The sequence below is a fragment of the Vigna umbellata genome, chromosome 1 (assembly GCF_029865625.1).
Source record: "Vigna umbellata cultivar VRB3 chromosome 1, Vumbellata_1.0, whole genome shotgun sequence".
NCBI classification, from domain to species: Eukaryota; Viridiplantae; Streptophyta; class Magnoliopsida; order Fabales; family Fabaceae; genus Vigna; species Vigna umbellata.
In genome coordinates, this window is record NC_142165.1 from 63,005,221 (window position 1) to 63,077,309 (window position 72,089).

At 34.6% G+C, this 72,089-nt stretch overlaps 3 protein-coding genes and 5 pseudogenes across 9 annotated transcripts in view; 3 read left to right on the plus strand and 5 right to left on the minus strand.

The window, feature by feature from the left end:
- Positions 1 to 394: 394 nt before the first annotated feature.
- On the minus strand, positions 395 to 1,371 carry LOC124833833 (pectinesterase inhibitor 9 pseudogene; annotated as a pseudogene).
- Positions 1,372 to 12,443: 11,072 nt separating this feature from the next.
- Positions 12,444 to 20,065, plus strand: LOC148206009 (uncharacterized; annotated as a pseudogene).
- Positions 20,066 to 20,408: 343 nt separating this feature from the next.
- Positions 20,409 to 21,416, plus strand: LOC124833830 (putative cysteine protease RD19B pseudogene; annotated as a pseudogene).
- A 311-nt stretch (positions 21,417 to 21,727) lies between these two features.
- Positions 21,728 to 42,311, minus strand: LOC124833832 (V-type proton ATPase subunit a3-like). Its single transcript, XM_047308390.2, has 18 exons — positions 42,065 to 42,311; positions 41,832 to 41,876; positions 40,886 to 41,008; positions 40,694 to 40,801; positions 40,315 to 40,425; positions 40,073 to 40,240; positions 39,697 to 39,834; positions 37,192 to 37,299; positions 36,925 to 37,032; positions 36,666 to 36,814; positions 24,940 to 25,093; positions 24,675 to 24,835; positions 24,365 to 24,571; positions 24,101 to 24,284; positions 23,935 to 24,018; positions 23,657 to 23,853; positions 22,191 to 22,250; positions 21,728 to 22,095 (listed from the first exon to the last, which is right to left on the minus strand). The coding sequence occupies exons 1-18, from the start codon at positions 42,206 to 42,208 to the stop codon at positions 21,888 to 21,890; spliced, it is 2,457 nt and encodes an 818-aa protein (XP_047164346.2). The 5' UTR covers positions 42,209 to 42,311; the 3' UTR covers positions 21,728 to 21,887.
- Positions 28,637 to 29,321, minus strand: LOC124833828 (uncharacterized; annotated as a pseudogene).
- A 6,506-nt stretch (positions 42,312 to 48,817) lies between the features above and the next one.
- LOC148206010 (uncharacterized) lies at positions 48,818 to 52,674 on the plus strand (annotated as a pseudogene). The gene is made up of 4 exons (XR_015783418.1): positions 48,818 to 49,921; positions 51,251 to 51,438; positions 52,016 to 52,193; positions 52,323 to 52,674. The product of XR_015783418.1 is annotated as an uncharacterized LOC148206010 (transcript).
- Positions 52,675 to 55,834: 3,160 nt separating this feature from the next.
- Positions 55,835 to 58,923, minus strand: LOC124833831 (uncharacterized). 3 transcript variants are annotated; one of them, XR_015783419.1, is made up of 3 exons: positions 58,397 to 58,470; positions 57,827 to 57,892; positions 55,835 to 56,065 (listed from the first exon to the last, which is right to left on the minus strand). XR_015783419.1 is itself a non-coding variant. In XM_047308388.2 (3 exons), the coding sequence occupies exons 1-3, from the start codon at positions 58,571 to 58,573 to the stop codon at positions 56,017 to 56,019; spliced, it is 759 nt and encodes a 252-aa protein (XP_047164344.1). In that variant the 5' UTR covers positions 58,574 to 58,923; the 3' UTR covers positions 55,835 to 56,016. The 3 variants fall into 3 exon arrangements, 2 of the variants coding, with proteins under 2 accessions (XP_047164344.1, XP_047164345.1); XM_047308388.2 differs by having other exon boundaries at positions 55,835 to 56,514; positions 57,827 to 57,910; positions 58,397 to 58,923; XM_047308389.2 differs by having other exon boundaries at positions 55,835 to 56,514; positions 58,397 to 58,915.
- A 2,505-nt stretch (positions 58,924 to 61,428) lies between these two features.
- Positions 61,429 to 72,089, minus strand: part of LOC124820808 (putative hydrolase C777.06c) — a 15,009-nt gene continuing 4,348 nt past the window's right edge. The window contains exons 5-9 of one of the 4 annotated variants that reach the window (XM_088104018.1): positions 71,906 to 72,011; positions 71,108 to 71,166; positions 62,978 to 63,013; positions 61,860 to 61,969; positions 61,429 to 61,674 (exon numbers count right to left, since the gene is read on the minus strand). In XM_088104018.1, the coding sequence (XP_087960144.1) occupies positions 61,617 to 61,674; positions 61,860 to 61,969; positions 62,978 to 63,013; positions 71,108 to 71,166; positions 71,906 to 72,011 (369 nt within the window). In that variant the 3' untranslated portion in view covers positions 61,429 to 61,616. Of the gene's footprint in view, positions 61,675 to 61,859; positions 61,970 to 62,456; positions 62,813 to 62,977; positions 63,014 to 71,107; positions 71,167 to 71,905; positions 72,012 to 72,089 lie in introns of those variants that run through there. The other 3 variants (XM_088104019.1, XM_088104021.1, XM_088104020.1) reach the window with 3 other exon arrangements.

Genomic DNA, 72,089 nt, shown 5'->3' on the forward strand with positions numbered 1-72,089 from the left:
TAGCTTTCGAATATAGTTGACCGAGTGGAAATATAATTAATCAGTTTTGTGTCAAAATATAGATTATTTTCTTTCTCGAAACAAACTTATGTCTTTAAGAGATTAAAAACATTTGAGATTTAATTTAATTACGAACCTTTTATTGACTTATTTAAAGCATTACAACTAATCTCTTAGCTATTCTATTCATATCCATGCACAGACAATCATTCAACAAAGCAAGCCAAATATTTAAATATCACGAAGGATTTCAAACTTTTTACAATTATTTACATCATCAAAACTATTCTTCAATATTAGGATCATTATCAACAATAAAAATAGTAAATCAAAACTTGTGTGAAGATTAATAATATATCAACAAAACTTTGAAATATTTTATATCACTATGATAAATAAAAAAACTAAAGACCTTTATTTATGCCTTGTAACAGTCGCAATTACATTGAATAATCAATAAAATTGTATAACAAACAAAACTTGTTTCAACCTTATTGTACTGATTTACACGTCCATATGCATATTATTTTTAGCTAAGGACAATTGATGTTAACCAACCTAAAGAAGAAACCATGTGACAAACAAGAGATTAAGTAGCATATGTTATGTGACTGATAAGAAAAAATAGTAGCATACGTTAATTAGGGTTTCATGGTGGCTCTAGCTGCTACATGGTAACTAGAAGCATATCTGTGGAATAAATTCAGTGCATTACTAGTGACCTCTGCAACATTTTGTGCCTTAAACTTTACAGTAGCAGTCCTCTTACTCATCTTTGTTCCCGGGAACGATTGAACACAATAGCTAGCATCTGTTAAGGCAGTGCTTACCCATGTCTCAACATTACTTATGTGCCACAAGAAGTTGTCATCTATGGTGGTGCTTTTGTTTATCCTGCGGAGCTCTTTGATGGCTTGGCGAAGTTGGTCAACACTATCATTCAGTTGAATTACACAATCTTGCACAGTAAGGTACACTCTATTATTCTTGAACTCTTCAAGTTCCTTGGCCACTTTTAACAAGTATGCCCTAGTTTTTAGTGCCCTTAAAAGGCTCACCGAAAGGGCAAGATGGGCCAAGTGCTGAGGGCCATCAATGGTGGAATTTGAAAATCTGGCTAGGCAACGTATGCACAGATCAGGGAACCTTGTTCCTTGGCAAGAGGACTCTATGTAAGTCATTGTTTGGTTTTGGTTTGAGGGTTTATGCAGAGCCAAAGATGGATCAACTGCAGCAAGACATAAAAGGATAGAAAGGAAAGTGACTGTGAATGGCTGGTTCAGGTGTGCCATATGAATTACTGACAGGGTAATCTTGATTTGGCTTTGATTTTGACTGCGATAATGAAGAGTAAGAGTTCTTCAATCTCAAACGCGGATTTTTGGTTGAGTGAAATGACAAAGGAAATGTTGTTTATATAGAGAAGTGCTTCTGACATCATGGGATGCACATGATCTTTTTCTTCTCTTCACGTGCATTTGTCACCATCAATGAAGAACAGAAACGAGACTATAATATAATTTTATAACGTGATTTGTATCATAGACCAGATTAGCGTTAACTTTAATTAAGCTGAACTATTATATTAGATACAGATCACTATGGATTTGTTTTATCACTTTTTTTTTTATTAACCTAAAGAAAGTACGCAGGTCATGGATACTCGGGCTCACTACACATTGTAGAGATGTTATGGCAAACAGTTTTCCATGTTTCTTTATCAAATGTTTGTGATTGTATAAAAAAAGAATTCAGTATGTTTAATAATTGGGTATTGAAATCTCAAAATGAATAATGAATTAAAATAAACAATATAAAAGAAAAAACACCTGTCAAAATAAAATCAATTTTTTATATAAGTTAAACTTATATTTTATTAGTTTTGCTTATTCTTATGAATCTCCTCATAAAACCATCACTAATATTAAAATTTGTCTTAACAACCCAGAACAACTAAAATAATTAAATGTGTTATTAATGTTATGTTTTTCAATAAATCTCTTAAAAGAACCATCAGTAATTAACCAATATCAATATTCCAGCCAGAGTTCATCATACATACATTCATATAGACATTCTAACAAATTATATGTGCAGTGGCACGTGCAATAATCAATGCTGGTCAACTTTTTCTTGCCAAAGGTTTACAGTTATGAGTATTGACTTGGATTATATAATCTCCGACCATAGGGTTGTGCTACACAGGAAGGGAAACGTATAAAATTAGGATAAAAGGGAATGGTTTTATGCTTAAAATAAGAGATTAATCATGATACGGTGTGCTTAATCATGGTGCAACGTGGAGTTTTACCAGGCGATGACAACGGGTCTTTGTCTACTACAAAGAGGAAAGGTAATATAAAGCACATGCATGTAGTTGAACAATAGATTAACAAAACAAGATAACCCAAAATTAAGTTTGAAATTTTCTGAGACAATTTCGCTAGATGACTACACAAGTAGAGTAAATTACACTTATACCAAAACACTTGCAATCTCTAACATTTTGTTTTCATCATTAAAATCATTTTCTTTAAAGGGATATGTAATGTAACAAAACAAAAATGATGTGTGATGTTAGAAGGAGAGATACTACAATATTTAAAAAAAAATGGGAGTTTCTAAATGATTCTGGAAATGTAAAACTTTCCAAAACAGTTTGTCTTTACGGTTTGTTTCGAAGGAAATGAACCAATCTTGCTATACCTTATATGGAGGGATAAGATGTCCTTGTACGATATATTTGTGAGAAAAATTCTTAAATCCTCATATATGAGAACTCATTTAGGGTATGCGTTGATTATGGAGAACAAGAGTTAAATGAGAACAACTAGGTTATGCATTTAGTACCTATGATAACACGAATTGTATTGATCAATTTGGGTGAATAATACAAATGGTGTATGATGTATACATACAAGCAACTGATATAATAAGTCATTATCTTTGAATTAAATCAAATAAGTCATTATCAAATTATTTTCTTTTCAAAAATTTCATAACAAGATCTTTTAAAATCTATGTGACCAAACAAGTTATTTACTCAGTAATTTGGACAAATACATTTTAAACCAACTAAAACATAAAATCAATCCGTTAAACTTTTTCATGAATAATACACTAGAATTAATCTTCAATTTATTGAAACAAAGAGTGATTATTTCATAATGAAACCATATACGAAAATTTTCAAAAAACATATTAGAACAGTTGTATAACAGCATCCTAAAAGCTCAACAAGAAACAAATAATATGTTAAAGACAATAAGATCCACAAATTTTATACTAGATTACTCTGGCTAGATACATCTTGTTACATATGCAACTTCAACATAGCTTTCCCCTAGAGAAATCTTAAATGTATTATGATATACAACCTTGCAAAATCAAGACACCCTTCTTGAAATCTACAACCTTGTTTGCAAATTGGACTCAACCCAAAATGAATCAACACAAAATAAAAAACATAGTGAAGATGAGAAACAAGAACACATTATTTTCTAACATCATGAAAAATGTGAAGATGAATCACTATCTTTCCCAACACCGACACACCTATTCAAGAACTGTAATCTCTCCAATAAAAGTGTAGAAGTAATTTTTCAAAAGGGTTTTGTCCAAGAACTGTCACTTTCATGGATTACAAGTCTTGATTTAAAAAGCATGTATATACTAACATATTTAGTTGATTAAGACTAACTATCAATCAACTTATTTCACTTTAACTAGTAAAATTAATCGAATGTAAGTAAATTTCAGTCGATTAACGTGTCAATACATATCTTTTTACAGAAAGTTAATTAACCTATTAAAAACATATTTTTACAGATAAACAAACTTAGACACACCAGCATAATCCTAAACAACTAGTTTACATACACTACAGAAAAATTGTCAATTACCGAAGGATTAATACCGACGGCCTTTAGGCCTTCGGTAAAGCTGAATTATCAAAGGATTTTCCGACGGTCATGTTAGGTGTAGATTACCGAGGGTTTTTGGCCGTCTATATTGGCATAGTGAGTTTAGCGAAGGAATGTGATCGTTGGTATATTGGTCAGACTTAATGAAATAAAAATTTGGGATTTCCCTCTCCCATTCTGCCAAATTTTTTTTGCGCGAAAGCTTCCCCTCAAGTGAGAAGTTCTTCCCCTACTCTTCCTCTGTCATTCAGAACCCCCAAACCTAACCATTGTTGTTCGTTCCGCCCTTCCCCATTTTTTTGAAATTGGTCTTCAATCGTTGTGTTAGGTTTCTGTCGTGGAAGGAGAGTGTCGGTGAGTAGGGTGGTGGTTGAGGTGAGGGATTAGATTGTTGCGAGGAGGCTATTCGAAGGGGTTTTCTTGACGAGGTTTCTATCGCGGTGTGACGAGGGTGGTGTGGCAACGTGACCAGGTCTTCTAATATCGCGACGAGCCCAATCTACGGGCTCTGTGACGAAGGGGCCTTCGCTGCGTGAGGAGGACTTTGACTATCGTGAGGGAGGCTATTGGAGGGGCTGATACACCTAGGGGTTGCCGCTGCCATAAAGGTGAGTTCTCTATTTTGTGAATGATGAAGACTTTGTTGATGAAGGGTTGATGAAGAATTTGATATGTCGATGTTAAATGTATGCAGTGTTATATATTTTTCTTTGAATTGGTTTGGTTTGTTCCGTGAATGAACAATGATGTTGAAATTATGTGCAGTAGGTTTGGTTTGAAACCTTGGCCCGTATCATATCCCTTTTATTTTACTTGTTGAAGTCACAATCTTTAATTTGGGAATGAATTTGGCTGTTGAATTTGAGGCTTATTATATGTATTTGTTGCTGTAATTGGCCTTATTATATGTAATGGATTGTAAACTAATGTTAGTAAAGGTTGATAAAAGACTTTGCAATTAATGATTGACTAAACATACACAGTTTCATCACTACATTAATCCTGCATTGCACTCAATGAATGTCATAACCTATTAGCGGTTCAATCCCATTCCTCCTTGTCTTACCATGGCATTACAATTTGTTGGTGGTGTTGTTCTTCCAGCTATCCTTCGGGTGGCATTTGAGAAGGTAAGGGAGTCCCCAAATTCTGTATTTGTTTTGTGCAAAGAAGGTTGATCAGAAGCTGCTGACCAAGTTGGAAACCAAGCTGCACTCAAGTTGTTAATTATGCTTTGTAGTTCTTAAGAGTATGGGAATGAGGAAAATTGAATATGAATTGATTAAGTTTAATTATAATATGCTATGTTCTCATAAAAGTGAATTAACCCAAAGATTAAGCAACTTGAATTGACGATAGTATAGATTCTTTTGTTCTAAGGGTGTAGTGAGTTATGTAATGACTTATTCATATGATAATCTATTGTGGAGGGGTATTTGCTTATGTAGTAGGGAAATTGAATTTAGTTTAATGATATGTTGTGTAGTTTTTAACGTTATTAGAGTTGTTTGAGTTATTAGTTATGTTTGAAGTTGTATTTTGTGGAATTGAAATGAATGCTATGTTATTAGGTTTTGGAATGGAACGTCTGAACCTAAGGGAGTCTTTTTAAGCTGGCTGTTATGATATATTTGGGTGGGATTAATCAGAATTGGTAATAACTTTATGTGTACATGTTTCTCTACAAATGAATTTGGTTTGATATGGTTGTATATATCTGGGAATGTCCTAAGCTTTGTTTAATTATGTTTAGTGTAATTAAAGGTTTGGATTCAGTTTTTTGTTTAGCTTAAACCCGTTTGGGTATATCTGGAGCTAGTTGGAATGAAAATAGAAAATGTTTAGACACATTTTTCCTTTGAATATAATACCATTGCAAGCAAGTTATTGTTGAGTGGTAATGTAATTTGTTCATTACTGTACAAGGTTTTGGTGTTTAGATCTGTGGTTGAGGCACAATTGGTGAAGGGCTGCAGTTGAAGTGAAGTGTCCAAGATTTTATCGTTTCCAGGTAGGTAATGTTCACTGTCTTTTGTTTGCATTGCTTCATTTTGGGTATTAATTGCATTATGAATGTGGACTGAATTACAATTGAATTTTTTTAATAAATTTTGCAGTTTGAGCAATTTGAGCATGTATGAATTGTTTGTTTTGCATATTATAGCCTCTCACCTCTACTAAGAAAGAGGTTAAGATCTTCATATAGACCATTAAATTATCCTAACAAGTATGGATTGAAACTGTCCTAACAAGTTTAGAACGGTTATACGTACCTAATAAAAAAACTCACACTGCAAAAAGTAACTAAAAGTCAAAATATGATAAACTAGAACCTAAAACTAGTAAGTTGAATAGGCTAAAAGTGGTAAGAATGAAATTTGTATTGGGAATTTACCTAAAGTAACCTAAGAATGTGTATTGTACACTTCTTCTCATCTTTTCCTTCTACCCAGGCCAGAATATTATACCCACTAATAGCAACATCCATGCTAGCCTCCTCTGTAGCTTGCTCCTGAAGTTGCACATCCCTCATGAAGTTGATAAGAGATTCCATTGATGAAAACAAGGTTTTCTACATCAAAGTTAAATAATGTTAAGATGCCACAAGTATTAAAGTTATCCCCAAACTATAACCATATCATTCTATATTAACAAGGCTAATACATTGCTATGATATCTAATCTATTGCTTAATCATTTAGTACAACAAAATTATTTCAAAGTCATCTTCATAATCTCTACCACATGATATATTGTTATAAAGCTAGTATTCCTAACATCCAAATAGGAAATCAAGTACCACTAACTAATACCTTGTTACTTTTGCCATCATCGATGATTTCCTCAAGCAGATCAATTATGCAAACTTGACTATATTAGCTAAATTCTTTCTTTTCCACCAATATCATCTTCAACATCACTAGTTTTGTCAACATCACTAGAAAAACCAACATGATGAGTCCTTTTCATCAAGTGTCACTTGATGCTTTGAAACTTGCTGCAACCTAGGATTAGTGATGTTTGTCTTCTAAACTAGAATTTGGCAATTGACTAGCTTTACTTGGCCAGCTTTGATGGACAAAACCAGAATTTCAAAAATATGACAAATCAATGAATTAAGGCTATAAAGAATGTTGGAACATCAAAAGGAACTTAGGAGTGGATCTAGAACTGATTACTAAAGCTAGAAAAACCAAATCAAGTTGAATTAAGTTCAAATTTGAAACTGTTTGATAAAATTTCAAAACTGTTTGTGAAAATGCCTCAAAGGACTTCAATTTTTTATTTTGGTTTTGAAAGCCTTTAATCTGGATTGTACAAGTTCTAATTTCTTTTTAATCACTGATATAGCTTCTTATTCATTTTCTTTTCCATTTAAATCATAGAACCTAGCTTTTGCTACAATTCAAATCAATTAGAATGCACAATTTTGAAAAACAGATTTCAACTTTCAACTTTGCGCAAGAAAACTGACCTGAAATGAGTGGTTTGGTAATCAAAATTGTATGGAAGTAGCTTAAGTTTGAATCAGTAGTTTGGAACAACTTTGTGTTGTGATTTTAGATGTGTCTAAACTCTAAAATGAGTCAAAAACATCTTGTAGTACATATTCACTACTTCACTTCCAATTTTGACTAAAAATGTAATGGTTTAAGAAGCAATTCTGCATATAGGCTCATATATGACCAAATGAACAATGCTAGCAAGTTTTTAACATCATTTTGAACTTGTTCAACCTTTTAAACAACACAAAAACTACACAAACCGAAATCACAACTTGCTATGGCCAATTATGCAGTAAAACACTTCATGACACTACCAAAATCAGGTTTAAAAGAATCAAGGGTTGTTTCAACAATAAAACTGACTCAATGAAGTAAAAATGAGTGGTTTGGTAATCAAAATTGTATGGAAGTAGCTTAAGTTCGAAACTGTAGTTTGGAACAGCTTTGTGTTGTGATTTTAGATGTGTATAAACTCTAAAATGAGTCAAAAACATGTTGCAGTACGTATTGACTACTTCACTTCCAATTTTGACTAAAAATGTGATGTTTTAAGAAGCAATTCTGCATATAGGCTCATATATGACCCCAATGAACAGTGCTAGCAAGTTTTAAACATAATTTTGAACTTGTTCAACCTTTTAAAGGTGTAGGACCTTGGCTAAGCTGATAGGATATCAAATCTAAAACTAAATGTAAATTGTGAATGAGATTGTGTTCTGAATGAGGCTGTTGATTGCCTCTTTTCCCATCTGGAATTTTCCTGTCAATAATACATAGATATCATGTTAGACAAGTACCATTACAACACTTAATCTGCTTGAAAATTATTCTCCATTGTGTGGAACACCAGGGCAAATTGTAGTAAACATTGGTTCAGATATTGGTTCATTATAATTCTATTTGACTAGTCCATTCTGAGTTTGGTCATGCTAAGCCTTTTAATTATAGCTTAGTTCAGTGGAGTTACACTTTCTTGAGTCAATTTGATTGATGTTCTAGCCTTAATTTCTTTGAAACTTGATTTTGGTGGTATGGTGGTGTATTTTACTGCATAATTGGAAATAACAAGGGTTGATTTTCGGTTTATGCTTTTTCTGTGTTATTGGAAAGCTTGAGCAAGTTTAAACTGGTGTTTGAAAGTTGTTAGTATTGTTCATTTGGTCATAGTTTGGCTTATATGAAGATTTTCTTTCTAAACCACCACTTTTTGAGTTAAAATGGAAGTGGAGTAGTTATTTTGAGTTGTAGGCTATTTATAACTCACTTAGAGTTTAAACACAATTAAAGAAGCGTTTGCTGAGAGGCAACCCAGTGTTTTACAAATTTTTATTTTATTTTTTTGTTTTTGTTTTATTGTTTTGATTGATTGTATTTTGTTTTTGTTTTATTTTTTCTTTTATTTATTGTACTTTGCTTAAATGAACTTCACTGCTTTGATTTAATTATGATTGTTTTGTGATAAGTATTTCTTTGTGATATTTTAGTGTATTGATTGATGTTGAGATGATGCATGATGTGTTGATATACAGGTGATGGCTCAAAAAATATGAAACATGTGCTTGAGGTAAAATTTAATTGAGATACTAAGCAGGATGTTTTTCTGAATTCTAGGACTTGAGAGTTTACCTGTGTGAGTTTTGGGCTTCAGAGTTGTTGTGAATAATTGTTATTACTTTGGAAGCATGAATGATTTTGCCCAAATTTTTGTGATTGAACTACTTGTTTGCAGGTTTCATATGATCAAGGTCATCTTTTGTTATCCCTTAAATTTTTAGCCCGTTCATCAAGCTTTCCAAATAAAAAGAGAACAGTTTGTTCCATCCTTTGAACCTTTAACCTTAAGCATGTTTTAAAAACCCTGTTTTAAATTCTTTACCTAGAGTTCAGTTGAGAATATTTGTGAGGTATTGATAAAGGTTCAAGTTTGGGGTTGCTAGAAAAATAAGCGGTGAGCAAAAAGAAAAAGAAAAATGAAAAGAAAAGAAAGAAAAGCTCACTGCAAGAGAAAAATGTTGGGAAAGATCTTCTTGAAAAGAGAACCTGTATGTAATAGTTAAATTCATAAATATCTCTCTTAACTCAAGGATTTAGCATTCCTAAAAAACCATGTTTCTTCTTAGCCCAACCAAGTTACAAGCAAGAAAAGCCCTTGTGATAAAAACCTGCTTATGAGTATGTTTGATTTTGGTTAAATGAAAGGCAAAAATTAATTTGTGTGACATTGTGATAGCAGAGTGAAAGAAACACCAACACCTCACTATACACTTTTGAGTGCTTTAGTGAAACACTTTCTTTGGTGAAGAGTTCTCTCAATTTCTGATTACATCTTTTTCTGGTTGATTGATCATTCTTAAGAATAGCATTTGTTGAAACATATGAGCATCACATTAATTTTAATTGAATTAAGACATCTGCACATCTTGACTGACATCTTTATGCTGAGTTGATAAAAGTGATCTCTTGTCCTGGAAGAAAAAGTTTTTGAAAAAGGTTGAGTCATTGTAGTGATTATTCTGAAAAGATAAGTTACAATTTGTTTTGCTTGAGGACAAGCAAAGTTCTAAGTTTGGGGTTGTGATAATGGTTTAAAATACCGTTATCTGTGATGTAATTTTGATTTTAAATGCACCCTTTTTGACTTAGAAACCTACTTTGACTCATGTTTTTGCTTTAGTTTTGTGAATAAGAGAGTTGAGGTTATACTTGATGATTTTATCACCAAATTCCCTTGATTTTGTAGGCTTGTGGAATGACTTGAAGGAAGAGTTAAAGTACCAAATGGTTGGAATGCAAAAAAGTCAACCAGAGTGCAGAAAAGTCAATCACGAAGCTTAGGCGCCCAGTGGAGGCTTGGGCGGCCAGAAAAGTCAACTAGAGTGCAAAAAAGTCAACTGGGGTGCAGAAAAGTCAACCACAGGGGTGCCCGAGCGTCGTGCATCGTGGATTAGGCCCATTTTTTGCTCTATTTTGGCTGTTTTGGATCGGGCCATGTTTCTACTCTTTTTCGACTCTATTTAAAGGTCCCGGCGCTCTAGGTTTGGTATCTCTGGCTGGAGCAACACAACAGCACACTCTTCTACTCTCTAAAGGCGGATCTGGAGGTGGAAGCTTCCTTTTCTACTCTTAAGGTTTTACTATCTCATGATTTTCCATTGTTCATATAGTTTCTCCATGTCTATGGGGAACTAAACTCTATTTGTTGTTGGGGAAAGATGTAACCTTGTGAACTCTCATGTATTTGAATTGATTCTTAATCATATATGCTTTATTCATTAATTGTTAGGGATTCATATGTTTTAATGCTTGCTCTATTTAACTCATTTAGTCGCATGATTTATGAATTGCATGAGTGCCGGGAGGTTCCTTACAATTCAGGTTCTTGTTGAATTCTCCCAAGGGTAATATTTCTCAGGGATGAGGGTATGAGTAATTGGCCATCTTAAGCTCTTGATCTTCAGACTTAATTTTCTAGGAACGCTAGGAATTGCACGAACTAGGAATTAAGGCAGGCTTATTGCGCCAAGGGATTGGGTTCTAAGTACTTTAGTGAGTGACGTTAACATTAATGCATAAAGAGGAATTCTTATATACATGAGAGGGAACTTGGTGAAATCTAACCCCAACAACATATTCATCTTATATTAAACAACATTTGTTCATCTCTGTGTTACTCTACTATTGATCAATTTGCATTCATATTTTATTTTATTTTTGTGCATCGCAAACCAATGATCTTGTTTCTTTTAAGTCTTAATTAATTAATTTATCACACGACTGTTTAGTGCCGAGAGTCCTCTGGGATACGATACTTGGTCTTACCATTTTATATTACTTGTGCGATTTGGTACACTTGTCAATCCATCAACAGTGGTGTATCTATGATGATGATCATGGTATTTGACATGCTCCAAGTTATGCTATGTTGATAGTGGTGTTACCATAATGGTTAAAGTAGTAGTTAGCATAGGTGCTAATGAGTGGATAAACCAAAGGTCTATGTGTGAGATGTTAGTGATGACATCAAGGATCAGGGATCAATGATCAAGGATGGAGGTTTGAGGGATGAGGATCGAGGATCGAGGATCGAAGATCGAGTAATTCATTATGATTGAATTGTTTATGTTAGAGGGTTAGGAATCCTATTTTTATTACTTTTATGTATGGGGTGTTTTATTATGGTTGATATAATTAGAAGGTATGTATCTTGTGTGTTTGATTATGGTTGATATAATCAGAAGGTATGTATCATGTTGTGTGTTTGATTAAGGTTCATATAATCAGTATGTACGTATCTTGTTATGATTGTTTTAAAGGTAGCTTACCCCACACATGTTTGTGAATGAAATTATCTGCAATGATCATACAATGTGTTATACATGAGCAAATGATATTGCAGATGTTCCAAAGACATGATAGATTCGTGAGATGACGATGGAAAGATTTGGATTTCTTTAAAAAGTTCTTTTGGTATAGACTTTTGAAACAATTAGTAGTTGTTTAATTCTCTTAGTCACTTTAATTACTTTTGGAATAATGTAATTGGACAAGAATTTTGGAACTATTATGATATGAATAAATTATGCATGTTGAAAGGTTAAAGTTTTTTGAAAAATACGTTGCCACAAGATGATAAAGTTTTGAAATTTACCAGTTTTTATAAACCCGTGACATCCCAGATTTTAGGACGTTACAAAAGTGTCACCTCTCTGCAAAAACTGGATCCGTCCATGATCGACGTAGTTGTATGATAAGTTCACTAAGGGCATCAAACCATAAATCAAGACAAAAGGCTCAATTGCCTCAGGATAAGATCTAAATTTATTAATCAATTGTTCCTTAATGACAACATTAAAATGTGAGACATTTGTCTTAAAATGTATATAAAAAATGACTAGACAATCAATTGTTTATTCATATATATTTTATATAAGAGAAACTCATCAATCCATGAAGAAATCTTTCGTGCTTGAATAAGGATGACGTTAAGTACTTACTTGACGTACCTAGAGGGTTGCATGAACACAAAATGTTTCGTCTTAGCATCCATGAGTTCAAAACTCCATAGATAACTACATGAGGACATGTATCCACCTCCTACCATCGATGATCTTAAGAAGATGTATAGTTCCATAGTGAGAGAAAAAGATACGAGTAGTCTAAGACGTTATTTAGGTCTACATTGAGTGTGAATGCTAAGGTGGGATCACATGTTTTGAACATGATCAGCCTTCACTAGTAAAAAAACTAGATTTGAAATCACACAATAGGCTTCGATTTAGGCGAAACCGAAGCCTATTAGAAAGCGGTGACATTTTCGTAGTTTAGGCTAACTTTTCTAACTCGGTTCAAGCGGAACCGAGGCATATACAACATATGACCTCGGTTCAAACGCCAACCGATGCCTACCACCCTAAGAAATTCCTGCATAATTGACTTTTGGTCTGACAGCTTTTTGAATCCTGCTCTACTGCCTCGGTTCACTGAAGACCCGAGGCAGTATGTTTTGTCCTACATTGACACATCTGATTTAAGGAACGTTCCAATTCTTTCTGTTCAAACCATACGGCTTCGGTTCTCACAAAGTCGGTGTGAAAAGGTGTTTATGCCTCGGTTGCAAGGAAAACTGAGGCGTATAACTTGAAGATAATTGCAAAAATGTCATTTCATATTTTTTTTTATTTTTTTCAGATGAGTATAGACATCGGTTAGGAGATGAACCGAGGCATATATTATTGCTTCAGTTAATAGGAAAACCAAGGTAGTACAACTTTTATATCTGCAGAAAGCATACAATTTTTTACCCTACTGTTCCTCTTTCTTCTTCCCCGCAACTGATGCATCTTCTTTCTTCTTCCCCGTCCCGCCTCCATTGCTCTCTGCTCTCAGGCGCCTCCATTGTTCGTCGCCTCAATTGTTCTCAGGCGAAGCATCTCTCTTGCGTGTGCCTCCATTTCGCCATCTTCACTCGCCTCATTTCACTCACTGTTGCCGCTGCACCGCCCCCCTACGCTGACCACACTACTCTGTGCCCCGCTGCTTCGCCCCCGCTACTTCGAGCCCCGCTACTTCGAGCCCCGCTACTCCGCGCCCCGCTACACCCAATGCCTTGGCGGCTTCCTCCATGGCGTTCATCTTTCTCGTGGTAAGTTTTGTTAAAATTTTGTTTATAAGTAATGATGATAGGATGGTGATGGTTTTTACATAATGGTCATGATAAGTTTTTATTGAATTTGTATGGTTTTTACATAATGAGATTAAAGTTGTGGGTTGTGGTTTTTAGTGAAGAATGATAGTAGTGTGTATGCACCTTTATAATTTTAGTCTTAGTGACAATTTCTATCATTTTTATTTTGTGATGTCTATAATGTTGTGGTGCAAGTTTTCAAACAAGATTGGATTCTTTCATATATGAATGTTAATATCACTTTTGTTATTCTTAAAAAGTGATGATTGGATGACAAATAAATTCATTATTTAAATTATTAAAACACTAACTAATGTATTGTTTGTTTTTGTCTAGATATTGTATTTTTGTGGTGAGGCTTTATACGCGGACATTCTCGATAGTTGATCGGCTTTCACGCTCCCAAGTTCCTATTCTTAATATTTGCCTTTTAATATGAACATGTAATTATTTGTTGGCTTGAATATATTGTATGATGCATATGTAATTATTTGTTTGCTTGAATATATTGTTTGTTGTTCTGAATTAGCCTTAGTTTCCCGTTTAAGATTCAATAGAAAAACTATTTACTATCTTCAGATTTTTTTGAACAAATGTACTTTTTACAAATGATTAGAGAGGAGATGGTGATAATAATTTACAAGTATTGAATCTTGAATTTTTCGGTTGGACAGTTTAAGAAGAGTAAAAACTTTTTTCATAGTTTATTAATACATATCAATTTTAATATACATGTCTTAAATTTCATGAAATTTTGCAGTTGTGTTTTGTATTGATCTTTGGGTGCATATTTGATTGTGATGTATAAACACTTTTATTTTGTGTAACCTGAAGACCAATGCGAAATGTTGGCAAAATTTTGTGAAATTTGATGATATGTTGTTTAAAATTGATATGTTTAATAAACTAAAAAAAGTGAATCTTTTATTAATCTTTCATCTTATTTTTGTTATTTTATTAATTTGTTTGTTATTTTATCTTTTATTAATTTTTTTGTTATTTTATAAGTCTTTTATTAATCTTTCATCTTATTTTTTTCTGACAAATATATGGCTGAGGCACCGCATTCGTCTGGGATGAAGTCCCCACTTCTAGACTCACTAGAGGAGCGACGAGGTTAAGACGACTTCAACTTAGAAGAAATGCAGGTGAGAGGACACATGTCATTATTGACGTGGTCACTAGAGTAGCATCTAGACCACATGCAGATGAATTTAGGTCTTATCTTGGAGTACTAGCACGTGATCGTATCTCTATACTTACTCCATCCTTTGACCATGTATCTGAGGTTGATCGGAATATTATCTGGCAAGATCTATTGGTAATTTAATCTATAGTGCTCCAAATTATAGTTTAATTATATTGATAAATTTGTATTGATATAAGGTTATTACTTTCTTTATTGCAGATGACATTTGATATCCCAAATGTCGCCAGCCTAAGGAATAGGTGTTTATCTGCAATTGGAGAAAGATTTTGGGGCTTTAAGACAAAATTGATGTCAACATATATATTTGGACCAAAAAGTCATGAAACTCCATGTTCTAAATATTCTGCAATTGACGAAGAAACATGGCGTCAGTTTATACAACTTTGTTCATCCGAGACGTGGCAGGTAAGTGTAGGTAAAAATCACTCAATTCAACATACATTCATTTATAACGTAACAATTGTTTCATTTTGTCATAAGAAATAAGGTCAAAAGCACAAGGTATAAGTGCTCAAAATAAAAATCCACACATACTATCTCGTGGTGGATACAGGAAGCTTGAGGAAAAAATAATGAAGTAGAAGTCAGATAGTAGACTTCCACTTTCTGAGGGTGGTGACCCTCCTCCTCCTCCTTCACCACCATCTCAGCACGAGAAGTGGAAGTTAGCCCGTGTAAGACCATCGGGCTCCTACACTTCCGACAGTGCCAGAGACATATCAGAAAGAATTGTAAGATGTCATTTCTTTTATTTTGACAACATTTTTGTTATATATATTACATAGATCTTTCAAATAATTATGAAGTTTTGTTATGTTACAGGCCTCCTTGGTTGAGCAGAGCTTCCAAGGTCAATTCACACAAGAAGGTCGTCAGGAGATTCTTACCACAGCTATTGGACGACCTGAGCACCCAGGACGGGTGCGTGCTGCTGGGACTGGCATAGGCATACGACAGTTCTTTGGGTCTTCCTCGCGTCCATCTTCATACAGATTAACTAAAGAGTATGAAGAAAAGTTGAAGGAAGACATCAGAAAAGATATGACTGATAAGCAAATTTTCAATCCCCGAAAACGGAGTCAAAAACTTGTTAACCCTCGGCAAGTGTAACCGAATCGTATCAAGTAATAATCCTGGTAAGACCAAGTATCGTTTCCCAAGAGACTCACGGCCTAGACAATTATGTGATTTATTAATTAATTAAAACTTGAGAACAAATTATTTTAAGTTTCAAATGCAAAAGACTGAAAAGTAAATATGTATGCATGTGATGATCAATGGGTAAGAAGAAACAAAACACATGAATTGAAATATATGGATGAATATGTTGTTGGGGTTTATCAATTTCATCCTTTCCACTCTCTTTTATTCAGGAACTCATCATTCATTAATGTTAATGCCACTTTCTAAATTACTTTATACCTGATTCCTCGGCGAAGAAAGCCTAATCATGATCACTAGTTTACAATGTCTTGTCTCCCTAGCAATTAATCATGCATTATAGTGAACAGAGGCTTAAAGGCAACCAACCATCATACTCCTATGTCTAGGTTTGTAATATACTGTTGGGAGAGATTCCCCAGATCTAGATTTCCCCGTACGTTCCCATATCGACAAAACCAATAATCATGACATCGAATGAGTTAAACAATGCATGCTTTGAGTAAAGAGGAAAAACCCTAACTATTAATGAAAGAAAGCATGTATCATATAGATGATTTTGAAGAACAAATTCCATACAAGAGAGTTTCTAAGGATTTTTACATTGATTCCCCAACAACAAAATAAGTTTAGTTAACCATATTCATGGTGAAACTAGATGAAATACAATGGAAAAGTGAAGGATAGAACCCTAAAAAGTTGAGAAAGGAGCCTTAGCATCCAAAATCCTCCTCCAAGGGGTGAAAAAGTGTGTTTTTGCTTCGTCCCAGCCAAAGATACCAACTCTAGAACGTCCTAAAGCTTATATAATATTCTAAAAAATACAGAAAAGTAGGCCCAAGCCCAGAAAAGTGTCGCTCAGCGGTAGTAATGCGTGACCACTTCTTCCCCTCAGCGGTAATTGGCGCTGATCGGTACTTGCGTTTTCTCCACTTTTGCACTTTTTGTGTCCTTTTCTGATTCCATCTCTATCCCTTTTCACTTCTTTCATCAATTTCATCTAAAAACCTGCAAAAACAAGGAAATCAAGCATAAAACTTGTCCAACTCTGTTATTTCCAATAATTCAACAAAATCATGAGTTCAAGCTAATTTCTAAGTCATAAAGGTTGTAATTGAAGTCAATTTTAGGTGTAAAAATAACAGTTTTTCAAATGTTATCAATGACGCAGGAGATCACAAAGAAGGTCCGGGCAAAGTTGTATGATGAAGTTGCTGAAATGGTTGCGCGCCAGTTCCAACACTGTTATGAGGATTATGGCAATCGTCCTCCGCCATCTCCTGTAGCAGAACATATTGTGTCCCCTACAAGTAAACCTAACAATCATTTTTGTTAATTAATTTACTTTTTATGTAACCTAACATTTAATTTGACAGGTACAAGCGACAAAGGAAGTTGCTCAACTGCCGGTGCCCTAGGGGACGACATGGACGACACTCATCCATGTCAGCTATATATTCTCTCTCCTACCAGGACCATGCTAGTGGCTCGTGGCACAGTCTATGAGACAGCCACTGTAGTGCATGGTGTACAGCTAGCAGAAGATGAGGTCAAGGTCATGGTGGATGAAGTTGTCGTACCAGATGCCCTTGTTCTTGTGCCTACAGATGAGTTTTTCATTGTGCAAGAGGCATTTAAGTCCTTCATCACCTGGCCTAGACATTTGGTTGGTGATGTACTTCTCAATTTTAATATTTACTTATTATTGACGTCATAACATAATCGTTTTAACATGTAACAGCAGACAGGTCAAGAGGGAAGTCCTACACCGAAGAAGACTCATTTATCTGAGGACGACCCTCTAGGGCGTTAGACAAGCTTGTTAACATCATTTCAGATAAGTCGATGATTGTGCCATGGGATTCTACTACATTTGGAAGAGAAGCTCATATCCCATTGTACTTGCATCAGCAAGATGTTAGGAAGCTTCCGTCGGGGAGAGAAGAAATTAATATTACACTCATTCAGCTATGGATGATGTAAGTTTATGAGAACTTTTTTATATAACTTTTTTATCAAATTACTTATATCAGATCATTTCTTCATTTCAGGTATATATGTGATGTCAGTAACAAGAAGAGGTTCAATGATGTATATGGGTTCATTGACCCCTATATGACTCATGAAAGAAATAAATTTGATGATATTCAAGCATACATCATCACCCGCTTTGCAATAGGGAATGACATATTTTCTCCCTTATATAATTGGGTAAGTGAAGTTTGTTAACTTTAAAGTTCATTTATTAATTTTGGTATATGACAATTAAGTTATTACCAATTTCAGGCGTCATTGACAGCTACTTGTGATCTCCATACCGAAGAACATTGTTGTCTGGTTTTGTTCATTGCACAAGTCTTCTCCCAGCCCTCTTAGACATGTAGTAGATTGGTAAGAACCTCAATGTTTCAACTTTCTTTATTATATAAATGTATTCTAAAGCATTTTTTTAAATAGTTCCCTTGCAACACATATGATGTTGTCTGGAGATCTACTGCTACAGCTAAAAAGCTTGGATGGGTGAACCTTAAGGTTTGTTATTTTAGTCCATACTTTGTTACATTTTGTACCATTCCAATGATGTTACTTAACATTTTATAATTATGATGATATATTATAGTGTAATAGACAAACCGGGTCATATGAGTATGGTTACTACGTCATGTATTGGATCATGACCATTATTTGTGCACATTACACCAGTGGATGGGAAACGATAATATTTAGGTTTGAATTTTATTTTCTCTATAGTTTAGATTTCATTTACACTAATTGAAATCATTGTGTTTTATGCAGAGATTCAATATGACTACTCCAATTCTAAAGAAGTCACTTAAACTCGTGAAGAAAGCACTAGCTAAATATGTAATTCAACTATATAATAGTATGTAGTAGATATTAGGATATAGTAAGTTCAAGTTTATGCTTCTAAGTTGTTTTATGCTTTTGTACATTATTATTAGTTTAACTTTGTACATTGGATTGATTTATGCTTCAAAGTTGATTTATGATTACATTGAATTGATTTATGCTTCTAAGAAGTTGATTTATGATTACATTAAATGTATTTATGTTTTAATATAATTTTTATTGAAAATATATGCTTATGGATTGTTCTGGACTGTTCTGGTTGTAAAATTATTATCATGTCTATTTCTGCAATTATGAATGTTGTAGAAACAGACATGTTCTAAAAAAAACAGGGGAATACGCCTCAGTTGTGACCATAGCCAAGGCAGAAAACCCCCATATGGCATCGGTTAAGGTCACAACCGAGGCAGAAAGTTAGCGAAAAAGAAAAAAATTAAAAAACACTCTACTGCCTCGGTTCTGGTCCCAACCGAGGCAGAAAGTCAGCGAAAAAGAAAAAAATTAAAAAACACTCTACTACCTCGGTTTTGGTCCCAACCGAGGCAGTAAAGGTTGCCATACTATCTCGGTTCAGAAGGAACCGAGGCGTAAAGTCCTTCCAAAAAAAATAAAAAACAAAAACATATTGCATCGGTTGCCTTTAAATCGAGGTGAAATCTTACACTTTTATGCCTCGGTTCAACCGAGGCATAAAGGTGTAGACTTTTTGCCTCAATTCAAGAATCGCTGTCTATGATCGAAAATAACTGCTGTGATTTCCCCTGACTGCACTAGTGCTTATAGAACAACTTAAGAAGTTGGATTACAAACTTGGAAAGGAGTTATCACAAGATTTGATTCTACAATCACTCCGTGACTCATTTTCACAATTCATTGTTAATTTTAACATGTACAAGATGGATTGTGAGTTACATGACATAGGTTGACAATCAAAATCAAATTGATTCTATCAAGGATCTATCTTCGCAGCTGGAAAGTCTAACAAGAAAGTGGGCAAACACAAATACAAGCCTGAAAAGAAGACTTTTGCAGCTAATGTTGGTGTTACCAAGCCTAAGCAAAAGAAAGACCGTGTTGACAAAAGTGATGTTCAGTGTTTCTTCTATAACGAAAAAGGATATTGGAAGAGAAATTTCTATAAATATCTTGATTCTTTGAAAGAAAAGAAACAAGGTGAAAAATGTTTTCATGATTTTCCTAATAGTTATTGATCTTTCTATATGGGTATTAGATATTGGATAGTATCTTTAACATATGCAATTCGTTGCAGCGACTACAAATAAGTGTCCAATTAGGAAGTGGAGCAAGTGTTGTAGCCAAAGTCACTGGAATAGTTTCTTTAATAATGTTGACTGGCAAAGTGCTAGTTTTAGACTATTGTTATTATGTTTCTAATTTTGTTTCGAACATTATTTCAATTTCTATGTTGGATAATCTTGGTTTTCATATTGTTTTTAATAAAGGTATTTGCTCGAATTATAGAATAACGATGATGATTGTTCATATGCCAATGGATATATCCAACACCTTACCTAATGTGCATTACAATCTAATTATGGTCGTGCGGATCGTGTGGGAGCATTGGAAGGTGCTCATTTTCTTTCAACTGGTAAGCTCGTGAGCCTTAGCGAACAACAACTCGTAGGTTGTGATAATGAGTTTAGTCTTTATTATTCTTAGAATCTTGTCTCCTCCAATTACTAATCTGTCCTTCCTATAGTTGCATATCACTTTGTTTGACCACAATTGTGATATATTAAAACATGATATCCATGGACTCTTTTTTGAGAATTTCTACACAAGTTCGTTAGATAAGAAGATAACAAAATTAACCAACCACCTTAATGGTCTGGTTTGGATTTTTCAAAAACATTATGAATTAATTATGTGCCTACAACTTTCTTACTGTGAGACGGAAGAGCATGCAACTCTGGTTGTAACGGTGAGTTGATGGCCACCGCATTTTAGTACTCACTCAAGGCTGGTGAACGAATGCGAGAAAGGGATTATCCTTACACTGGAATAGACCGTGGACCCTGCAAATTTGACAAGAGCAAAATCGCTGCTTCTGTTGCTAATTTTAGCGTGGTTTCCCTTGACGAAGAACAAATTTGTTCTAATCTAGTGAAGAATGCTCCTTGCAGGTAGCTGTTTCTTTTCTTGACTCCGTAATATTTCTAAACCCACCCCCAAAAGAAAATGCTAAAATATCTGCAGGATATTTTCAGTTCTTTGATCGTCTCCATCCCCAATAATAAGATATTAAATCTATAAACACTGACTTTTTCTTTTCATGGCACAGTTGATATCCATGCAGTTTTTATGTAACATATATTGCTGGTTTCTTATGCTTATGCATCTGCGGCAAGCATTTGAATCATGGAGTGGCTATGGTGCTGTTGCTTATTCTCCCATTCCGTAAAAGCCTTACTGGATCGTAAAGAATTCATGGGGGAGAGCTGGGGAGAAAACCGATGTTACAAGATCTGCAGAGGTCACAATATATGTGGGGTGGACTCGATGGTCTCATCTGTAACTGCAATACATATTTCTAACCATTAAATATATAAGGATGCCAACTCATGGTAGCGGCACACGTATAGTGTGGATGTAAATTTGGATGACGTAATTTTATGGAGGAGGAAACTGTATGACCACGTTAATGATTTACTTTTTCTGCAATTTTGTGTGCTAGCTTGTCTAGCTACAAAACATTACCCACCGTTATCAATAGTTATTGCACGTAACCTGAATGAAATGAATTTGTCCTCACAATTAACGTTGTCACTTTCCAATGTCTTGCAGTAAACTGCAAAAGACATCTGTTAAAAGAGCACAGGTAAACTGAACGTCTCATGACATCAGATATAAACTGTGTATTACATTAATTTGACATGTTAATGTGGTCTGGAAACAAGAAGAATTAGCGAGTAAAAACAATTAAAATAATTGAATTTCAAAATCACTTTACACTATACACCACTTGATTGTGTGGGGGCATATCTATTAGAAAATCATCTGGTATTTCGCACCTTACAGATCATCCTCATCCGTAAGTAATGTAAATGAAAATGGAAAGAACTTGTAACCATCTCCCTCGTAAAATTTGTTCTGGAACTCTACCCAGTGAAGTCTCAAAGCATGCAAGAAAGCACTTAGAGTTTCCATTAACAGTAACACACCAACAGTTGCACAGATAAAAACAAAAACGCCAACAACGAGAATAATAGTGTTATTGTACCTGCATTGGTCACGGAAACATTCAGGGTTAATGCATCAAATAACCAACCTTCTTAATGGCCCACCACTTTTCCAAAGCACAACTAAAGAACTTACCCCCAGGCCAAAAGCAGAACTCTGTCATAGAAAACACTGGACAACTCGGAATGAGCTAAGCTGAATAAAACCAGAAACCAAGGAAAGAATTATAATCAAAGAATATGATTTATTTGAAGTAGAACGGTTTACAACAAAGGGTTGAGGTAAAAGTATCTTAAATGTGGGGGAACATCAAATATGTACTAAATGCTTCTGATTAATTAAACAGGCAAAAGTGTTTACTTTTCCCACAGATAACTTCTTTTAGAAACAATTGAAGCATTGTCCGATACTACATATAGACATTTTCAAATGAACATTCGACTTTAGTTCACCATTTTATAATAGACAAATTTTGATGTGAATGTGACTTGGTGAAATCTCTTTTGTTAGATACTAGTTCATCTAATAGAAGTGTTATTGCCATTTATTATATTTCCAATATATTAAATATTTTCGTATCTAATAAAAGTCTTTCCATTTTTACAGGACACTAGTTACTATTGAAATAAAATGATAAGAAAATCTTGTAGAACACAAGTAGCAGCAACTAATGCGTGGACGATAATAAAACCGTATCACCTTTTTTTTTTTCATTTAACAACCCAGACTAGAATTTCCAAACATCCAACCCTTGAAATTACAAAAAACGGGCTGGATCCTGAAACTTGTTGATGCAGTACCAAGGACAAAACCAGAATATGTGGGTTTACTGACTGGTGAGTTACTAGATATAAGGCTTTACTGTTCTTCGTCGTTTTACTAGATATAAGTTCATTTTCAGCAACTGGTCCACCACAAATTGTTTGATCCAATGTAACCTTGGGGTGATGCACTCAATTCACGAGGGCACTGATCTGTGTAATCATGAGAGGATGGTTTCCTATATACTCGTTTGGAGGTGCAAAGTGAAATGATTGGAGATGCAGGTGAAACAGCCATTTAATTTTGATTCACTGGAAATTCACAGAATCATAGGGCTTTTGCTACCTTCACCCCATCATTAGTAAATCCATACTCGTAATAATAGTAACAGACTAAAATATCCTCCCTCACTGTATCACATCATTGCTATTGCCGCCGTTGCACCATTGCGGCTACCCTCACCTCTGCAGAGCAAGAAAAAGAGAGGGAGAACATTCGAGAGGAAGAAGAACACATTGCAGAGAAAAGTTCCTTCTGGAAAGCTATTTTCCAAGCCCATTCCATGTGTTATAACTTATAGAAAGTTTATTCCAGAAAACTCATTCCAGAAAATATTATATCTGAAAAGCTTATTCTAGAAATCTTGTTCTAGAAAGCTTGTTTAAGAATTTATTCCGAAAGTCCCTGTTCTGAAAATCATGCTCTGGAAAAATTTCGCACGTAATTGGGAGGTCACTTTTACAAAGGGTGAAATGCTCATTTGAAAACAATATAGGGTGCACCAAGAAATTAGGGGGTGCAAGAAGAGAAAGCCGAGTGACATGCTTTCAACCACATACCTGAGGGCCCACAAACGTAGATACGAAGCTGTATTAGACACAGCTCCAAGCACAAATTCGATTGTATGTATAAGTTGGTGCACAAAAACCTCGCTGAAGTCAAACTCATCATCAATATTACTGGGAACACTTGGTGACTCTGATTCATCAGGATCATCCTTGTTGAACAACAAAGAGTAAGATTGACCTCGATGCCTCTGAGGAAGCAAGGTAATGGAAATTAGAATGTGATTTACTACAAATGACAAAGAAAGAAACAAAGTAATGGTTGAGTGTACTTCTTTATGTTGCTTCTGCAGGAGAAAGGGCTTTGGTACTAGCATCCATGGTACGGCAACAAGTGCCAACAGTAGTAACACAAGCTAACATCAATGAAACAGTGGGAAGTTCAGACGAGGTATCTGGCTAAAACAAATGTATCCAAATCAAATTGAAATTTCTTACTTGAAGGAGCTTTTGACCAAAAAAAAGCTGGTTTTCACCTAAATCATCAGTTGGGCTAAGGAACATGTATATAAGCACATGATACAGGTCAGCCTGTGACCCAGTGCCCCATTTTACAATTATGAGGAGTGAAAGGTAGCCAAACATGCTATTTAAAAATATCATCTGGGGAACGAACTGGTACCTGAGTCATTATTTGAAAATCAAACAATGAACACCATAAACTACAGCCTGAAAAAAAATAAAATTGTCTTTTGCTGTTACCAGATATTTATATCGTTTTCGAAGTATTTTGCATTATAGTAACTCATTATGATTCCAAGATTCATCTGGGATACGCCCAGCAGAATTGACATCTTCATCTTCAAAGAATTAAGAAATGGGAGTTCACTCCGAGTACCGTGCCATTTAGGATCCACACCAAATGGATAAGTGTCACGCACTTTTATTAAACCTGTTGTAGAAGCATCCCTAAAAAATGGAATAAATAAATATTGCACACAAATAATGTAACCAATTAGTTTAAGAGAAAAGTAAAATCTAATAAAATTAAATAAACTGTACTGATAACCACCCGCATGAAGAATCACGACATCCATAGGCAGATGGAGCAAATAATTCAAATGGAACAGAGAAGAACTCATTATATATGAACCCGGTATAGATTGAAAAGAGTGCCATCATCATAATAATATAGCGTCCACCGAAAGCCATTTCCATTATGTCTCCAAGTTTCTGCCGTTATTAACAACATTGAACAGAAGTAATACTGGCATAAAATATAATAGGAGGAAACATTCAGATTGAATACAAAAAATCCACCACCATAAGTAAAGTACCTGACTTGAAAATTTTTTCTCTCTGATTACGAGATACAAAGCCGCTAGTAATAGGCATATGCCATGCCCCCAGTCACCAAACATTACAGCAAAAAGGAATGGAAACGTGATAATTGTGTACACACCGGGATTTGCTTCCTGGTACTTGGCGACTCTGTCAAGTAATAACGATTATTATAGTTGCAGGCCGATTATCAATAAAGCTAGAAGCAACTAAGAATCGGTTATTGAACTTTGATAACGTGATAACTGACGTGAAAAAACTTCAGCATTATTAGATATTACTAGAACGGCTAACCAAAAACACTCTAAAAGAAAAGATAAATCCTAATTTAATCATATAAAATCCATTTGACACCACTCTCATTAGGTCTGTAAGAATTATGTTGGCTACAAGAGTTGATAAACTTACACCAGTCCCCAGCTTTTCTGAAAGTATGTTCTACTATGAATTTAACTTCAGCTTCGGGTGGCAGCGTATTTTGGTGGGACTCATATAATCCAATCTATCAAGGAGAAAGGTTCACTTAGAAGATACAATACCAATGAAATATGAGTCTAACCATATAAGAGATTGACACCACTCTCTACCCAAAACCTTAAAGCAATAGGTTAATGAGTCTTTCAAGGTACTCTACTTTCTCATTTCTACTTTGGATTCCAACAAATCTCCCCCTCAAGAATAAGTCCCTTCCACATTAGTGCACTCCCACTCCAGCAGAAACATTTCCAACCATTCCAATGTCTTGAAAATTTACAAGAATTATTATGTATAAAATAAAGTATATATAATAATTACATGAAATACAAGTTTGTGGTGGCTTAAGTTGTGATGCGTGATATATATATTGGAGATATCCATTTTTAATTGAAAAAAAAAAATATTTTTGAGAATCATAGATGGATTAAAATTTCTTTTTGTAGAATGTCTGAAAAATTCAAATGAATACCCAGTTAATTTATGCATCTGTACCAGTCACATTTTAAGAATAAATAGTGACAAAATGTTGCTGTCAGCATGCTACCAAGTATGACACTATTTCGTAAATATCTAATAACTGGACATGCATGTGCCTTTGGCACACGTTGGATACTCATATAAACCGAAGAACACATCCAGTCGAATGCATCCTTGATGGATTATCAGAAGATTACGAAGGTTTTGTAACCTCCGCCATTTCAAAAATGGATCCTTATACCGTTGAGGATATCTAGTCTCTCCGCTTATCCCAGGAAGAACTTTTCGAACGTCATAGGTTTGCTGATCAATCCTCTGTTCATGCTAATCTTTCATAGTCTTCTACCAACGCTGCGTCCAAGAACTTCTCTGCCAACCGTTCCAACAATTTTCGACAGTCAAGCAACTCCTCTCGACAACCTTGATGGAACAACAAACGTACAAACAGATCTTCATCATCTACCACCTCTAGACAACAATGTCAGTTCTGTGGAAAACCAGGTCATAGTGCCATCGATTGCTGGTTCAGATTTTATCATGTTAGGAAAATGATACTCAGTAATATTTTTTGAATATGCTTCTAGTGTATGTCACATTGTGTGACACTTAAAATTTATAAACTTACATATTGGCTTTTCACCTATAAAGTCATAAACTCTATCATTAAGACACCATTTATTTCTTATTATTGTCTAATAACCTGTTAGGATATAGGATAATAGGATAGATTGGGTTTAGAAGTTAAGGGTATGGGGGTGTCGGTTGTAAAAGGGGGCTATAAATAGAGCTCTTGTAACTCTGGAGAGGGTATCAAGTGTATTTTGTGTAAAGTCAGGTCTTTAGCCTGTAGAGAGAGGTTATGCTCTCAACCAGGGAGGTTATGCTCCCAACCCATTCTTTGTAAAGAGGATTCTTTTATGGTGAATAATAGAAAAACTCATTCTTCCATTACTGTTTCTACCTATTGTTTGTGTTCTTAGTTAGGTTTCAAACCCAGGAACATGACAAATTGGTCCGACCTGCCGGATCGAGAAGCGGTCGGATCATCCAGAGCGTTGCCGGATCAAGAAGGGATCAAGACGTTATCAAGAAACTGTTGGATCTAAATGGGGTGCGAAGTGAAGACGGAGGGAAGCACGGAGAGACGATTGGAGGCTCTGGAGATTACGATGGAGGGGATGAAGGCGGAATCCGCCGCAGTACGCCGGGACTTGCAAGAAATAATGAGGATGATGGGGGCTCAGACTCACAACAACGAAGGACACTCAGATGGAAGTCAGACTTCCGTAAACGAGAACCAGCGACGGAGCGAGGAGGATATTTGAGGGAGAGTGGGTGGTGATCACTAGGAGGTGTAGAATCAATGGCGGAAAAGGGTAGAACTACCCACTTTCGAAGGGTTTGATCCGTTGGGGTGGGTCTCTAAGGCAAAGAAGTTCTTCGAGTTGCAAGATGTGGCAGAGGAGGAAAAGGTGCGCCTAGTTGACATCAGTATGGAGGGGAGCGCTGACTACTGGTTCAGAGCATAGAAGGAGAAAGCCAAGAATCGTTCTTGGGAAGGTCTGAAGGGGGTAGTGGTGCTACGATTTGGAGAATGGAACGGGGGTACCATCTTTGAAAGGGGAGTGGCCAGTAAGCAGTCGGGAACCGTGGAAGAATATGTCCCAACATCGAACGTGAAAGAATTGTCGGAACCGAACGATCGAGGACTGCCAAAATCGAACAGGAGAGGACGTCCGGAAGCGAATGTGAGAGGATTGCCCGAACCGTACGGTAGAGAACTGCTAGAACCCAACGGGAGAGGACTGACGAAGCCAAACGTGACAGGACGGCCGGAACCGAACGGGCTAGCACTACAAGTTGCGAACCCGAGAGGACTGAAGGAACCGAACGGTCGAGGACTGCCAGAACCGAACGGGAGAGGACATCCGGAAGCGAACATGAGAGGACTACCCGAACCGTACGGTAGAGAACTACTGGAACCGTACGATAGAGGACTGCCGGAACCGTACGGTAGAGGACTGTCGGACCCGAACGCAAGAGGACGGCAGGAACCGAACAGTAGAAAGGCATGGGAAAGCGAGCCGAGCGGTAAAAGAAGTTATTTTACAGGGAAGAATAGGAAGCTCCTCACCTTCAAGGAAATAATGAAGACGCAAAGATGGTCCCATAAATTGTCTCTTATTTCGACCACCACCCAAGCCTCCAGACCTAAATTGGTGGGCTGTAGCCAGTGGGTTCCCTTCATATGATAACAAGATGATGAAGAGGAGCCAAGAATCAAGTTTTTCGGTTCTAACCTTGAGGACAAGGTTGTTTTGCAGCGGGATGTAATGTTAGGATATAGGATAATAGGATAGATTGGGTTTAGAAGTTAAGGGTATGGGGTGTCGGTTGTAAAAGGGGGAGCGGGTCAGAGCTGCTATAAATAGAGCTCTTATAACTCTGTAGAGGGTATCATGTGTATTTTGTGTAAAGTCAGGTTTTTAGCCTGTAGAGAGAGGTTATGCTCCCAACCCATTCTTTGTAAAGAGGATTCTTTTACGGTGAATAATAGAAAAAACCATTCTTCCATTATTGTTTCTACCTACAATTTGTGTTCTTAGTTAGGTTTCAAACCTAGGAACCTAACATAACCACTAGTGACTCTTGCACTCTAAAAGTGACAGAACTTTTAAACAAATAAACAATCCAATTAAATCTATCATATTTAAGTTTATCCTAACAAAACTCTCAAAATTAAATGTGTCTTCTATCTTTCATCCAAACTTTTCCAACTGCATTAACCCACACCAGAGAAGGTAAAACATTAGATGGAGCCACATGTCCAATGACACTTGTAGATACTCTTTCGACATCTTTCCATTTTGATTTTTAGGCAAAATCTCTAAAGCTGAGTTCAAAGTCTTGTCCAATTCAAACTTGTTGGAGAGTAGTCACTTAACACCACTTCCATCAAAGGTGTTCTCACTATGAGCAACTATGAGTGGTTTCTCCTTAAGACAATTAGCCACAACCAATGCCACTACCTTAAATTCCTCAAAAAATGTCTCTTGAGAAACAGGCTTATCCAAACCATATCTATCTTGAGATAGCAGTGTCGATTCTACAATGCGACTTAAAACCCAAGAATCTACTGTAGGAGGAATTTCTTGTTCCACACTAAGCTTGCCAAGAGCTTCAATTATATGGTCATGCAGTGATTTGTTAGGGGATTCAATCTGAGAGAATATATATGCCATTTCTGCTTCATAAGCCAAACCATTAACAAATTCCAGAAGATCTTCCCCATCAATGCAAAAAGTATCACAATTGGGTCACCCTTCAGTCTAGCAGCCATACCCAAGAGAATATAAGAGAGAACCTCTTTGAACTTAGTTTTGCTCACTTTTTCCTGCTTTCCATGAGTGAATTCATTCAATACCTTGGCCGACTTCTTCAATTCATTTTCTTTTACTCTCAAATCAACAATTTCACTTTCCAGATTAACCTTCACCTCCTCTATTTCACCTTTGACTCTAAAATAGAAGTTAGTTAGGATGGGGAATGACGTGTCTAGAATCCAGGGAAGGGAGAATTCTGTTATAGGAGAGAGAAGGGAGAGTATGGAGGAGGTACGGGAGTAGGAGGTTGTGAGTTGGTTAGGAGGAGAATAATCCTCTGGAGGAGTCTAGTACTCTGGGGTTTCCCTTGTGGCTGTAGAGCTTTCAGCTCAATCATCTTTTTACTGCATAATATTCTGAATAATACAACTTTGATATTCAGTAATTGTTTGGTTTCTATCAAGATCTCACTTCAAGAAAATCCTTTAAAATAAAAGCAACAATAAAAGAACGAGAGGTGTTGATTTTGATTGATTCTGGAGCCACGAGTAACTTTATTTCCCAACTCTCTTAGTGGCTGAATTACAAATACAGTTGACAAAAACTCCAGAGTATACAGTGGAGATGGGCAATGGGCAGAAGGAAAAGAACAAAGGCATATGTAAAGCAGTACAAATAGAGATGCAAGGAGTCCGAATTGAGCAAGATTTTTTTATTCTTAATCTTGGAGGTACAGAGGTGGTGCTAGGACTAGATTGGTTGGCTAGTTTGGGAGACATTGAGGCCAACTTCAAAATTTTACATTCCAATAGGAGAAAAGAGAATGTAAGCAGATTTTAAAAGGAGATCCATCCTTGTGTAGAGAGCAAGCCTCTTTGAAGACAATTATAAAGACTTGCTATAGGTGAAGGATATTATCTAGCTTACCAATACTTGGGGAATAACGAAACCCAATTACAAGCCCAACTTGTTTCCACTCAAGCGCCACATGGCCTTGAAGAAACATTAGCAGAATTTGGGGATGTGTTCGAAGAACTTGTTTCCACTCAAGTGCCACGTCTCATCCTTACACTGCCAAGGATATAGCTGAAGTGTTCCTTAAAGAAGTGGTGAGATTACATGGGTTCCCTTCCTCCATTGTGACTGATTGAGACAGGGTCTTTATTAGTTCCTTTTGGACTGAATTATTCAAACTAGCTGGAATCAAGCTTCGGTTCAACTCAGCTTACCATCCACAGACAGATGGCTAGACCGAGGTGGTCAATAGGTGTCTTGAGACTTATCTGAGATGTTTAACGGGTACCAATCCAAGACAATGGCCTAAGTGGCTAAGCCGGGCTGAATTTTGGTACAACACTAATTATCATAAATCTACCAACACAACCCCTTTCAAAGCTCTTTATGGCAAGGATCCACCACCAGTAATTAAAGGGGATGTAGGATTGACAGCCATGGAAGAAGTAAGAAAGATGATAGTATACAAAGATGCAATGTTAGAAGAGTTAAAAGGGCAATTAGCTAAGCCACGGAACTGCATGAAGCACCAAGCTGATAAACATAGGCGAGATATGGAGTACAATGTGGGTCATTAGGTATTTCTGAAGATTCAACCATATAAGTTGAGGAGTTTGGCAAGAAGATTCAATCTCAAACTTATCCCACGCTATTATGGACCATATGCAATTGTCGAAAAAATTAGCGCGGTTGGCTATAAATTGGCACTTTCGGCAGAGTTTGATTCACCCTGTATTTCACGTGTCCCTTCTCAAGAAGTTAGTAAGCAATGATGTCCAAACTCAACCTCTGCCCAAGTGCTTGACAGAGGACTTAGAGTTGAACATGCAACTTGCAAAAGACTTAGCAATTCATCAGAATCAACAAGGAATCATGGAGGTTCTAATTAAGTGGCACCAACTGCCAAAATGTGAAAATTCATGGGAACCTTTGATGGAATTGCGGAAGCACTTTCTAGGATTCCACCTTGGGGACAAGGTGTGTCTTGATGGGGAAAGGGATGATATGGCCCAGCAAAAGAGCCCAAAATTAAATACATGTATAAAAGGAGATACAAGGGTGATGCAGCTAATCAAAACCCAGGAGGAGAAAAATAATAGAAACTGCATAGCTGCTAGTTTTGATAGTGCGTCACATGTGAGTTAGTTACAAGGGAAAATCCTTATAGTTGTGAGGTAGGGGAGAAAGAAGACGAGGTGGGAGAGAATATATTCTTGTGTTTCTTTTTTTAATTATGTTATTTCATACTATAGCAATACACCATCTCACTTGGTCCTGAATCATGTTGATCAGGCCAAATTCTATAAACAAGTATATCCATTTCCTTTAATTGATTTTATTGCTGACACTTGTGCAGTTTCTATTATTTTTCTCCTCTCGGGTTTTGATTGGCTGCATCACCCTTGTATCTCCTCTTATACATGTATTTAATTTTGGGCCTCTTCTACTAGGCCGTATCAGCGACCTTAGGATCTTCTCCACAATACTACCGACAGGCAACTTCTCTCCATTTCTTTCGAGTTAATTCTTTATCACCTCCACTCGAGATATATATTCAGCCACTCATTCTCTACTCTCCATTCTCAGACTCTCAAACTCGCCTTTGAGAGTGTGAAGTCTAACTTGCTTTACACGATTATCCCTTTGTAAACTATCTCAAGAATCTGCCAAGCTTCTCTTGAAGATTTAACATTCACTATCTTCTCAAAGCCAGATTCATCAATAACTCGGTACAGTATGTACAGGGTTGATTGATCCTTCACTCGTGATTTTCTTAATGCGGCAACTTGGACCACTATCTGCTCTACATCTTTCGTGGGCTCTTCATAGCCAATCGCAATAACATCCCACATGTCTTGAAATCCTAGAAGAGCTCTCATATGCACACTCCAATTGTCAAAGTTTACTTTCTTTATCAACTGAGGCAAGGACACACTGTTTGCTAGGCTGGTCATCTCTCTCTCACAATTTCTTTCTCACTTGGACACTCAGGCTCTTTTAGCTCTGATGTCAATTTGTTAGAAAAATGACACTTAGTAATATTTTCTAAATATGCTTCTAGTGTATGCCACACTGTCTGTCAATCAGGCACTTACAATTTATAAACTTACATATTAGCTTTTCACCTACAAAGTTGTATACTTTATCGTTAAGACAACATTTATTTCCTATTATTGTCTAATAACCATTAGTCACTTTTGCACTCTAAAACTGACATAACTCTTAAACAAATAAACAATCTAATTAAATCTATCACATTTAAGTTTACCCTAACAGATCAGTCATATTCTTCTTCTGTTTCAGCTAACTCTAGACAGTTATCTCCTTCCGAAGATGTAGATTCGTCTATATTTGGTACTTCATCAAATGTTCATGACTTATTATCGTATCCGAGTAGTGGTGCAACACACCACATCACTCAACCTCAAATCTTAACTTAAAAGCGCTCTTACACAGGTAAAGATTCGGTCAAACTTTGCAATGGTTCAGGTATCTCAATTTCTTCAATTGGTTCTACTAGTTTCACTACTCCACACACACACTAACCTCTTACTTTACATGATCTTCTTTATGTTCCTTCTATCATGAAAAATCTTCTCAGTGTGTCCAAATTTGCATAAGATAATCATAACTTTTTTTAATTCCATGCCAACATATGCTATGTAAAATCAAAGCACACCAAACATATTATTCTGCAAGGATTTATTAGGAATGACTTATATGTTTTTCCTTTGCTTCTTAATACATCTTCCATCACTACTTGTAATACTACATTTTCCACTTCAATTTCTCTATACAAACTCTATCATGCAACACTTGGACATGTGTCTTCACTCATTGCAAATCATGTTTTATATACTTGCAATATATCTTGTAAACATATTGGTGAATTTTGTGATGCGTGTACTATAGCTAAATCCCATAAATTGTCTTTCAAAGATTCCACTACAGCTTATCACACTCCTTTACAACTAGAGTTTATGGACATTTGGCCTTGCATCTTTGACTGCATCATATGGCTCTCGGAACTATATTTCCTTTTTAGATGCGTATTCACGTTACACTTGGATATACTTGTTAACTCATAAATATCAAGCTTTATGTGTTTTCAAAAACTTTAAAATGTTTGCTGAAACTCAAACAGGTTGTAGAATTAAGTGTCTTCAATCATATAACGCTAAAGAGTTCTTGTGTTCTTTTCTCTATTATGTGATTGTCGCATATTGCATAGATTTACATATCCTTATACCCATGAACAAAACAATTCAATTAAAAGAAAGCATTTCCACATAGTTGATGTTGGATTTTCTTTTGCTTGTTGCATCTTTTTAACCCATGCAATACTGGGGGAAGCTTTTCAAACTTCTGTTTAGATAATAAATTTGTTGCCCATGCCTGCTTTACAACATAAATCTCCTTGAGACAATGTTTCAAAAAGCACTAAATTATGCTCTTGTAAGCCCTTTTGAATGCTCTTGTTATCCTATGTTGCGCCCATATCACTCAAGTAAACTACCTTATGTTAAATGTTGTGCATTTTACTTGGCTACAATTAGAAATATAAAGATTATGTCTGTGTTAACCCTTCAAGTAAAAGATATATATCCAAAAGCTTGTAGTTTTCAACGAAAATAAATTTCCATTCAAACTTGCCTCAAATCCTTTTCTTCCGACACATTCTGTTACTTAACTTCTAACACGCCATTTTCCTCTCTTTTTCCTCGTATTATGGTTTCTCATAAACATATGTGTAACACTACATTTCAAGATGATAACAATTTTTCATCTCCTAACACCACTATTGCTGCATCAACAAATCACGATGCAACTTCTCCTATCATGTCATCGCCAACTTCATCCTCTACTGATGCTCCTCTAGACAATTCTCCAACTGAGACTTCGCCAGGTTCAACATCCTCTTCGTAGCATGTCGCACCTAACACACATCATGTGGTAACCCATCAAAGGAAGGTATTTTTAAACCAAAACTTTATAATACTTGTCTTACTACCATCCACACTGAACCTGTCACAGTGAAAGAAGCCCTATCTGAACCACAATGGCATGATGCTACTGAATATGAAGCTCTTGTACAAAACAACACATGGACTCTTGTCTCCCCTCCCATTGATGTTAAAATCATTGGCTACAAATGGTTTTTTAGGAACAAGTACAATGCGTATGAATCTCAACAAAGACAAAAAGCCTATCTCGTTCCAAAAGGATTTCAGCTTGTATTAACTCTTGTTATTGCTCACAAATGGCCTATCCACCAAATTCATATTAATAATGTGTTTCTCCATGGCTCTCTTCATGAAACTGTCTACATGTCTCAACCTCTAGGTTTCTCTGATAACTCTAATCTTGTATGTAGATTAAACAAAGCGAACTATGGCTTAAAGCAAGCCCCAAGATCATGGTTTCTAAAGCTTAGTGCAACTCTTTATTCTTGTTAAGAAGTAGACTTTAAGCCTAACTCAACCTAACAAAACCAGCTTGTAAAGTGAGGTACCCACATATACTTTAAATTGGTCTTATCTCTAGTCGATGTGAGACTTCCGACATACCCCACTCACGCCAAGGTATATACATCTTGTGTGTGGGAATAGACATTAATGGGCAGTCCGGTAGTGGCCTGATAAGCTCTAACCCATGGCTCTGATACTATATGTTAAGAAGTGGACTTTAAGCCTAACTCAACCTCACAAAACCATAAGGTGAGGTTTGCACCTACTTATATATATTCTAAATTGGATTTATCTATAGTCATCGATGTGGGACTTCCAACACACTTCCTGGTATATACATTGGCGTGAGAAGGAGGTGTTGGAATTCACACATTGAATAGAGTTATTTAGAATATATTTGTGGGTGCAAACCTCACCTTACAAGTCGATTTTGTAGGGTTGAGTTAGGCTTAAAGTCCACAAACCTAACTCAATTCCACAAAATCGGCTCGTAAAGTGAAGTTTGCACGCACATATATACTCTAAACTGGCCTTATCTCTAGTCAATGTGGGACTCCAAACAATTCTCTTGGTTATCATTCTATAAAGTAAGATTCTTCCTTATTCGTTCATTTTCAAAATGACAATACCTTGCTTGTGTTAACCTATTTTGAAATAATAATTACAGGTAATAATTTGCTTGCTATTCAACACCTTATTCACATTCTTCAAACTAACTATGCACTAAAAGATTTAGGCCCATTACATTTTTTCTTAGGGATTGAGGCTTCCTGGACACTAGAAGGAGCTCTAGACCTTTCTCAGACAAAATACATCCATGGTCTTCTTTCAAAAGTTTACATGCTACATGCCAAACCTCAACAGACTCCCATGATCTCCGCTTCACGTCTCAGCAAAGATGGCTTATCCCCTGTTTATGATCCTACTGAATATCGCATGATTGTTAAAGCCCTTCAATATATCACATTGACACGTCCAAAAATCGCTTACTCAGTTAACAAAGTCGTCCAAAATACATGCAAGCTCCCCAAGAACATCACTAGAAAGTCGTCAAAAGAATAATTATATACCTTGTTGGTACATCCAATCATGGCATTATCATTCAATCTATTTGTGATCTTCATTTGGTTGGGTTCAACGACTCAGATTGGGCTTTTGATGTAGATGACAGACATTCCACTACTGGCTACTCCATCTACTTTGGCTTCACTCTGGTTTCATGGTTTTGTAACAAGCAAAAAGCAGTTTCTCGAAGTAGCACAGAGGTTGAGTACAAAAGTGTTGCCTCCACTCTCACAGACATCATTTAGGTGTCTTCGTTGCTCACCGAGCTTCGAGTCTCCATACCTACACCAACATTATACATTGACAACCTTGGAGCAATGTTGCTAGCGGAAAATCCAATGAAACATTCACATTCTAAACATTTTGAACTAGATCTCCACTTTGTTAGAGACCATGTTCAAAAGAAAACACTAAGTCTGGTTCATCTGCCTTTAAAATTTCAAGTTGCAAACATCTTCACAAAACCTCTGGCATCATCCATGTTTCATTTGTTTCGTGCTAAACTTATGGTTGTGCTAAACTTAACGGGGTGGTATATTACATAAATATCTAATAACTGCTCATGCATGTGCCTTTCCTTTATACACACACGTTAAGTCTATGTGTGAAGTATAGTGTAATACTTTTGTATCAGTATCAGTAATAATAACAACAAGCCTTTTGTTCTCTTTTCTCTCTCTATTTTTGGTTATAGATACAAGTTAATTTTGTAGTGATTTCACTTTCCAAATATATTCTCAGGTTTAATAAAACAAATAAACAGATGAGTAGAAGTTGTAACAACTGAGAGGACCCGTATAAAAGTGCAAATCAGATCGTCATTACCTGCTAGGGATTATTTTTAAAAAGAGAGGGAATGAAATTTGAAATTCTCATGCTGAGAGCCACATAACTTACCCATAGGCATCTACAATTTCTTGAAAAGCAGAAGTGAATTTGTTTGTGCAGAAGTAGGTAGGCGGTGATTCCTTTGTCTCTAAGACCTGAAATATCGCCTCAACTTGAGAACTGCATTCCACAGTTGCCTGCTGCAACACTTTGTGAATCTGTCAAGTATTGAATCAAATTAATTAGCTATGCCAGCCAGTAAAAACAGCATTACATGTATGCTTCTTCACAATGCATCAGAAATTAAATTCATAGTTCAAGGGAAGACCTGGCTTGTCGCAAAAACAGGACACCAACCTTCTGCAAGGAGACATTTCTTTGTCACATTAATGCTAAGCATATTTAGAGTGTGATAAATTGATTTTTCCTTCTTCAGCTATGAGTTAAAATTGAAGAAAGGAAAAGTTAGCATTGAAATGAAAATTAATTGCAGAAGCTTAGTAACAAAGCTGAAAAAGAAAAAAAAAACCTTGAATAAAATAGTATGTTGTCTATGCACTGCTCATACAGATACTAGATGTAAAATGAACCAAACCTTAAGACTCCACTGCTCATAGTGATCTGCCATTGTCTGCAATAGAGTGCTCCGGTGAAGCAATCCTGCATCTATTGTAGTCTTCAATTCTGAAAGTCTTCCTGAAACCTATAAAGTTCATAGTACACAGTAATTATTTTCTGTAATCAGTCTATGAAGGGCTCTGCTACTGTGGATAAAGTAGACCAACCACTTGGGCTTGGGGAAGTGGGAAGAAGCTCGCATCATAAAATCCGAAATCTCTAATATGGTGAATAGTTATATACGAAATAATGTTTTTTCTCACTAATGTTCTTTCTTGTTATTTTCTTTTATTGAAACTGATTAATTTACAAAGTAAATGGATGATATTTATGAGAGTGCAATTTTTTTTTCTGCACATTATTCCCCTAATACTTAGCTCTAATTATTTCCCTTTTATTGTTTTTCCTTATTTCTCTCAACATTAAAACAATGTTTGTTGATCACTTTCAACAATTTTTCTCACGCTTATTTTAATTTGTCTTTATACCTTGATCAATATTATCTTGAATCTTTTTCTATGTTAGTACCTCGTTTTCAAGAAAAGATTTGATGAAGTGATAACAAAAACAAATGTACTTTGTTATTGAATGAAATGTCAAATTTTTTACATATGTATTACATTTTGGCTATCATTGTGCAAGGTATTTTTCTTCTGAGTGAATCCTAGTTCTGTTAACAACAATCTTGTGTATATGCAATATTCAAGTAATAATTGTAGTATCAATCGTAGAAATTTAACTAGTGGTACTTCTTTGATGACTGACTTCACCTCCAAAGTTTTCATTTGCATAGTTTTGTATTTTTAGTTCTCCTTTACGAAAATAAAACACTTCTTTAGTGTTTTATAGATATCTCAAAATCCACTTCACTACTTCTGAATGAACTTTTTCTGTATTTGACATCAACTTGTTTACAACTCCCATTACATCGCTAATATTTTTGGTCTTATACAAATTAGTGCATATATCAAATTTCCTGTGATAGAAGCATGTTGAACCTAGGTCATAAACTCTCTTTTTCTCTCAAGATAACTTATCCTAGAATAGGCAAAAATGAATAGACAAAAATGTGCTAATTAGCTTGATATCTTCCATGTCAAAACTTTGCAAAATACGATTGATGTATCCCAAGATAACTACAAAACTCCTCTTTATTTATCCCTCGTGATTTGCTTTCTAAGAATCTTCTTCGTTGGACTTAAGTCCAAATCAAATTCTTTTGACATTACACTTTCAAGTATTTTAATTTTACATATGTTAAAACTTACCACCAGCATATCACCTATATAAAGTAACAAAAATGATATAATTGAATTTATATATCTTCAAGAAACAACATTAATGAACATTGCACTTTTGGAATCCTTCCATCTGCCAGAAGCCATCCAACTTCCTAACTATTATCCTGGTGTTTGATTCAAGTTATACAAACTCTTCTTTGATATAAAGAGTATATTCTTCTTCCCATTCTCTTAGAAATCTCTAAGTTGGTGTGTGTGTGTGTGTGTGTGTATATATATATATATATATATATATATTCTCTTCTAAATTACCATTAAAAAAATTCAATTTTCACTAGCCACAATGCTTAAGACAAACTTGGTAGTGTTTAGCTTCACAATTGGAATAAATACTTCAATGTTCTTCTTTTGCTGAAATAATATAACTAGTTGGCTTTCTTTATTGGAGCCATCATTATCTTCCTAAACCCATTTGTTGTGAAGTTTCTTTTTACCCACAGATAACATATTTAATTCTCAAGTTTCATTAGAGATCAACGACTTCATCTTATCTTTCATAACAAGCTCCCGCTTGTTATATGTTTCGTCATTGTTTCAAGCTTTCCCTTCATCCGACAATAACATAAAGTTCATGTATCTTCTATTAGGGATATGCGGTAGAGAACACCTACATAATATAAGAACTGAAGTAGAATACCCTGACATGCTGAGGACTCTCAATTACAAGAGTTCATGAAAAATTACTTACCTTTACAGACAGTTGTTTATTGGGTTTTGAGTTGCTAATAACTATATTATATTTATCCATAAATGTTATTCTTTCATTAAAAACCATATCTCTACTGTGAATAAATTTTTTTGATTCTGTTAACCAGAAGTTAATAGCTAAATTCATCTTTATCCTAACCAATAAAATTGGTTTTGATCTGAGAGTAAATTTATTTCTACCTCTATCTCTATCTGTATTATGAATATAAGCTAAATATTCAAAAACTTTAAAAATGCATAAGTTTACTCTTTTTCACTACATAAAATATAATAGAATAGTGATAAATATAACACTCATTCTTATTGAATACTCTATCAATTCCTCAAAACAACACTCATGGTTTACTATTTTATGTTTCTTTTTATTCTCATTAAATTCAACTGAAAACTGAATCAAAGGCAACTGAAAACTAAGCAGAAATCTAAGCTTAACAACAACTGAAAACTAAACGGAAATCAAAGATTAAGTTTACCTCTGTTATTGTCTGAAGTTGTTTACTCAAGTCATCTGAGAAAGGATAACGATTTGCTCCAAAAGCATCACATATTTTCAGAATTTTACTTTTAACACTCTCTCCAGAATAAAAGACGACAAATACATTTTTATGAACCTGTAAAAAAGGGAGGCTATGACTGTATGGACCAAAAAGCTAAGAAGATAGAAGTGGTAGCAAAACAAGAGTACATTTCCATAATCAGAAAAAAGTAATTATATATACAATTATGTCAAAGCAGGTTCGTCTCTGTTAGTTCATATATTTTCAAATAAAAGGAGGAGCTTAGATGATCTAGTACTATATTACATATCTAATTGCAAGAGGCTTAAGACTTAGATTTCACAATTTAAACCTTCTCCTCTGACGAAAGATCAAGAACAGAATGATCAACCACAGTCTGTTTGAGAAACACGTTTCCCCTAGTAGCACGAAATAGAATTCTTTCGAAAGGAACTGATTTTTCCCTTGAAACAAGTCCACTGATAAAGCCCAGCTTAATTTGCTTTGTTGACGTCTCCTCCTGAGCATAAATTTACCAAGCGTGAGAAAGAGAACAAATCTGTAAAGTAACAAATACAAAGCTGCAGCTTATACCTGTTCCAATAGTAATGGGCTGTCAATAGACCTTTCAACAGTTATCTGGACTTCAAGCTTTCTCTGTTGAGCTACGGCATTACTTTTTGCTGAAGAGAAAAATTCACCAACCTGAAATGATAAATCAAAAAAAGCCATTACCACTTTGATTGCAGTTTTCTTATCCAGTCAAGGAAAGAAAAGAAAACAAACCCAAGAATAAGGACTAACAGTATGCATAAATGTAGACAGAAAAAAACCATAATAATATACCAAAAGTTAACGCTTATACATTCTAAATAGAGTTTAAGCACCAGAAAGATGAACAGCAAAGTTAACAAAATTATCAGAAGTGATTATTATGACATTTGTGGTAGTGAAAGAACTTAGCAAAGCATACCTTCTCTTGAACAAGCTTATACTCCGATAGCTCATTGTAGGTGTGTTTCAACTTCTCATTATTTGCATTAATCTCAAGGAGGTCAGCTTCAAGTTCTTCAAGTTTAACCTAAACATGGACAAAAAATTATTACTTGATACTGTATTCATGAGAAGAAGAACGGGTGACAAAAGATTCATAGAATGTAATGACCTCCAAAATTTCCAGATCAACATTATCCTTTCTTGCTGAGCTCGTTGAGGGTGACACGCCTGCTTTCAACATTTGGTCCTTAAACAACCGTAGCCTACGCGCCATTTCCCCACATCGTTTAATCTAGAAGATAAAATGATAGGTTTTCCAGTTCAGTAAATCAAAATCACTTCCATTAAATATGGTGTATCAGAATTAATATATTCTGTTACGAACTTTTTCAAAGTGTTGAAAGTACTAGAACTACCAAACATGGGATATTTTTGCAACATTAATAATTTGCATTACCATACAAAACCAAAATTAATGGAGGAGCTTAAAGTTTCCAGAAAGACATAATAATCTGTCACTGATCCTCACCAATACCTCTGGAACAAAGAGAAAGGGACAGAGAGAACGATCTCATTGTGACTCCCCTCCAGATGTATGAACTTCAATTTGAACACATCCCCAATCAGCTCAACAATTCAAAATTAGTTTTTTCCAAATCAATTTCACTCTATGTTAATTTAATATAAATAAGTCCTAAGATTATCAATCTATATTTTGAAGGAATTCTCTAAGGTGCTTAAGATAGCAACAATAGAAATCAATTTTTCATTACAGGTTTACCATAACATAACTGAACGTCCAAAACCTATTGAAATAAAAAAAAATAAAAAAAATGAAAAACATATATGACATATCTACATTTAGAAAAACAATATATCTACAATTCTGTTCGTGTTTTCAGCAAAAATGTGAATCGTAAAAATTACTGTCAACTGAAGACAAAACAAGATCAATTAGGCTATCACGTAATGTAAGGACATCAAAATATGGCAGTTTATCGAAATCTCGCGGCATTAGAGTTATGACCTCTTCAATAACACAACAAATGCGCAGACGATTTTTACTATTTAAAACGTAACCAAAAGGCAAGCACAGGTAGAGATTTTATATGCACCTGAGAAGCATAAGTTCGCTGGAATGGACTTTTATCTACATTGAGCTGGAAAATAAATCCAAACAAACAGTTGTCAAATGTAAAAAAAAAATAACATGCATAGAAATGAAGGCATCAAAACAGAATTGAAAAAAAATTGATTGAGAGCATCAAAAGAATCACGGTAATGTAGGTTCAGAATTCATAGTAAGGAATCTAAAACAAGAGCAATGAGGAATGAAAATAAGTCTCACATCTTTGAACTGGAAGAGGCCGAGATCGCCAAGGTAAGAGATGGCTCGATGAGCTGATTCGATTGGAATGATCAATTGAGCCATTTGCATAGGCTCCGACCGTAGCAGATCCATCGTGGGGAGACAACTACCTTCATTCAACATCAGGATTTCTAAATTGCTCAAACACAAAATGAATGAACCAATAACTGTGAGGCAAATGCTCTTGTTCTATAGAGAAAGAGTTCGTTCTTAAATCAAATCTTGCCGCTATATCCATCCCGCGGTTTATAATGCTTCCTCTTCCTCCTAACGCTCGCGCGCATATAAATACATAAATAATAATATTTAAGTATTGACATTTTCTTTCTATTTTACCTTTTAATTTTAAAAAGTATTTCGAAGTTAACTTTTTAAATACATTAATTATTATAAAAAAAAATATAGACAATAGGTTCCAATAATAGTAATAATAACATTGGTAGATAATAATAATAATAGTAATAATAACATTGGTAGATAATAATACTTAAAATAAAATATTCACAAACTGTATCCTTTCGAAATATATATTATTAAATATGATAATCAATAGAGGTAATATACAATATGATAATCCAAAATATAATTTAATACTCGGTATTATAATCAGACTTTATTCAAATACGTATAATATTTTAAAATATATCTAGAATACCTTTATTTTAAAGTATTTAAAAAATAATTATTTAATAAAAATATGATAGACGGTTTGTTAGATAAAAGTTACATTGGAAGTTATTTTTATTAAGTGTTATGAAACAAAGTATTAAAAGAGAATACTAGTTTTTATCTTAACATCAAATTATGAAAAGACATATATTTTATCTAATGTATGAAATGTTTCGACTAACCTCAACAAATGCAAAACACATTTATTTATAGGGATTTGTTAACTTATCTAACCTCTGTATTAAATTTTAGTTGACAAAAATACTTTCATATATTATATATTCTAAATTTTAAAATTAAAAATATTTAAATAATTTTTAATTTTTTTTAAATTATTTTATTTTAAATTAAAAATAAAAATTATTAAAATATATTTTTGTGTTTAAAGTATATTTTTTTTTATAATTAAAATTTTTTTTGTCACCTAATTACATAAATTAACAAATCATATATATATATATATATATATATATATATATATATATATATATATATATAATGCTTAAGTATTTCATGATTAACTCAATTATTACAAATTTTTATTTTATATTACGAGGAATACCTCTTTTGTGTGCCTTTTGATTGTAATGAAGATTAGTCAACATTAAAGATTTATTGAAAAAGGCGTTAATGTCATGTATCCAAATGCTTGAAGAAGAGATATGCAATTAATGTTTTATGAAGATCCTTTAATACATATATATGGGCGTACACAACATGAAGTAGAAGACTTCATTCAAGATCTCAAAGATCATTTTTTTTTCTCATTCTCTAGAAGTAACATAGTTGTTCAAGCGATGCAACATAATGATTAGTGTGTACAACAAATCAAGAAGGGTCAATTGGTTTTTTATCATAAATAATACCTTTAATAATTTTCTCGTATAAATTCAATTCCTTAATACCAAATAAAAAAATTAAAAAGTTAGGAAGAGACAAAATTGCATTGGTGATTTTAATCTCAATCGAGAATTAACGCTTTACTATCAGAAACCAAGAAATTTTTACAATCACAAAGAAAATAAAATTGTTTAAGGTTAGAACGTCTTTCTTGTTACCCCAAGAGATGAAACTCACTCCCCTTGAAACCCACAAGGGATGAACACTTCTGAAACACCTCCTTTGAATCTTCATAAAGGATGACAGACTTTCAACTCAGCAACAACACTCAATCACACCTTCTGTGAAAGTTCTTGCTCTATGCCAACACCAAGTTCTCAAAGTCACAACACAAAGGTTACACAAACCCTAGAACACATACCAAAGCACACACCTAAACAGATAAGATTTTCAAAATAAACGTATTTCGTATTTCATATATTACAATAAGAGTCTCAATCTAATTTATAGAGATCTCACTCAAGGATACCTCCAAAAATTCGTTGTCAGTTATTTAACGTGTGATAATCGATTATCCACTTATGGTAATCGATTATGCATTTAATGAATGCACAACAGTTCTAAACTTGCTTAAAAATTCTCATAATTGCTCGTGACAATCGATTATGGAAAGTCATAATCGATTATTGATAATTGATTATTATTACTTGGTAATCAATTATCCTGAGTATAAAATGAGGTTTTCTGATTCAAAACACAATTAAAAGACAAAAGCTTTAATATAAAACAAGTCTTCATGAAGATTGTTAAACTAATTTTTGTAGCCTAAAATCAGAACAAACTAAGTTTTCCCACTAATGAAGTATAGGGACAACCTATGTATCAATCCTCGGACTCGACTAGAATTAAGCTTAAAGTGTAGAATTAATTCTTGTTACTATTTATTAACTACTAACTAAAAGACAAGGTGGGGAACTTAAAAATGAAAGAAACTAAAATAAAAGAATTGAAACTAGTCTAAACTAAAATCTATTTAAAAGAATAAAGAAATTGAAATGCAATAGAAGAAAAGAAAATAACAGTCTAAACTACTCAAAACAGAAACATCAACATCTAAGCTAATATGAAAATTTAAATGAAACTAAAATGATCCTAAACTAATGAACATTACTACTACCTAATAACATAACCTAAAGATTATCACTACAATATGTAAATGATGCAAGAAAAGAAGAAAATAAACCTAACTAAGAATGCTAAGAACAGTGGAACATATAACAGAACTTAAATGGAAGGAAAATTAAAATCACAATCAAAACTAAGACTATTCTAACATCAAGCCAACAGAAATACTAAAAATAAAGAAGCAAACTAAAGATATTAGACACAAAGCAAAGAACACGAGGCAAATGTGCAATAGATTGAATGAAAGAGTCTCAATTCCTCTTCAGAAAGACATTATGAGAAATTTAAGCCCTCCTTGGGTGCTTTTTAGTTCATATTTCAGAACTTAAAATGGAAATTCTCACTCAATTATTCAACCAATGCACACTTTCACAAGAACAGGAATACAACCCTGAAATTGAACTTAGTCTGACAATTATGAAGCTTAACATCTCTCAAACATCCAAAAAAGATGTAGAAATGTGGATGTTTTCCTTCACAATTCTCAAACAGAGTTCAATTACAGAATTAAAATCACACATAATAGAAATAATAGAAGGAAAAGAATAGAAACACAAAATCGAATGAGTCTTTATGCATTGGACTCATCTCTAACTCGAGAAAACATCTCGATCATGCACGTCCACCTCGGGGTCGTTTAATTCCAAAAAGAAATTGCAGATGTGCAGAGTTCTAGAGTCCAATTCGTTTTCAAATCAACACAATTGCATAAATCAAAAGCAAAGAACAAATTCAACACAAACAAGAATACGAAATTAAACTTTATTATTACGAAGAAGAAAATTACACACTACCGGAAATCATCGAGACTCTCGCGATCTGTCACCCTCGCGATTGCCTCAACGAAATCCAAAAGTCACGAAATCTACCTCTACTAAAGAGTAAAAACCTAAACTAAAGATTGTAAAACTGTAAACTGAAAGTGTGTAATGTCTCTAAAGTGTCCTTATTTACATTACATAAACCCCTTTTTATAGGGTCTGAAAATGGAATAGAGAAAAGAGAAACCTTGATACTTGGCGCTTTGAATCTTCTCTTCGACGCTTCCTCCAATCGAACGCTTCAACTATTCTTCCTCGCACTGCTCTCATCTTTGCCCTTCGATCAACTCAACCTCTCCACTGATCACGCGCCTTGAGTAAGTGACAACTTCAGTTCATCTTCTGGGTCAAATCGCACTCTCTAGAAACCCTCTTGAACCTTAACATGAAGAAGAGCTTTTTTATTTCTCCAAATAAAACTAAAAGTACTGACTCCTCTTGGAAAGCATATTCTGTCAGGCTTCCCCAAAACGCATAGCTTCAATGGTCAGCGCCAAAACAGCGGCCCAATTGCTTGTGTTGATTAGGTGCTTCAGATGCAACATTGAAGTATCAGTAGTGGCCTATACCAACAAAGGTAATTCAATCAGAACTAGCCCAAAGCGCTTCAGCCCAATTCTGCTTTCAATCAGCACGCACAGTGCAAAGTAGGGGTGTTGCTCCCTCCACCACCACACCTTTCTCCCTCCACCTCCCATGTACTATTTTGCCCCTAAGTAAAATTTTATTTTTAGGGTTATTATTTTTTAATTTTACCCATTCACAACCTATTCCACTAATAATCTATTATAGTCCCCCATACATGAGTAAAATACTTTTCTTTCATTTTAACATTATATTTCTTCCTCTCTTTCTTTCGTCGTTTTGAGATACTACAAGTTGCAAAGGTTGGTGGTGGTGGAAAGAATTATCAAGCAGTCTCCCTCTCGTGGTGCAGTGTGTGGAGTGGTGCAGTGTGTGGAGTGGTGCAATGCGTGTGTTGCTTCCTCAAGGTGTGTATTCGAATAAACCTTCAAATAAAACCCTAAAATAAAAAACGTAACATTTAAACGGAGGTGACATCCTTCAACGGATGTCAAAATCCTTCAACGGATGTCAACATCCTTCAACGGATGTCGACATCCGTTTAAGGTAAAACGGATGTCGACATCCATTTTTCCTTAAACGGATGTTGACATCCGTTGAAGGATGTCACCTCCGTTTAAAGGTTACGTTTTTTATTTTAGGGTTTGTTTTATTAGTTTATTCTTTATTTTGAAAATATTTTAATAATTTAATTTAAATGTTTTGATTTATTATTTTTGAATATATTTTTAATGTATTTTAATAATGTAAGGAAAATGAAGAAGAAAGAAACGGAGGAGGAGAAGTGAAACGGAGAAGACAAATGGGTTGTAGAGTAAAACGGAAGACAAATTGTTAAACGAAAATGAGAGATGGAAAGATTGGGTGCAGGGAGTAAAGTAAGAGAACTACGTTTGAAATAAATTAAAATAGTAAAAGTAAAAAATTTTAATCTTAGGATATAATTGGAATTAAAAAAAAATTGGGGAGGTTGAGGGAGAAAGGTGTGGTGGTGGAGGGAGCAACACCCGCAAAGTAGTAGACCCCGCGGCCCAATTTACTTTCAGCAGCCCAATTCATGTCTTTAGCTCAATTATCCCAGGTGCAGCCCAATTATCCAAGGCACCACTGCAATAAAATCAAGTATGAATAAGGACTGATCAGTAATTAAGAAAAGGAATTTTTTAGCAAAAGAATAAAACCTAATTAAGAAAAATTAAAGAAAAAGATTTATTTATTTATTTATTTCTATTATTAAAAATTTCAGAAAAAGATTAATTTCCTAAACACTAAAAATACACCTAAAAATATATTTTTAACTACAATTATACAAAACTAAAGAATTTAAGAAAAAACTTAAAACTATCCTAATTCTAGACAATTAGAAACTAAAATGAACTAATAAGGCCTTCTAGACACAGAAAAAGATGCAAAATTGGAGAGTTATCAAAGATCTTATTGCAATAAGAGCACTTGAGACATCATCAAAACTACTTCTCTTCAGCTTTATGCTAACAATAATGATTACATGTTTAGTCAAATATAGACTGGCAAATTAGTTGTCAATGAGGCACATAATCAAACCACCACAAGAGGGTGATTACACAAAGATACAACACTAAAGTATAGGCTATGAGCTTTAACAAAAGAAACTTAGTGTGGAGGAAATCTTGCAAAGCGTGCAAAACGCCGGCACATGGAAAGCACGCAACTAACTAGGAGGGACTATTCAGAGTCATAGAAGACCTAAAGAACAGAGCTTATCAACTAGAGAATCCGAGTGGGAAGGTTGTTCCTAATACTTGGAGCGCTTCTCACTTAAAGTTTTATTTTAGCTTAACAATTGTACGAACCGTTTGTAATTTTTTTATGACAATCAATACAATGAGGATTTTCCAAGAAAATGCATGCAAAGTGTGACTTGATCTGAAAGATAGGAGATTAATGAAGTACGAGTTCATTCGTGAACCCCTGCCAACCTCACATTGAGCTGGTGAAGGACGAGTTCATTCGTGAACCCTTGTTGCTCAGTCTAAAGAACAAACAAAAGAAGTTGGTGAAGGACGAGTTTATTTGTGAACCCTTACCAACCTCACGCATAATTGGTGTAGGAAAAGTTCATATGTAAACCCCTTCCACTTAGTCCAAAGAATAAACGTAAGAGGTTGGGGAAGGATGAGTTCTCCAGTGAACCCCTGTCAACCGCACACATAATTGGTATAGGACGAAGTTCATTCGATAACTTTTGTCATTCGGGATAACAACTTCTCCTAAGCAAACTCCAATCGATCAAATCACGAGATGACAAAGGTTGATCGGCCATAAATAAAGTTCGTTTGGGCTAAAGTTTCGCTAACAAAAGCACTTACGTGCTGAAGCAATCATGCGTATTTCCAATTTAGTTTTATTTTAGCGTCAAGACAGAACTAGTCAATTTTATTTAGGTTCACCAGGCATCCACAACAATCAATAACATAAAGTCAAAAGTTGTAAGAAATGATTAAGAAAACAAATGAAAGAAATGGCCCTTCACTAATATGTGTATTATGTCATATACAAAATATCATGTGGCTGACGGTTAAACAATCGTGTACATGTCCTACAAAAAGATTGTTTGTTAGTCGACCACTAAAAAATGGACCCTCCAAGAAGACCTATTCCTAATCGCTACCCTGACCATCTGTCAATCTCTTGTGACCTCCTCATCTTCAATTGCTTGGTCGTCTACAACAACCTCAACATTTATTTAAGCCTTGACATCTTCATTGAAAGGAATTTCTTGGATGTTCATAAGCTCACCATTGTGGAAATCCTTCATGACATCAAAGTTATCCACATCCACGGGGACGTTTTAAAAGAAGATGGGTTGGGCAAGGGCCTTGTTGAAACCGACCTGGTGCTCATTGAACACCTCGTTGCTGATCTCCTCCAACTAAACGACCAAGGCATCCTACTCTTTGGGTAACTCACCCTTATGTTGTATAAGTTTAGTATTTTAGGTGGTAAGCTCTTCTATGACTAACTTCAGCTTTTGACAATCCCAAATTTATCCTCCTTCGTTTGATTCCCTTTTCTTTGCGCATCATCGGTCCCTTCCATCTTCTGTTGGCATAACGGTGGTGTGAAGAGCGCGAGCATTTCCGGTGGTGGAGCGGGTTCGTGCAATCGCGGAGGGTGCCTCCCTGTTAAGTTCACAATCATTTGTAGAGGGAAACACCTCCGATGGCGACGGCAGCGGAACCAGAAGCGAAGACCTACTGGTGCCACGAATGCGATATGAGCGTGTCCCTTACACTCCTTCCCTCGCCTCTCCTCTGTCCCCATTGCCACACCTCCTTCCTCGAACTAATGGACTCTCCCTTCTCCCAAAACGATGCCGAATCATCCCTCTTTGACCTCATTTTCCAGGATGCGCTCTTACTCCTCTCCCTGAAGCCCCTCCCCACCAAACCCCACCCTCTCCCCTCCGTCAACATCATACCCTCGCTCCTTTTCGCGCTCGACCCTAACGACTTCGTTTTCTTCGCTGTGTGCAAAGACCAAATTTCCCTATTTGACGCCGAGGCCAAATAGTTGCCCTGCAAACACCTTTACCATGCTGGTTGCATCACGCCGTGACTCGACCTCCACGCGTCGTGCCCGTTGTGCAGACTTCGCCTTGAGGAAGAGGCGGCACAAGAGGAGGAAGACGAAGGTGACGGCGTGGTGGCAGAGATTCGGAGGGAGCCTCGAGGTGCCCAAGCGCCTTTGCTATATGGTGGTGCTCTGTCTTTTCTTTTCTTTGTCTTGCATCTCTTTTTTAGTGCTAAATTAGACCAGAATTCTGCTCTGATCAACTAGCTTCACTGTAATAATTGTGAGAATGAAACTCCAATTTCGGTTGGAGTTCGAGATGACCATTGGAGAGAGTATAGAATTTTAGTTCGGTTAATGTGTGTGTTATAATTGTTGAAGAGTGTTATTGATGACCAATCCTAATTGTGTTTTTCAACTAGGATCTTGAAATTTGAAGGTTGATTTTGTTGAAGGAGGGAATATGTTATGATTACTGAGTTGATATTACATAATTCAAGATTGTTGAAACTTTAAATTTGTGGTGGTTTGTTTTGCTTCAAAACTGTTATGATCTAAGCGACTAAAGGCGATTCTATCTTTATGTGCTAGAATGAAATTTCATCTAAGCATTTTAATTTACAGCTTAATGAATAAATTGTTTTTTTAGATGAATAATGAAGTCTTACGTCATTTGATTTGATTTAATTTAATTTGAGGTAAGCCCACTCCTAATATCTAGCTTTTACAAAGTTAGGTTCTAATGTAAATTCATCTTATATTTTGAAGGAGTGTAAGTGTTTGTGTGCATTTTAATTAGGAAATCTCCAAGAAGATTCCTGCTGAACATTAAGATAACAGGGCATTAAAGATGTGAATACACACTTCAAAGAACTGATAATATGTAGGGACTGTTCAACCTCAACCTTTGCCTATCAATTCATGGGCTGCTCCAAAATCTGTGAAGAAAGTGAGTCACATAAATCAATGTTCATTTGAACAATAATAAGTAGTTTGCTTTTAAAAGAGTTTAGAAAATGAAGTGACTTTGGTTTTACAGGTGAATAATCACAATGTAAAAAATTCTTAAAAATGGTTTTGTTCTTGTGAAGATTGTATGAATTAATGATACTTAATGTACGGTGCAAAAATTAACAGAGCTTTAAAATAGTGAATACTTGGATTACTTTAAGAGATGATGCCTTCAAAATTTAAGTAGATATGTCATTTTATAATTTGTTGCACATAGTGACAGTTGTTTCCTTCCAATTCCAAATAGGATTCTTCTCAGATCTTTCTACATAAACCTCATTTCAGTGAACCACATAATAGAATACTAACTCAAAATTACCACATTCAACAATTGAAGCAGAAAATTATTTTATCTAAACTGGTGTCTTTTTGATATATATATATATATATATATATATATATATATATATATATATATATATATATATATATATATATATAACTCTGCATGATGAAGCATGATGTATAACCTGCATAAATTTGATGAACTATACTTTGACAGGTTCTACGGGTCCTGTATCCCATGAATTGACTCAGATGGGAACAAAACATTGAATTTTGGTCATAATAGGGTGGGGTTTGGTCCTGCCTGTAGGGGCACTTATTGCTAGATATTTCAGGCACAAGGATCCCCATATACAAGCTCACAGAGGCATCGACATCTTTTCTCTTGTACTAACTATTCTTCAGGTTTGTCACTGATCCATATCTAACCTTGCCTAGATAATTTTCTATATAAATTATGATAGCAAAAGGAATTAAGAAAAATAAGTTAATTAAGGTAACTTATGTTTACGTTCAAATTAACATAGTGTTGGGGATGCAATTATTTAACTGTGTTATGTATGATCATTGTAATGTTCTTTTTATTTTTTGAATGCTATATTTGATGAAAGATATTTATGTTTCAAATGGAATAATAGTATAACATATATGTGTGATAAAAAACAAAATCTTCAAATGTTTAACTCAAATCCATATATAATTACATTCAAAATCAAGACTATTTATTAAATTAAAAATTTATCATGTTGTGTTTGTTGTTCTTTCACAGTTGTAATTTTTATTGTATTGTTATGTCATAGTTATTTTATTTATATATTGCTAATACTTAAATTTATTTCATATATAAGGTTAATAGTCAAATCCTTGCAGATTTTCATAAAAGAATAAATAAATATTTATTTTTTATGTTATTTATTCTAGTGTCCCATTTATATATACTGGTTTTTTTTTCCTTAACATTGTTAATCCCTCTTATTACAAGGTTCCTTTACAGTATACACCAACAGGAAGTGATTGGAAGATAGGCTATGGGTTCCTTTTTGGTATTATGGTTACTGCAGCAATTGTTCTTGAAGTATTGGCTTATTTGAAAAGATTAGAGATGCGTTCTCTACCTCCTAATTTCCAAATAGATCCTGTTGAAGGAGCTACATTTCCAAGTAATCAAGCCCTTTTTTTATTTTTTCTTCCCTCATTTTATATAATCTGTTTAGTGAAAATGGCGCTGAAAAAAAAATAACTTTTAGTTCTATCTACTGACTATGTTATATACCACTTTTATGGAGCAGGGGGAATGTGATTGTTACTAGTTTTACAGTTCCACAAACGTTGTCAATTGTTTCATTTAAAGCAGCCCATACATAACCAGCTACGAGTTTGCCAAGTTGGACAATCCCTGTTTGGTATTCTCACTCAATTTCACCAGATAGAAGTCTTTCGGTTTTCTTATTCATTCTTCGTCGAATTTCTTTTGAAGATTGTCAAGAATGTAAATGACGATTCATAAGAGCTTTCTATTTACAGTTAGATTTTATAATTTGTAGCCTTTTTTCTTCTGGAGATATATGTATTGGAATATAAGAATCATACTTTATTCTTTGTTGAATGACAAAAGATTACATTCATTATTACCTTCTTCAAGATATATGTTCTGGAAAATGATTTAACTTGAAAGGAAATTATAGAGTTCATTGCATTACCAACTGCATTACAATTTGCTAGAGATTTTAAATGTAGTTCATTGATTCTTTATCCTTTAATCCTGCCTGATTTTTACCGAAGGCTTTTGCCCTTCGGTAATTACCGAAGGCTTTTGCCCTTCGGAAATTACCAAAGGCTTTTGGCCCTCGGTAAATGTTAGCGACAAGGGATTTACCGAGGGCTCTTTGGCCGTCGATAAGCCGTCTGTAAATACCCTTTTCCGACGGCTTCTAGCTATTTCCGAGGGCTTATGGCCTTCGGTAATGCCCTTCTTTTTTATAGTGCCAACCCAAAACCTAATTCGAAAAATCCATCAATTTATTCACACCAAAGACAAATATGAACTTACGTTACTAACTACACCAATGTTCAAGAACATCAAATCTAACATTTTCCTCTTCAACCTTCTTTCCACCTTAAATGGCGATCTTGTCTTCGCTCTTCACCCTTCACAATACACTTTGAATCAAACTTTACCAATCAACCTAATAAACCAATATTCTTACTTTGCATTAAAAAATACCAATGTGGCAAGAGATAGGAAGCAGAGCTGTGAACACACGTGCACAGATGTTAGCCACATCAGTTGGTTTTTAACTGTGTTAGTTTTGGAAGACGAAAAATTAAGATTTTCTTAAGGAGGAGGACTAAAATGTACCTTACTTTGAAAGAGGGACTAAAAACAAATCCGCTTGATAGTTGAGGGACTAAAAACATATTTAACTCTTTATCAATCAATCTATTCTTTGTGAACTTATATGTGAACCAAATACAATGATGAATAAAGTTAAAAAAACACATTAAAACAAGAAAGAATGAATTACAGGAAAGGATCACTATGAATTACAAAAGTGTATAACCCATACACTCAAGAATATTAGTGAGACCAATATATATATATATATATATATATATATATATATATATATATATATATATATATATAAAATAACTAGTTTTATAATTGAATAATATAATGTTTTAACTTACTAACAAAATAACCATATAATAATATATAGCAAACATATTTGAGCTATCACGATTACACTTTTAATTACATTTAAAGCATCAAGTTTTAGTTTTATTAGAGTATTGAGACTAAAGTCGCAATTTGAATTAGAATTTGCTTAGTTGGTATTATGTAAGCTTTAACTGGAATTGGTGGTAAAAACAAGTTTTTAAGCCCTCGTAGACGCTAGGTGGTTTAACTAGACAAGTCTTACCAAATGGTCTAATATGCTAATACATAATCTAGTGGACCTTTAAATGCTTAAATATTGATTTGATTTGGAGATTTGAATTAAATGATGTTATTCAGGAAACACTTATAATTCAAATACATGAAGAAATGATTATTCTCAACTAGTATATCCGATATTGTTTGATTTATTTTCTTTAGAAAAAAGAGTCAAAATATTTTGAAGATTATATCATAACTTTCTCTATAAAGCAATTTATGCCAAAAGGACGAAGATACATTGAAAATGTAGATTATACAAAATCAAGTGTCTACTGATTTAGAGTTACAAAAAATTCATGAGCCGAGGACAAAAATAAAAAGAAGGGAATCACCACTCTACACACTACTTTCCACACTACACTTTTCTATCTTCATTTTTTGTAATTCTTTTTGTTGTCTTCATGAAAGGTTAAACCTTTATGGATTAATTCTCTTTGTGAGTTCAGAGTGAATTATGAGGTTTTGTGCAAATCGTGTTCATTTGTCTAATTTCTATAACAGAGTGCACCTATATAGTTTGTTCGTTTTAATTCTAACTTATGTTATTGAAATTAATTTTGAATACTTGTTGATAATTTAATTATGATCTTTTATTGCAATTGTTGTTAGTTTGCTTAATTCTAACAATATTTTATTTGCTTAATTTAAGAGGTAAAATAATATAATTCTCAAATGTTGATGTTTGGAAATGTAAAAGATAATTAACGAATTGATTTGACACTGATTAATTCAAATCTGTTTGGAAAGTGGATGAATGATAATCATATTATAATTAATTATACTTAATGAAGAATTTAATTGTGAATGGAATAGAGAACTAATATGCCTTTTAAATTGTTTTATTCTCATTCTTTTAGCATCATCTAAATCAGCAACCCTTCTTTTACTTTATTGTTTATAATCTTTGCTTTTGTAGACGTCTTAAATTCTGATTTATTGAGATTGCAATTAAATTCATTAAGAGAAGACTTTGGGTTGACTAACCCAATCTATACTTAGTTTATAGTAAGCTTTTATGCAGTGTACGATTTTGGACTTCATATTGGATTGTGTATTCTCTTGTTGAACGATCGATTATTAAATTAAACGTTTAATCTTTACTTTGATTATGAAAATGACAGTGATCAAGCTACATAAGATACCCTCCAAGTAGATGTTGTATATGACAATCAACTAAATTGATTTTAAATGACCAGAGAGTGGACACAAGATGTACTCAACACAGTCAACTTCGGTAACATGTTTAGTTGAAACAAATACATGAACTTATTTATTATGGGGACAATTTGAAGGTATTGACACAAAATTTGAAAGGTTTATAAGAAAGCTATTCACACGAAACTGGCTAACTATTACACAAAATTGGCTGAGAATCACATTCATTCTGGTCCACATCCTACACTCAAAATTAGACAAAGGAAACAAAACCATGCAACTCCTGAAAGAAGTATTCATACACATGTGAAATCATCATCATTGATGGAAGGTCTTTTGTATACCTTATTTGCGGTAGAAAGTCATTACGTATGCTGAAGGATTTAAAAAACTTTTCATTGATGTTCTTTGATGTAAACTCAGATTCATACCAATTAAATCCACAAACTAGTCAGTCCCGTAAAGATGGGAGAAAATTTATGTTTGTTTTCCTTTGAATGTTTTAAGTATATCACCACTATCTCAATGCCCTCTTGAGAAGAAGTTTTTCGCTTCTTCCTCCTTAGGTAATGGTCATGATCATGACAGGATTTACCTCCATCATTGGAACTTCCACGACAAGAATGCTGCAGAGTAACGTGGATGGGCTTAAACTTCCATTCAGGTCACCCTTAGTAGAAAAAGGTGGATGTGTTACATAACATATTTTATATTGAGTTTTATTAACTGTTTTTATAATAATATTTATAAACAAAAGTCGTATAACTCCAAAATCAATTTAAACATGAGCTCAACAGTTATGTTTAGTTAAGTTTTCAATATGATTGAACTCATTTTACCTAAAAGGATACAACAATATACAAATCCTTGCAACATAGGTTGTGTTCTCATTGTTGCATTAGGTGTCGTGTGTTCTCTTCTTCATCTTCTAACATCCTATGAGGAAAATCAGAGGGAAGATTCATTACATTGTCACCACTAACATAAACTACTCGAAAAATATCATACTTCATTTTAGTAGAGAATCGTTCAAGATATGGCATCATCCACTTTCTATGGTCTGGGTGGAGAATCCATGAGTAACAAAATTGTAGGGACTGCCACACATGAATGCATACCACACATGGTAAGCTTTGGCCTTTCATGCAAAGGCCAGAAATTATGCCATCTATTTTGGGAAAACGAGACCTAAAAATTGCTAGTGCTGCATAGGAAAGGTCATTAAGGTCCCTAGTAGTTGTCACTACTGAGTCCATGGAGATTATGTCACCAGTGCTGAACTTTACAGTTAAAGAACCATCTCTTGATTCTCCAGCATATGCATCAAGGAAATTATGTTCAACTAACACTGCCATTCCTGTTACATTATTGGCTAGCATTGATTGCTGCATAGGGAATTGCAAAAAGAAAAAAGAGAAGCAGAATTTGAGAACATTTTATCACAGATCTCTTATTAACTAGTAATAGAGTCAAAACAATGTATATAATTGAGACACAACTTTTGCACCATGTACAAAGTTCAAATCTAAATTGTAAAACATGTGTGCTGTCAATCAGATTACAAATAAATACTTTTATGGTCTAACTCAAGTATTATAATACATCTTCACTTTCTGTGTAAAATAATTAATCCCTCATGAATTTTGAATGGTGGAATGCTTGTTGCAAAAATGAAACATTGACTCACTACAGCTACATAATTAGTGTTAGATACTGTCGTGCAAAGAAAGTAGAAAACCATTCCATAACATTAATTTTCCATCATGCCTCTAATGCATGACATCAAGTAGAAAAAGCTGTTCCGAAAACTTTTTCACCAACACTACTTCACTTATTTATAAACTAATTTTTTACAGTTCTTATATGATTTTTTGAAGTAATTTTAAATTATGAAAAAAATATATTTTATTTTTTATTATTTTCTTCCCTGGAAGTACTTAAAGAGAGCTTTTTTAAACAAGATCAAGACATGTGAGTCGATACCTAGACCTCTTGTCCAAAAAATAATATTAGTTTAGGTCTTTGAAAACATATATTTAAATGAACATTGGAAGTTTGATGATTATAAACATATAATTTTTTTATCTAACTTTTATTCCAGAATTGTTCCTCATGTGAAGAGAGTGTACTCATCCTAACCAAATGGTATAATATGAATTTTCATCTCAAAATAGTGTTGAAAAGAATCTGTCAAATACAAAGTTTATAGTATATTCATCCACTAATATACACATTTTCCATTACTATCAACCACAATCTCTAGATGTTGGTGTTTGTGTCATAGGTGAGGAGCTGCAAGTACTGTTTCTGCAACAGTGCATTATGATCAGACAGCTTTTTAGATTACTTGGTGACCAAGGTTTGTTTCAATAATTCTTTCTTTTATAAAAATCTACACACTTAATTTTGGTTCAGATATATAATTACTCTTTTGTTCAGCAACATAATTTTCTAGCTTCAATATAGATTACTATAGAACAAAGCTTACATATAGCAGCACATAATAAGTGTTTTCCTCGAATTAAATTTGGATTTTCATTACACGTGGTATGTTGAAAGTGAAACTCTACACATGATTGAATAATATTAACAACACTTATTCTGTCTCTGTCCTATTTGAAGCACTTTAACGTCTATTTCAGTATTCCAAAAAAAGTAAACAATGAAATCAGTCCAACAGATAGGGATCAAACTTACAAGATTTTCATTCAGCTTGTCTTTTTCATCACTGGACCGTTTCTTCCATGCTCCATACCATATGATCTGATTACAGGACATGACCTTTTAACACGGTGTAGAAAAAGAAAAGAAACAGTGAAGGATGATATGCTTAGTGGGGGACAAGAACTAGCACCAAAACGTAATACAGTAATTTACAGTGACACATTCACTAAAAAAATGACAGTAGTTTTTTATTATTGCAACTGAAACAAATAATCCTAATCTGAAAAGATCTACTCGTCTTGGTTCCAAGAAAAACTTTCTGCTAAACAACATCAGGATTTAGAGTGTTGTGCTTCTAACTTTAGGATTCCTCACGAATCTCACATGATAAAATACTTTAGCATAAGATTTCAATCTATATATCTAATTATAATACTACTACGCGCATATCTGTACCAGCTTTTTTCCATAGGTTAATCAAGACAACTTGGAGTGTATATATAGAATTCAGAAAGGATAAAGAAAGGACACAATAGAGAATTGATAGATAACTGAAACTGAATTGAGAAAATTTAAAATTAGAGAAGGGAAAGAAGAACTTACCATATTTCCATGTATGCTCCTAAATATGGAGCTTTGCACACAACCAAGATTCTGAGTGAGTAAGGAAAAGTGTTGGAGTCGATGAACAAGATGGTCAACGATTTCCACAGTTGGCTTGAAAACATAGAAACTTATGTCCAAATCTTTGTTGTTAAAATCCATAGAGCAAGTCTTCATCCTTCTGCACTACAAACACACTGTCTATGTTTCCTTGGAAAGAAAGGTTATAAATACTATTTTTCTGTCTGACATTTTGTCAAACATGAGTCGTGAAGCGCAACACACGCATGCTCAGAATTTCGTAAATACCAAGGTTGCTTCCGAGAATTGTTCCAAATTTTGAATTTTGGAGAAGCACTTCACCTGGCAATTTCCTTTTGCTTTGCCAGAAACGACCAAATATATTTAAATAAATGTGACTTGGAACTTGGAATTTTACTTTCACAAATGTTTGACTCATTCATATTCTTGCATTTTTGTACCAAAACACAGCTTTTAACCTCTAACTTTAATCACGTTAAATATTTAAGAAAAGTTTTGTTATCTATAATAATCTTATTCAAATTAAATGGAATTATCTCTTGTAAAAGATATATGTGATATCTACAATTTTTTTTCCAATTTATTAACCAGTATTATTTGGTTAGTGTACCTCACTTCAAATAAAATGAATTCTATCTTGACCTAGAAAAATAATTGAAATGAGTAACACCTTTTTGAATAAACATTTAGGTTTCTATTTTTATTCTTTAGTAATAAGTGTTTCTATTTATATTGACTGATTTTTGACATATGTCAATACATAATTTGTTGACAGCGTGAAATATTTTAAATTACTAACAAAGTTAAATTATAGTTGTCTAATTTTAAATTTAAAAATGATCGTTTTTAATATATATATATATATATATATATATATATATATATATATATATAAATTTAAGAAAAAAAATCAGAAAAATATGTATTTTTTAAATTGAAGTAATTTAAAAAGGAAATTAATTCCAGTTTTTAGATTTAGTGATAATATATGTATTTACACGCTCTGGTCTTACTCTATATATTTTTTTTCTTCTAAAATTAAAATAACATAAATGAAATTAATTTCAAGTTTTAGATTAATGATTTGATATATAAATTATAGTACATGAACATATTTTGATAAAATAATATTATTTTTTATTTTTTAAATTGAAATCATTATTTAAAAGTCATAATTCATTTAGATATTCTACTCATTTTGTACATTATTTGGTCATACAAGTTAACCAACTTCATTAAATATTAGTGGTAAAAAAGAGAGGATATTCTCGAACAATTTGATACTTCATAAAAAAAATAGACACATTTAAATTTAAAAAATAATTCAACATTTCCTATGTTTAGTAATTAAAAAATAATATAAATTATTGGAAAGGAAAGCGAAGCAAGAGAAAGTCGATGGAAAGGAAGAATCCGAAGACCATAAACAGCTTTCAAAGGAATGTAAAGTTGTTACACGTTCAGGAATTACTCACGTGTTAACGTCATGGACAGGCTTAATAAAATAGGTCACACGCATGCCATTCAATATAAGTCAACACGCATTCAAGAAACGTTTATTCTCATACTAGAAAAACCAAAAATACAATTAAACCTATTTTATGACAAAATAATTTGGTCAAATAATCAAAAGCTTTAAATGAAATATAAAAAAAATCTCTTATTACATTGAGAGTAAAAATAGAACTTGAATCCTGTTGTGTTCATTAATGAACACGGAATATTTCTCTTAGAGAATTTGAAGTGATTTTTAAAATAAAAGCTAATCAATTTATTATCTTCTCAAATTAGACATTTACACTCTTCATTGTTTTAATTCATTTTTACTTCAATAGATTTATTTTATTGAGATTGTACTTATTAGATTTAGTTTGTTCTAATAATAAATATAACTCAAACTCTAAATTCTAAATCCTTTCAACTTATTATTGTGAACATATATATAAATTCATAAATGTGAAATTGAAAGTAACTATCAACGTGTCCCCTTACTGTGATCTCACACTACAAAGATTGACAATGAAATTGAAATGCCTCTACCATCAAGACTCACATGTTTATATAAACATTAAATAATATTATTATTAAGATTATTTTTTTCACCCTATTCTACTATTTTAAATTATCTAAATAACATGTTTTTTAAATGAATAATTATAAATTCTTCCATCAAATTTATGATATTTTAGGTACAAAAAGTTTATTATCCACCATAAAAGTTTATTGTCCATTCTCTTACATAAAACTAAAAATCTCTTATATTTTGGGTACGAAAAATTCGTTCTTTGATATGGTAGGGGAGCAAGATAATCTTAAAACATTAATACGGGAATCAATTTTCATTGAAATACAAATAATATCCATAGGAAAAGGTCTTTTTGGGGGAGGAGACATTTCTCGCTGCTTCCTCCAATATATATGACTGTAATTTTAGATTCTTTCACGCATATAAAGAAGAATATTACATACATTTTTTTAAAATAGTTGAACAAAAATAGTTTCTCTTTTTCGATAAATGTATTACTATGACTACAGACAAAGTAATTAATTTGAAGAAAAATTGGGAAGAAACAAATTAACGTTTCAACTGAAGATGAGCACAACAGTCAATTTAGAATTTTTCTTTCTTTAGATGACTAAAACTACGGTCATTATTGTAAAGAGATAGTACATTTCTATAACTATGGTAAAAAGGTGAGGTTGTTTAAGGAGAATGGGAAAGTTTAAAATAGAAGTTATGAATGATATATCACTTTAAACAATCTTAATTAAAAGTCAAATAACTTCCCATCGAAAACAGGTAAGTATCGGAGAACAATGTCGCTTGCTCCAGCCATGTTGCACCTTGATCTTTCTACTACTTTCTTTACACTATTGCGATTTCATAAGACTCTTCTACGCACATTATTAATCTCCAAGAACTCCACTCAGCCACGACACTCACATATGTAATGATGAAAAATAATGAAGAATCACTCACGAGTCACGAATAAGCTCTAATAACATGTTCGCCATCACTTACAATAGGAATTATACTTGACAGAATGTGTTTTACAGAAAACAATGGCAGACAGACTTGCTTACATAGCTAGTAACAAACTTTTAAACTTTGAATTTACAACATATTTATCAATGCTACTTTTTGAGACTTAGACTCGAGTTCATGAGTATTACCTTACTATAAGTTTATGGGAACTCTCAAGCCATCATGAGCAAGTTGCACCGACAGTCCTTCCCTAACACAATTATAGAACAATCAACAGTGTAATATGCTAATATCACCACCAAGTACAAACTATGGAGGTAAATAGTTAGACAATATTCCCATGGTATTGTTGATCAGTTCCATGAATCAAAATATCACAATTACATTTTTATTAGTTTCTTTTGCAATTTTGACAAATGGAAAGAAGTATACTACCTTTTGGACCACTCCATTAAAAACTCATTGTCCTTGTAGTAATCAAATTCGTGTGTCATTCCAATCAATAAGGTTTGCTTTGGACACAACCTCTTCACAGTTTCAAGGGCCTGTGAAATTACAAACAATAAGATTTCTCCTTCGGAGACATAATTGTCAAATTTCAACTTAACTAATTGGCATTTATCAAATGATCTCAAACCTGTGAGTCTTACCCAGGTTTGAACTAGATTGAGTTGGAAATTTATGAGTTAAATTGATCCTAACTCACTACACCACATGTGGGTTAAATGAATTCGAGCCAAGTTGGAGGTGGATTGCATGTGACCCACCAACAACTCTTTATAATTTTTTTCATCATTTTTTCATTACGATTATTTACCACTTTTAATTATGTAGGTTGACACCTTATACTTTTTAAGATTAAAAAGTTCAATAGTATTCGAATGAATTATATGCTTAATTTGTTTGTTTGTCCAATTATATAAATTAACACTTTGATTTTTACTTACTATATTTATATTATTCCTTTCTAACTATGGTTAATGTTTAGTGAAATAAATGAACATCCTTATTGTAATGCTATAAATAGGTGGGTCAAGCCAAACCACTTTAATTGCACTGGAATAAATATATGAAACAAGTTGGGAGAGCAAAATATGCTCGAATGAACCAATTCACTTAATCCACTAACCCGTTTAATCCACTAACACGTGGTAGAGCCAAGTAACAATATCTAGTACACCAAAAAGGGAGTAAGATTTAGTTGACTCGTTTCTAGCTCAATCCGTAATGACTCAATCTATGTGAGTTGGGTTGGCTCTCTTTCACAATCCTAATTGGGATTAAGTGAAATTGCCCAACAAATATGAGCTACACTCCAAGAATTGAGGTAGGCAATATAAGACTTTCAACACCACATATGTCTGCCAAAACTGGAGAGCCTATCAAAACTGACAAGCAATTTTATACCATGTTAGATTTCATCTTAAAAGCAATTGACAATTAGTAAAGGTGTCCATCAAATATATCAGCCATCCTCCAAAATTGAGACAGATGATGTGAGACTTCTCAATAATAAGTCTAAACATAATTTTCTTTTAAAAAGCCAAAATTACCTGTGGAAGGCAAAAGTGAACATTGTGTGATCCGGTCTGTGGAAACAAAGAGGAAATATCAAGGAATCTTTGAGAGAATAAATAAATAAGTGAAAAATGAAATTGAAAAATTTGTATCAGAAAAGGAAAGATAGTACAATCCATCAAATAAGGTGAAGAAACACAATCATGCCTACTCGCGAAAATTAAAATATCAACCATGTTGGAAGTCTCTTATCATTAGAGATAAGACCAATTTAGAGTATATAAATGGGTGCAAACCTCACCTTACAAGCCGATTTTGTAGGATTGAGTTAGGCTTAGAGTCCACTTCTTAACATGGTATCAAAGTCATTCTTAGAGTCTATCCTAGCAAGATTTGTTGTTTGTTGAACATATTATTTCACCCACTATCAAACCACCCATTAACGTCAAGTCCCACGTTTGAGATGTTTATACCTCAGCGTGAGGAGGTGTGTTGAAAGTCTCATATCAACTAGAGATAAGGTCAATTTAAAATATATCAGTGGGTGCAAACCTCATCTTATAAGCCGATTTTATGAGGTTGAGTTATGCTTAAAATCCAGTTATTAACAAACCACAAAAAACAAGTCCTAATGAAGTCAACCAGATGAGCATTGTTGAGAAAATTACAGAAAAGGAAATCCTGACATTATTTATCAAAAAGGAAATAGAAAGTTGGTGGACCCATAGAATCTGATGCGAGGAATCAGTTGCTTGTTCCAGGCCCAATTTGGACCACTATATGAAGAGTATATTCTAGGAGGAAAAAGCCTCAAAAAGCCAACATTGCATTTAGACAGGTGATGATAATTCTGGTCGTAGTGGCTAGTAAAGGATAATTGAAGTAGGAGGTTACACTTGCATGAGGAGCATTCAGTCATTGGACTTGTGCAGTGTTGGTAGTCCGTGTCTTTAAAAGGATTACCAATGGGCTGGTAGAGGGTTTTGACCAACAAGAAAGTTGAACAAAGTGTTGTAAACCAAAAACCAAAGTGTTGTAAACTAAAAACCACCAAAATACTGGCTCACAAGATGATAACATGATAGGAACTTAGGTACTATTTGATGCCTAAGTCTCGTATAGATCAATATAAGATATTTGAGAGAATATTTAAGTGTTTGATTCTAATCCTATAGTATCTAGCTTATAAAAGTGGCTTCCCAAGTCCTTGGTGCTTATATTTCATTCTTGAATAATACAATTCATTCTTCCATTAGTTCTTCCTTCTCTCTTAGCAACTCCCATTCCAGTTTTAACACTTCGGTATTCATGTGCTTTAAACAACAGGTCTATTTCTTTGCATTTCTCTCTTAAAGCATTTTCCCTCCATGAATCTAAAGGTAATTACAGCGATGATAAGGATCAAAATCAAGTTCGTCCAAAGGTACGAGGACTAAAACACACTTTTCCAGAAATTTTCATTATTACATCCAATAGATTTTGTTACTGAAAAAAAAATTAACAATAGATAGAAACAGGGTTTTATTTTAAAATTACGAAATCCTGAAGCGATCACAAATTTCTAGACCTGTCAACTTAGCCCATTTGATAGGATTTGACCCTAACCCACATGGGTGGGCTAAAAAAGCCTATAGAGCCGAAAAAATCCTATATTAAAAAAGCCCATAAGGTTATATACCCCAAAAGCCCTATGGGTTAGGGCTAGCTATTTGCTTTCCTTTTTACCAAATTTTATGTACATTTTTAGAATAATTATTGTTATATATCATCATTAAGGCTTGTCTGCTAGACCATTAATGAGTCGTACCTAGTTCTGTACTTAGAGGTCTAGTGCAGACTCTTGATGTTCCATGTACTCTTGTGTTTTCAATATATAGAAGATAATGAGAGGGATCTGTTAAGCCCTCAAGAATATATTTTATCAGTTTTAATCTCAAGTTGGTATCAGAGCAGCTTCATACTGCTCTGGTTTCTGTCCTGGGTTGTCCACCAGCATTGTCATTGTTGTTCGCATCTGTCCGATGCCCTTTGTCGTTGTCCACGGTTGTCTTGTCACTATCTGCAGCTGTCAACTGCAGTTTGAAGCTCTTCAACTTGGTTCTCTGCCATCTCGCATCTGTCCGCCGCGGTCAACCGTCGTCCGCCATCACTGTTCCGTCCGGCGACCACTGGATCTGGTTCGTCTCTTCACGCGACGACCACCCCCACCGTTGCCGGAGTCTTAAAACCTTACTTCAGTGAAGTGCAGAAGCTCCCCTTGAAGAAAACCCTAAGAAACCCTCTAAGGTTTTTCGGTTCCTCACTATCGCGCTTTTCCTTCTCCTATTTTTATCAAGAATGGTGTATGGAAGTGTTCTTTCTTTCTCTGGAAGTCCCTCAATTACTTCCGAAAAGCTAAACGATAAGAATTATCTGTCTTGGTCTACTGCCGTGGAAATGTGGTTCCTCGGTCAAGGACATTATGACCACCTTGAGCAGGATGGAAGCCAAGTACCTTCTAAAAAAGCTGAACAATGGAAACAAGCAGATTTCCAATTGTGTGCCCTATTGTGGCAATCTGTGGAACCCCGACTTTTGATATCTCTTAGAGCCTTTAAAACGTGTCACTCTTTTTGGAAGAAAGCTCAAAGCATTTATGCTAATGATATTCAACGTCTCTATGATACAGCAAACAAGCTTACATGTCTCAAAATGACAGACCATGATATGGTCTCCTTCTTGACTGAAGCCCAAGCAGCTGTGGAGGAGTTGAGAATGTTCTTGGAAGTGGAATCTTCGGAAGACATCAAGAAGAAGCTTGACAAGTATTATATGGTGATGATCCTCCGTGCGTTACATCCAGATTTGAATCATATCAGAGATCAACTTCTGACAAGTCATGAGGTCCCTTCCTTGGAAGCCTTGACCACACGTCTTCTTCGTGTTCCAGTGCCTCAATCTCAGGAAGCTCATGAAATAATGGAACCATCTGTCATGGTTGCCACGCGAGGAAGAGGAGGACGTGGCACTAGAGGAGGAGGACGTGGAGGTCGGGGACGTCCACAGTGCACTCACTGTAAGAGGGTGGGTCACACCCAAGAAAACTGCTACTCCTTGCATGGTTTTCCTTCAAAAACAGCCAATATCTCTAAGGCTGAAACTCCCACTTCCAACTCCAAGTTCACTGAGGAAGAGTATCAAGAGTATCTGCGATTAAAGTCTAACAGCTTGGCACAATCATCTCAATCCCCAAGTACATCCACAGCTTGCATTTCTCAATCCATGGAAGGTCAAAATTCATGGGTAATTGACTCGGGTGCTTCTGATCACATCTCTGGTAATACCTCATTGTTCTCAACCCTTTCCCTCCAAGAAAAACCCCATTTCATTACCCTTGGAAATGGCTCTAAAACTTGTTCAAAGGGAGTCGGTCAAGTCTCCCTGTCTCCCTCTCTAACTCTGAAATTTGTTCTTTTTGTCCCTAACTGTCCATTCAATTTAATTTCCTTAAGTCAATTAACCAAAATGTTACATTGTTCAATAACTTTTGATTCAAAATCTTTTGTTATACAGGAGCGCGGCTCGGGGAGACAGATTGGAGAAGGATATGAAGCTGGAGGTTTATACCATTTTGGATCTCGTCCACGGGTATCTTGTGTTGCAGCTCTTCCCCTAAAGTGTTACATGACCGATTTGGCCATCCTCACTTGTCAAAGTTAAAAAAGATGTGTCCTGAACTTAGTGGTCTTCAGACTTTAGAATGTGAGTCTTGTCAACTAGGAAAACATGTTAGATTTGTCTTTCTTAAAAGGTCTCAATCAATGTATAATTCTAGTTTTTCTATTATTCATTCTGATGTCTGGGGACCTAGTCGCGTCTCTTCTTTTGGTTTTAGGTATTTTGTTACATTTATTGATGAGTATTCTAGATGTACTTGGGTTTATCTAATGAAAGATCGCTCTGAATTGTTACCCATCTTCACATCCTTTTTGAATGAAATCAAGAACCAATTTGGTCAAGTAATTAAAATCTTAAGAAGTGATAATGCTAAAGAGTATTTCTCATCCACTTTTTCTGCAATCCTTAGCTCCCATGGTATTTTGCATTAGTCCACTTGTCCTCATACACCCCAGCAAAATGATATAGTCGAAAGAAAAAATAGACACTTGGTTGAAACTGCTCGTACCGTTTTGCTTAGTGCCCATATTCCTATTCATCATTGGGGGATGTCATCTTAACTGCATGTTTTCTTATTAATAGGATGCCCTCCTCCTCTCTCAATAATAAAGTCCCTTTCTCCATTCTCTTTCCCAATGATCCTCTCTTTCACACCCCTCCTCGAGTTTTTGGTTGTGTATGTTTTGTTCACGACATGTCTTCGGGGCTAGACAAGCTCTCCGCTCATGCGATCAAATGTGTCTTTTTAGGCTATTCTCGGCTTCAAAAAGGGTACCGGTGTAACTCTCCTGAAACCAAGAAGTACTACATGTCTGCCAATGTTACATTCTTTGAACAGACACCTTTCTTCTCTCCATCTGTTCAAGATGTTCATATCCTCCAACAGGTCCTTCCTCTTCCAGTGGTTGAGTCCAATATATCCAATGTCTCAGTCAATCCAAGTCATGCTCAAGGTCCTCCCGAACCTTCCTCTCCATATATTGAAATCTTCCGACACAGTACCCCGATGGGTAGTCCTCTTCCAGAAAATGGTGGATCTCCTCCTTCAGATTCTTCTCCCTCACCGCCTCCTGCCACGCCTCCTGATGAAGATGATTCTGGTTGGCCCATTACTCTCAGAAAAGGTATTCGTTCCACTCGAAACACTCATCCCATTTATAATTTTCTTAGCTATCACAGATTGTCGCCCTCCTTTTATTCCCTTTTATCCTCAGTGTCTTTTGCGGTTATACCCAAAAATGTGAAAGAAGCACTTGATCATCCTGGATGGCGACAAGCCATGATTGCAGAAATGCAGGCTCTTGACCACAGTAATACTTGGGAGCTTGTGCCACTTCCCCCGGGCAAAAAGGCTGTTGGTTGTCGATGGGTATATGCAATTAAAGTCGGCCCTAATGGTGACATTAATAGGCTAAAAGCCCGGCTAGTTGCAAAAGGATACACTCAGGTTTATGGCCTTGATTATTGTGACACCTTTTCTCCCGTGGCCAAGATGACTACCATTCGTCTTTTCTTCGCAATGGTAGCAATTCGTCATTGGCCACTTCATCAATTGAATATCAAAAATGCCTTTCTCCATGGTGATCTTGAGGAAGAAGTTTATATGGAGCAACCTCCTGGGTTTGTTGCTCAGGGGGAGTCTGGTATGGTTTGCAAATTGCACCGATCTCTATATGGGCTCAAGCAATCACCACGTGCTTGGTTTGGAAAATTCAGCTCCATTGTTCAAAAATTTGGGCTAAAACGCAGTGAAGCAGATCATTCAGTCTTTTATTATCATTCGTCTCTCGGGAAATGTGTTTACTTAATAGTATATGTTGATGATATAGTCATTACAGGAAATGATACTGCTGGAATATCTCAATTGAAGGAGTACTTGTGTAGACATTTCCAAACCAAGGATCTTGGAAGCCTCAAATACTTAGGCACTGAAGTAGCTCAGTCAAAAGATGGAGTTGTAATCTCCCAAAGGAAGTATGCTCTGGAGATTTTGCAAGAAACAAGCATGATTGATGGTAGACCGGTTGACAGTCCTATGGACCCAAATCAAAAATTAACAAAAGAAGGTGAGTTATTCTCCGACTCGGAGAGATATAGGAGACTAGTTGGAAAACTAATCTATCTCACTATTACAAGGCCGGATCTATCTTTTGCAGTTGGAGTGGTTAGTCAGTTCATGCAAGCTCCATGTGTTGGCCATTGGAATGCTATCATTCGCATTCTAAGGTATGTGAAAAAGGCTCCCGGGCAAGGGTTGTTATATGAAGAAAAAGGAAGCCTTCAGGTATCAGGATATTGTGATGCCGATTGGGCAGGTTCTCCTATTGATAGACGATCTACTACTGGATATTGTGTTTTCCTTGGAGGAAACATTATCTCATGGAAAAGTAAGAAACAGAATGTAGTGGCTCGATCAACAGCTGAAGCTGAATATAGGGCAATGGCGTCACTAACATGTGAACTTATATGGGTGAAGCAGTTCCTTCAAGAGCTTAGCTTCTGTGACATCCAGAGTATGAGAATGTATTGTGATAACCAAGCTGCTCTTCACATTGCATCAAATCCAGTGTTTCACGAGAGAACTAAACATATAGAAATTGATTGTCATTTTGTTCGGGAAAAGTTATTGTCAAAAGAAATATGTACCGAGTTTGTTGGATCAAATGACCAACTCGCAGATGTGTTGACTAAGTCATTAAGGGGACCTCGGATTGAGTTTATTTGTTCCAAGCTTGGTACATACAATCTGTATGCTCCAGCTTGAGGGAGAATGTTATAATAATTACTATTATATATCATCATTAAGGCTTGTCTGCTAGACCATTAATGAGTCGTACCTAGTTCTGTACCTAGAGGTCTAGTGCAGACTCTTGATGTTCCATGTACTCTTGTGTTTTCAATATATATAGAAGATAATGAGAGGGATCTGTTAAGCCCTCAAGAATATATTTTATCAGTTTTAATCTCAAGTTACATAAACATGACTCTATCATGTTTATTCAGTTTTAGACCCCCAATTTACCAACACATATCCCTCTCTTCTTATCCTTTCTTCACTTACCTCACCCAACCAAAATTTTAACTCTTGATCACTTGTGTTGTGCTGATCTACTACACATTACATATTGGTTTACCTCACAAAAAAATCATTTTATTTTCTATTTACTTTTTAAAACACTAAACCATACTGTTTTTTAACAGTTAAAAATATTAAACTGGCTATGTGGAAATGGAAAGGTGGTATTGTAGTACATTTTAAAGAATTTATAGAATAATATATAGGACCTGGTAATTACCAAAAAGCTTGGGATGGTGAAATATAATATTAATGCGTCTCTGTTAAGAACCTAACTAGATCAACATTAAAAGGCAAAAATGTGGCAGCAAGTTGTTATAATTGGTGTTAAGAAATTTCCTAAATTCCACACAATACAATATGATTTGATAGAGCTTCATGAAACAAGCCTAAATCCATTTAAACCAAATACAGATAGAAGTTTGATACATATCTCACAGTTAACCAGAAATTGGAACAAATAAAGTCCAGTAGGTCAAAACAGGATCAATACAATTTCTCATGGTTTTAAACAATGGTAAAAACCACAGTTTCAGTGGCAATTGCACTCACAATGTAAAAGACTGAGGAAATTTCGTCTATAATAATAGTAATATAGAGCCATGCAATTAGTAAACAAACAGCTATAAGCATGAATTCAGCTACTTCAAAATTTCAAATCCACTTAGCAGATATCTTATTTCTTTTGTTAATCAAAAGAAGTAAATACAAACTTATGTTAAGCATTTCTTAAACAAGCAATTATGTACTTATTTAGAAAAGTAGAAAATTATTTGCTTTTAAAATAAGCAATTCAGAGAAACAGATAAAAAGATAAAAATCTGATTAAAAATAAACTTAAACAAACTCACCCAAATCATATGACACAACAAAATAAAATAAAGAAAAATAAAAAAATAAAATAAAGAAAAATGACAAGCTGCATAGATGAGATCCAAAAGCAAGAATAGAATATGCAGAAGTGAAATGGGTGTTAGAGATGACATAGTACCGCTTGTAGAGTTCTGCCGTGAGAAGGAAATTTTTTCATTTGGGGCCACGAGAGTTAACCCAGCCCTACTTCTATCTCAACCCACTTCATGGGGGCTCTAGGGGTCAGGGGCTTTGGAAAAGCCCCCTAATGTGTTGGTCACAAAAATAGGGCCTAGCTTTGGAAAAGGCCAGGGCTAGCCTAGGGGCTTAGGATTAAAATGACAAGTCTACAAATTTCAATGCATTTAGTCCAGTAAATATGGGTTTAGTAATATATTAATGTTCTTCATAGATCAAGTTATTATATACTAATGAATAAGATGTTTTCCTTGTCTTATATTAGAAAATCAATGGAAAAGTTTACTCTGGGAGAAAAGACAGCTAAAACTTTGTAGAACAATGTTTACAATACAAACACAGACAGACTGAGAGATCAACAATTTAAAACGCCAGCACTGACCTTTTTCAATGAATCCAAAATAAGAAGATCCAACTGCCCAGCCCCATTTTTTGAAATGACTGTAGAAAAATGACATTTTGCTGTCAGAAAGCATACATCTGCATAGTTTTATACTGATGTATTAATGCTTCAAAAGCTTATAGATGTGCCAGTTGCCTACCTATTGTTCCAATGAAGAGACAAGACAACAAATTCATGAACTTATTGCTTCTTCTGGATGATATATCATCATAAAGACATCGAGGTTAATATTTTAGGTCTGGAAGCTTAATTCTAGCTGATCTTTGATGAGATCTAAATCATATTGAAATACTTTCTTTACACTAGTTGTTTGGTATTTTCTTTAACTTTGTCATTAATATAGACTTTCCCTCTAATGGAGAACATTGAGTATAGAAGGTAGAAGTAGTTGGTGATACAGAGAACATTAAGTTCCCCAATGGAGAGCAGAAGCTTCCTTATCAATGAATAGCAGGGCCATAATCATCATAAAAGAATACAAATTAAGGTATTTCTAAGTAGCCTTTAAAGGACAGTTGGAAATGTTCTTAGCTTCTCATTTCAAACTAATTAACAGACAGATAATAACTCATCCTATTGCACATGAATGATCCAAATTTAAAGTTTGGTCAAAGGGAAGAAAAGAAGAAATGATTTTATTTTTGTTTTTAGTGAAAAAGTGGGACGAGAAAATGTAATAGTATATAATGACCTATATACCAAGTGATGTTTAGGAGAGATAGCACTAATGAAGTAGTACATATGACCAAGCGGGGAAGAAATGGCATCAAAACTCACCATACTCTGTACTAGCTGGAATCCGTGAAACATCAGAAAGATAAGCCACCCTATCTTTATTACCAAAAAGGAAACCCAGACAGATATAATCCTCTCCATGCATTACCTAAATCCAGAAATGTGGTTCATAAGTTCATGTAATGAAAAAGTGGTATTGCATTCCTATCATCAATGACAAAGTTCG

Excerpts from the sequence above, each read along its gene's own strand:
- LOC124833832 (XM_047308390.2), bottom strand. The coding sequence starts at position 42,208 with ATGTTGAATGAAGGTAGTTGTCTCCCCACGATGGATCTGCTACGGTCG. Across the intron at positions 40,426-40,693 it reads ATAAGCTTGTTCAAGAGAAG|GTTGGTGAATTTTTCTCTTC; the intron begins GTATGCTTTGCT and ends TTATCATTTCAG. Across the intron at positions 22,251-23,656 it reads CTACGTTTGTGGGCCCTCAG|CTTAGCTCATTCCGAGTTGT; the intron begins GTATGTGGTTGA and ends GGTTTTATTCAG.
- LOC124833831 (XM_047308388.2), bottom strand. The coding sequence starts at position 58,573 with ATGAAGACTTGCTCTATGGATTTTAACAACAAAGATTTGGACATAAGT. Across the intron at positions 57,911-58,396 it reads GGAGCATACATGGAAATATG|GTCATGTCCTGTAATCAGAT; the intron begins GTAAGTTCTTCT and ends CCGTGTTAAAAG. Across the intron at positions 56,515-57,826 it reads ACAAGCTGAATGAAAATCTT|CAATCAATGCTAGCCAATAA; the intron begins GTAAGTTTGATC and ends TTCCCTATGCAG.